Consider the following 72089-nt stretch of genomic DNA (forward strand, 5'->3'; position numbering starts at 1 on the left):
ATCGCTTATGTCTTGTACTGCAGCTAAGTATAAAAATTCGCATTCATCTCAGAAAGGCGGCAAACACACATTCTCGAAATATATTACGAGGGAAGCATTTCTTTGCATTCTTTCATGGATATTATTATAATGGTGTTGTAACCAGATACAGGCAAAAAAAGTGTATATTCAATCAAACCTTACCGGATTTGTTTTACCTCTGAACAGCGAGTAGGAAGTAAATGGCGAAAAGTACAAAAAAATGGCAGGAAAAATACTAGTCAAGTCACAAGAATCCACAGTTAGTTTTATAGAACAATGATGTATTTATGCACTAAACACATATAAAAACAACAGCCAACTTACACCGATTTCACATTAGAAATAACTATTTATCTTGAGAGTCCGCGACACTAAAAATTCCAAGCAACCGTTTCTGATCCGTCCTCCATTGGCACTCTCAAGTGTTGCCAGATCCTAATCCAAGTTCTTTTTACAAGTACGATATTACTAAGACAAAAAGTAGTAAACCTATCTGGTCCCCTTTTCGTAGCCCCCCTTTTTTTAAAAAAAAGAATTTGTTTTCTACATAAAAAAAATCTTCCATAATACACTTGATCGAGAATAAATTTTCACAAACATTTCCCATAAACAAACATTGATGTTGATAAAGTAAAGAAAAGTAAAGTGTTCCCCTGTGCATAGCACCACGCCATGAAGGCGTATAGGGGGTGTGGGGGTAATGCCCCACACTTTCTTGATCCGGTCGTTAGTGGGGATGATGTGATCAGCATCACGCCCCTGACCGCCTTTACCACCCAGGGTTTCCCCCAGGTACCCATGATATTCGACGCTGGGTGGGCGCCGGGGCCGCTTCCTTCGTTAGAAAAGTTCCTGGATTTGAACCGACAGGGGATTGAACCCGGGACCTTTAGCATGGTAGTCAGACGCGTTACCGACTGAGCCACCGTGGCCACATTGATGTTGATACATTGATAAAAAGAACTTTACGTTAAATTCACCTTAAAATACAATAGATTTGATACGCACATTACAGATCAAAGTTATACCTTCTTAATACATCACGAGGAATAGATGCTAAATATTCTCTATTTCTGGAATCATCACAATTCCAATGTTTAACATTTCATACATGCTGATTTCCATAGGTTTACATGTTTCTCAAATCAAGTGGGTCTATTACAAACATAGCTTTAAATCCAATAACTAAATAATGACCCTCACAACAATTGTTGCTTTTGTGAATTGTCCAGTTCAGAACAACCCTTTACCATTTCAAGAAAAAGATCTTATGTAACTTTTACTACAGAGTTAGAAGCCAAAGATAGGGTCCGTCTAAGGCCATGGCCATGTATACCCTTAGTCCGCCCACGTAACACATATGTTACCAAAAAAGTATGTCCCTTGTAGCTTCTGTAACACATATGTTACAAACAGCTTTCAGTACAATTATCGAGGGTTTGCCACACTTATATTTGTATATTTAGGTTGAAACACTGACAGTTCGTTCGGGAACATGTGTTTACGGAAATTCCAAAATTCCTTTCTCGGAATATGTCACGTGTTTGGGCTCACCCAAACACGTGTTGGCTCGACACTTGACAGACACAATGAATGCTTGGTATTTACGAGGCTGTTTTACTCCAAGCTTCCAACGCTGTGATTTAGTACTGATAAGGCATACATTCTTCTTTGGGTATAGACCTGGTGATCCAGCCGAAAGTAGTGGCAGGGGGGGGGTCAAGGAGAGGAGGGATTGGATGAGGTTTGGCGGTGTCACCTTTCTGTCGCCTCTATGTTAGAAATGCAATGAAGCTTGACGATAGCCAGAGACCAGAAGCCAGAAGCCAGAAGCGTGAATCTATCCAGAAGTATAGACAAAACAAAGTTGTTTTCCTCTGTTAGGAAAGACGTCACCATAAACAGTTCGTATCATATAACAGCTCATCGATTTCCCTAACGCACAATCGTTTCCTTCCGGACATATTTCCACAAAGAGCCGAGTCAACAGGGAAGAAATAGATTCACAGTAGCTACACAATTTGCAAGTGCGAACGAAGAAAAAGGAAAAGTTCGGGTTTTCTCCACAAAGTAGCTGGAGAAGACGGGGCAAACTCCACATTTTTATGTTTTTTTCATTGAAATTCGGGGGATGCAGCCCCCGTCCGTAAGCCCCCCCCCCCGCGGTTGGGGCATTGAACTTTTACATGGTTGCATGCACCGATGTATTGCCTGCAAAACAAAAGTTATCTGAAGTAGATTGGTTCCATTGTGTCAGTTATAAAAATTTTATAAATAATATGCAAATTGGCTAAAATTCGCTAGAGTTTTACGTTTTGCCTTATTATTCAAATTGTATTGCACCCACGAACATGAATAAAGTTTCATTCTGTTGCGGAAAGTACATTCTTTGAAAAAAAGCAAAAGTTCCGGTTTTCTCCCCAAAGCAGATGGACAAGAGGGGTCAAACTCCACATTTTTATGTTTTTTTCATTGAAATTCGGGGGATGCAGCCCCCGTCCGTAAGCCCCCCCCCCCCCCGCGGTTGGGGCATCCAAGTTTTACATGGTTGCATGCACTGATGTATTGCCTGCAAAACAAAAGTTATCCGAAGTACATTGGTAACATAGTGCCAGAGTTATTACGATTTTTCTCCATTATGTATACGAATTCAAATTTCCCGCTCAAAGCCTCCGCGACAATGGGTTTACTTTCGGCAGACCGCGCTGCGTAATAAGGGATACTACTGGTTCTAGTGTCGTGCTTCTGTTCCTCGTCAAAATCTAAAGGTAAAGGTAGGAACGTAGCTATGGCACGACCAGAAAGATTGTTTAGAAGCAAGTATCTATTCTTGAAATCCAAGGTATCTTCCAGCGCCAACAAAAAGTCTAGTCCTAAAATTACGGGAACATTGAGATCCTTCACAACTAGGAACTGAATTGAAGTAACTAAATTTTCAATCTCTACGCACGTGTGAATTACTCCCAATATTCTCTGTTTCCTTTTACCAGAGTAATCAATTAGTTTCATATTTACAGCGGGTAATAATCGAGGTTTAGAAGCGTCCTTTGAAATGATCTTTCAAACTTCGTAGCTCATAATACAAGTCCCTGAGCCACTACCCACTTTATAGGGTTTCGAGGCAATTCCCTTCTATGTAACCTAAATTTTGAAAGTGTTCCAAGAAAACAATCATGTCTTGATCGTTCCAATGAATTTTGTCCGTTCTTTCGAAAAGACAATAACCCATTTCTTCCTCATAAATAGAATCATCTATTTATCTAGGACTCACTAAGAAGAGCTTATCAATGTGAACAACTTGAATGGAATCACCATTATCTAACGAAAATATGAATACTTTAAATTGTTCCCATTTTTCCATTACGCATCATTTCCATTTTCCAACACTGTAGCCTTGGGATAGGTGGAAGTGTGCACAACAATATGCGTTCACCATGACTTTTAAAAAAGTCTACTACTGTTTTATAACAATCTATCATATGAGATAAAATTTTTCCTTGCTACATATTAATGACCTCAATGAATACTAAAATATGAGGTGATAACTTTGTATTTCCCTTTACTTTTTGGAGTAAGTGATTTATTTGCTAACCCCCTTGACATAAACCAATGGTTGTAAAACGCGAAAATGTGTTGTCGCGCGAATATGCCATTTTCGTCTGTGCTAACTTGACAAAAAATGAATCACCAAGCAATTTACATTTTCCAAGCATCGGCCGCCTCTTTTGAAAGCCATCGTTTTTCGATATGGGAAAACCACGGTCGTTCCCCACCCTCACTTGCTGAGGAGGACCATCTAGTTTTCCTGTTTCTTCAGAGCGAAACGAGACTTACACCTAGGAAACTTAACAGGTGACTTCGACTTATTCCTACTATTCTGGATGCTTGAACCTGAATCAGAACTATCGCTTTTGTCATTACGCACATGATCTTTACCAACAGTAACATTGGTGTTACGTTTAGGCCGTTCTTCCGGCTCGTGACATTGGAAACATTTATAATTCTGCCAGATAGCAACTTCATGCCCGAATTAATATTTGGTTAATTTTCTTTATAATTATGTGAATCATTTAGTATTCCAATATTACCTGCCTCGTATCTAGCTATCGACTCAGCCGTAGCAGGCAAACATACAAAAAAGGCTGAAGTTGCAAGTGATCACTTAATTTAGGAGGCAACTGATTTACTATTTGAATGTGTTTCTGGAAGTCACCCATATTAGGCTGCACAATACTGAGAAGCTTCTGTTGTGACCAAAATAACTTATCATCATCTTCATGAGTATCCTACTGTACTAGCTATTAATCACACGAGCCATGCAACTTCCCACCCATGATTCATTCTGGAAAAATGACAAAAAGTTTCAGCTGAAATCAGCATAAGATGTAAAATTTTGTTTATGTTGTCTGATTCAATCCTTTCTGACACCAGTAAGCATGTGGGGAATACACATCAAGTAACCTTCACGAGGAACCCCAATTAATGAGAGATAATCTACACAATCTGTTAACCACTCACTAGGAACCACATTATTGTCATTTGAATCAAACCTTTGAAATGCCTCACGATCACTTAATCTAATTTTACTTCTACGAAAACATTGCTTACTAAAGCTACATTTGAGGCTGCCATCTGAATCACAACTATCACAACTTACGTCACACCCATGAAAACTATGATCATTTCTACCAGCATTTACTATTTGACTATTGGCAGTATGAAGGAAGTTCGAACTTTCATGTCTATGTTACTTACAAGTTGTTGATAATAATTGCCAACCATGACATTGTTCACATGCCTTTTTCTGTTTCGTGTGTTTTTGTTCCATAGTGTGTAACAAATGAGAATTTGTTCTACGAACTGACAAGCATTTGCTGCAGAAAAACATCCACATTCAAAATTTTAGCATGTGATCTCAATACTGATTTATTACTACAACTATCAGCATGCACATGCCTGAGCTTGCTTTGTATGTTATCAGGCTCACGCTCTATCACTGGAGATTCACTGTTTGGATCCATTTTCACATGCTGGCTATGAAACGTTACAGCTTGGATACTAGCAGTAGCGTAGCGTCCTATTACGCCCATACGCCCTGCGTTCCCTGATTTAAAATTTAAAAAATGCGTAAATGCTGTAAATATAAAGTAAAACGTGACTAATTATATACATGTTTGAGCATAATGGCATTATAAAAGCTATTTTTCGCGATCCGTCTACAATGCTCCACTAACAGCTCTCCTTGTAGCATTTCTCTAATGTCTTTGCTTGCCGGACGCCGGCTAGATTTGGCGTACAGGACCATACCTGCCTGTAGGCAGAGAGAAGGAGGGAAAGCTTGTGGCTTGGATCTCTACAGCACGGGCGAAATGCTCTCGCCATACGCGGGCGTACGGAGACCTGATTGCTTCTAGGGGCCATGTGACTTTTCCTGCCATTCAAGGCGCCGTACTTCCGATGCAGACGACAGAAATAGAATCCCTACCCGGTTTTTAGCGCTCGTGCCTCTACTCATGCTGCGTGATGCTACAATAAGCAATATTGACTGACGTATCTTTCTTTAATGACCACTGCATCGTGTAATTTATCGCAAGAACAGTGAAGTGCATTAAAAACTAAAAGAACAAAAAAGTTTTTGTCAAACAAGTTGATAAAGTCCTCGTGGTAGAAGTTCAGCCTGTGGCTGCTCTACCACCTAACCCACAAAACTATTTATTTTAAAAAAAATATATTTTTCGTTAGTATCTAACTGCCTAATATTGTGCCAGTGGAAATGTTTAGTATTCGTTTCAAAACTCTTAACATTGTATGATCTCTTGACAAAATTATTTTAAAATGGTTATCAGCATTCTCAAGATACAATAAACAGTGGTCTGAAACTCTGAATTACTACTAGTAGGCACTGTTACGTCAGTAGAGTGTACGATTGTTGGATCATCCACCCCCCCCCCCTTCGTGTCAGTTTGTTTTGCACAGCGCGAGAGGTTTCCGGTTCGAATCCCGAGCCTAAGCATTTTTTGTTCTTTGTGAGTGTCTCTTCATCAACTTCATCAATATCATCACTCATATTCATATTTGCGATTAGCCAAAAGTGATAGAAAGCCAAGTAAAATAAACCAAATCATTCAATAGTTGTATCATCCACAACAATGAAATCTACTGTTGTTCTAAAGGCGCTTGTGATTCAGGTAGCTTTTTTAATTACTTGCGTCATGTCGAAAGGTTTCCTTGATTATAAAATACTGTTTTGCTACACATGTATTACGTGTGGAGCAAAATACTCCGAATGGTGTGCGGTGTTTCTGACTTGAGCAATCTAATTAAAAATGGTATAGAACAACAGTGCTCCAAGCATTTATTGTACACTGAGGCATCTTATTTTCTACATAAAACAAGCATGGATCATGTTTTATCGGAACCCGGCTGACTTAATGTAATAAACACAATGAGAATGTGATTTTAAATAGACAATACATATGTCGGCTAATTCATTAAGTAAACTCTTAAGCAAAAAAAAAAAAAAAAAAAAAAGGCCTACCCTTCCTTCTAACTTGGCGTTCCCATCCGAAATGCTCATGCTACGCCACTGGATACTAGCACCATTGCTTGAAACAAAATTTGGACTAGAATAACTATTTGGCAAAAAAAAGGTGTCAATTTATTAACTTACGAATCGCTACTGTGAGCATGACCGCTGAAAAACATGTTATTTGCATTGTTTATGTCGGAATAACATTGACAATCAACAATGGAGAGGTTAGGATTAACCCCACATGGTGTACTCATGCCGGTGTTGTTACTATTGTGCAATGCATGACAAGTACCATATACCTCAGCCATTCTTGCACCATTAAAACAACCATTCAAAGATTGAGGCAAAGGATTTCTATTAGAGTTACAATACATTGCACTCATTCTAAAACTATCGGCATGTGAGGCGGATAACAGAGTGATACATCGCAGGTTATTGCCTGATTTTGCCTGGGAAAAAAATAACTCACTTGTGTTGCCACGTTGCCACAAGCTCGTTGCATAAAAAAAACGAATGCTCTTTTCCTGACGCTGAAACTTGTGGTAGTAATAAAGTACCACATTCATCACCTGTTGCATTTACACTCACTTCACCAACACAGTTGTTGTCGGTTTGCGTACTACAATCGACCATCGTGGGAAAACTTCCTGCAAATCCATTGTTTACATTTCCTCTGGGGCGAGTGAAACTACGGGATGATCCTTCGCTGCGCGCTCCATTGTCGCTCGTTCCTTTGTTCATGCTGAGGGGCTGCAACTTCAAGGTCAACATACGGAACTGTTTCAACATGGATTCCTCGAGCTTGGTCACTTGACAAGCAACTTGATGTGATATTTGCGTCTTCACTTTGGACAATAACTGTGAACATTCATTTCGCAAAGTATCCATTTGTTGTTTCATGTCGCTGCTTAGAAGTGATATTTCCACTTTACATTCACTAATCCTATCTTTCTGAATGTTGACTTTGTATTCTATCACTTAAATCCGAGAGGCTAGATCAACAGTCACGGACGTCTTGTCATCCACTGCCATCTGTTGGCTTTTAAGCGCACTATCATTTGCTTGTGAAAATTTGCCTCCAATTTTGCCTTTTTTAACCACTCACTTAGCACTGTTAACGCCTCATCTACACAAACGAATGTTTAAATTAGTCCTCGTAATATTGTTACCGGATGCAGGCAGGAAGTAAATGGCGAAAAGTACAAAAAAGGCAAAATACTAGTCAAGTCACAAGAATCAACAGTTAGTTTTGTAGAGCAATGTTGTATAAATGTACTTAACACATATAAAAACAACAGCCAACTTTCACCGAAGGTTCCACATTAGAAATAACTATTTATCTTGAAAGTCCGCGACACTAAAAATTTCAAGCAACCGTTTCTGATCCGTTCTCCATTGGCACTCTCGAGTGTTGCCAGATCCTAATCCAAGTTCTTTTTACAACTACAATATTACTAAGACAAAAAGTAGTATAACCTATCTGGTTATAGTGTGTCAATACTTTCTTAGGATCCCCATATATTTAGTATTTTCCAGTTTCTCCTTTGGCACGTTCGGGGTTGGAAATGTGAGGATACCTTATTGATAAATACAATCTTCAAAAATTAATGTTCAAACTCTTTCTCTCCATTACATAAATTCATTGACAATCTAAGATTTAATATTTATTAAGAGCTCCAAATCTTACACCTTAAATCTAATACTCAATTCTACCAACAAATTTCTACGCAAATTTTATACTTACTGTTGATATTGTAGTGGCCGCAGAGGCTCAGTCAGTAACGCGTCTGACTACCATGCTGAAGGTACGGCCGCTTCAAATCCGATAATTTTTCTAATATTGGAAGCGGACGCGGTGCCCACCCAGTGTCGAATGACATGGGTACCTGGGGGAAACCCTGGGGGTAAAATAGGTTAGGGGAGTCATGCTGATCATATCGCCCGACTCACGACCGGATCAAGAAAGTTCCCCCCACACCCCTTATATGCCTTCATGGCGTGGTCCTTAGCACAGTATAGCACTTCACTTTCTTATATATATATATATTGAAGAATGGATATTGCCTCCTCCAAAAAAAATAATTCAGTGTCGACACCAGAATTTCTGCAACAGTCTAAGACAATAATATTACACAAGGATTGGATACCTTCCCAATTTAATGCTCAATCCCTCTCTAAGTAAAATATTCACCATTAAAGTCCTAGAGCTGGATACTGTCTCCCCCAACGTTTAATTCAGAATACCCCCCAGAAACCACAAGTCAATTAAGGCCTAATGTGTAACAGTTGGAAATTTAACAACCTCCTTTTCAATAATACCTTCAAACACTTTCTTTTCTTCATCTAATGGATAAATTAGATTATGGCGCATTTAAGGCGTATTTTCATACATATATTTTTGAAAAATATATAAATGTTGAATCTTATATTATTTGAAGATAAACAATTTCCCCCCAAATCTTGATGACGCAACCTGACCCATAATCCGCCCCTGTGGTCACCCTGCATCCAGTTACATATAGTACTATCAATTAAATACTCCTTATTTAGGCAAGAAGTACAAGATCTAAGCATGTTATTCTTTTCATTATAGTACATTAATAGAAAAGTATAAACAGGACCTCGTCCATTACATAAATCCTTGCTCTTTTAATAGATCGAAATGATTGCGGATTATCCGATTCATTTCCTACTGCAATACAAAATATTGTGTTCTGTGATATTAGGAATAAAATACGTACTTTTGAAAGCACGTAGAGTTATAGATTTAGGAGAGATAATATCATTGTGTAAGCTAAGTTTTAGTATTGAAGTTTCATTAGAGATTTTATATCTGATTAACGTACTTGGTATACAATACTTTTATGTTACAACATAATGGATATTTATATATATTTAGAATTATAGTCCCCATCCTAATTTTTGTTTTGTATTCATGACAATAGTTGTATATATTGCTGACATTTTTTAACCTAATGAAGCATCTTTGCTGATTTGTCTTCTAAATGCTTCTTGATCCAATTTCTGATTACTCTTATGATGAACACTTAGTATAACACCAATAAGCCTTGTTTCCATGATTATGAAAAACTAAATATGCTGACAAAGGCATTAATTTATTTTATTAAAAACATAAACTAAACGTAACGTTTCAAACTTCTAGCAAGGTCTTCTTCAGACTCTGTATCAAGTACAAAAGTAACAAGATACAAAAACAAGGCATTATATATACACAAACATCACTCCCTCCAGACTATTTAGAAAGTTGTTTGGAACTTTCTAGCAGGTGACTTTCACTTACCAACTTTACTTTCACCTAAAAGGCTAAACACAATTACTTCCATATAGAAAGTGGTTGGACTTTTAATCTCAAGCTCTTTTCCCTTCATTTTTCTTCCTTCTCCTCTCCTCTTTCTCTCTTGTCCTTTAAACTCTTTCCAACATCTGCTTCCATTCTTTGTTTAACTTCAGTCCCCCATTCCAGTTCATTGTGTCTTCTTCACCTTTCTTCTCTATTTCCTTGGCTTCCTTCCATTTTCTCACTAGCATTCTCTTCTCCCTTCCTATCTGCTTAGCCTCATCCCACTCTATGTCAAGTCCTGCATCTCTCGTGTGTTTAAATATTGCATTTCTCTCTCTCTCTCTTAAGCCGTACATCATCCCTATATTGTTTCAACCTGTCTTTCAGCCTTTTCTTCGTTTCTCCTATGTACACACTCTGAAATTCTTTACATATCACTTCGTGGATAATCCCTTCCTCTTCCTCTTCTCTGTATTCATTTTTCTTGTTAGCATTCCTCGCTATTCCTAAGATGCTTCTCCCTCCCTTCCTGTAAGTTTTAATTCCCGCTTTCCTAAGCACTTTGCATATCTTTTCTGTGGACTTCCCCATACTCCTTATTCCAAACCTTCTCTCTTTTTCTCTCTCTTCCTCTTTTTCTTTCTCTTCCAATTCTTCCCTGCCCGTTTTCTTCCTTCTTCTGTTTATGTCCAGTCTATCCTGCTTCTCATAGCCATTCTTTTTCACATTCTTTCATGCATATTTTCTTGATTCTGTTCTCCATATTCTTTATAAAATTTATTTTTGTCACCTCACTTACACCACTTCTTTTGTGGCAGAATACCCCTGCTGCACACTTCTTCTGATGCCAAGCGGTTTCAATTTCTTGTCCTCTCTTCCTTTTCATCAATATATCTAGATAGCTTAACTTGTCTTCTTCTTCTATTTCAAGTTCAAATAATATCACTCTTTCTTCATCTTGAATTTCTTTGGCAAAAATGTCAAGCTGCCTATTGGATCCCTTCCGTATGCGAAAACAGTCGTCCACATATCTGCAAAACAGAATTATTTTGTTACCTCCCTTTTCTATCAAAGAAATTCAAGATGTTTAAAGAGGGATATTAATGGAACTTGAAATAGAAGAAGAAGACAAGTTAAGCTTTCTAGATATATTGATGAAAAGGAAGAGAGGACAGAAAAGATATGCAAAGTGAATAGGAAAGCGAGAATTAAAACTTATAGGAAGGGAGGGAGAAGCATCTTAGGAATAGCGAGGAATGCTAACAAGAAAAATGAAAACAGAGAAGAGGAAGAAGAAGGGATTATCCACGAAGTGAAATGTAAAGAATGTCAGAGTGTGTACATAGGAGAAACGAAGAAAAGGCTGAAAGACAGGTTGAAACAATATAGGGATGATGTACGGCTTAAGAGAGAGAGAGAGAAATGCAATATTTAAACACACGAGAGATGCAGGACATGACATAGAGTGGGATGAGGCTAAGCAGATAGGAAGGGAGAAGAGAATGCTAGTGAGAAAATGGAAGGAAGCCAAGGAAATAGAGAAGAAAGGTGAAGAAGACACAATGAACTGGAATGGGGGACTGAAGTTAAACAAAGAATGGAAGCAGATGTTGGAAAGAGTTTAAAGGACAAGAGAGAAAGAGGAGAGGAGAAGGAAGAAAAATGAAGGGAAAAGAGCTTGAGATTAAAAGTCCAACCACTTTCTATATGGAAGTAATTGTGTTTAGCCTTTTAGGTGAAAGTAAAGTTGGTAAGTGAAAGTCACCTGCTAGAAAGTTCCAAACAACTTTCTAAATAGTCTGGAGGGAGTGATGTTTGTGTATATATAATGCCCTGTTTTTGTATCTTGTTACTTTTGTACTTGATACCGAGTCTGAAGAAGACCTTGCTAGAAGGTTGAAACGTTACGTTTAGTTTATGTTTTTAATAAAATAAATTAATGCCTTGGTCAGCATATTTAGTTTTTCACGAACACTTAGGTCATTTTGAGTATTGTAGGCAATGTCATGGTCTTTACAAGCTGTATCCAAAAGATTGATTCATTTGTCTCCTTTCTCCAGTCTCTGTTCTATTTTAGTCCCTAGACCACAGTATTGGTAACAAGGTAAAATCATTTCGAAAGGAAGTTTGTTAATAATGTCATTGACTAAGCCTTGACCATTCCAGAATTTGGAAGGCAGAGTATTAATTATTTTAATTAAGTATCCTATGCCTTTACTGTCATTTACAATAAAATTGGCAAATTTATTTTTAATCATATCTACAATGCCTATTTTTTCATTATAGAAATTATTATTGCCAGCATTTTCTTCTCCTGCTATGACCAACAATCTATCTATGAGTTTTTTCACATCATCCACCCACAACAAACTCTTTGGGTAGACTATTTGTTTAGTATGTAATATCACTGCCAGTTTGGAGTTGGTTCCATATAGGTATAATCAAATTTGTGTATTTTTCTCCAATGCTAGATTTAACTCAATTCTGACTAGCATCATTGCTTTGGTATAGAGCATCAGACATTATTAAAAATTCTGAAAAACTCTGGAAATCTTCATCTGTAAAATCTCTAGAATATTTCTTGGCGATGAAATCCCACAGTCCCACAGTGCCAGGTTATCTAGACCAGCTATTTGCTCCACCCAAATTGACTTATTCGTCATCTCCTTGAAATGTATCTCTAGATTTTCCAATTTTCAAAACTGCACTCATTAGGCTCCATGGGTGAATATAATACAAGCATTTCATATTTGTCAAATTTCTCAGTACTCAAGTAATCTCCTGCCAAGGGACTTAATTCAATTTGTTCTGAATCTCCTATGGCCTTAGTAGGTGGTTGTTGGGGTACTAGAGGAGTATGAATGTTACATAATTGTGTAGGAGGAAAATCTCCATACTTTCTAGCAGGAACAGGGACTAGCTCATTTATGAGATTGTTGTTTTGTTCTGTGACGCCCTTAATTTCTCTACCAAGACCACTGATACAATCAATAACTGGTTGATCATGACTTTTGTGTTGTTCATAGTATCCTCAATTGTCAGATTTTAAGCGTTTAAATATTTTTGCCAGATAGTCACGTAAATTCAAATTGTCCAAAATTTTATATTTTGTCATTTGTGTTCATATGTTATTTATAACATTACAAAGTATCTTATAATTACTTAACATTTAGAAAATTAATAATTTTTTTCTATATTTAGCATTGCTTGGTTTTTGAGAAATATCAATTGTGGCAAATCCAAAATCATCTTTGTTCCATCAGGAAGATCAGAATTTTGAAAATGGACTGTAGTTTCAATCTTCCTTCTACATAGTCATTATATCCATGTTTAAGATCAGTGTGGTCCTGACGAAACAGACAAACTAAATTTGTATTATCAAGAAGTAACTTTTTGGGAATATTCCACTGTGACGACAATGAGTATAAAAAATACGTAGTTTATTTTGATTTTCTAAAATTACATCATCAACTACCAGAACTGAGTATTCAAGACAATGGTCAAGTGGCTCTATTTCTGATTTAAGGTGGCTGTGCCCAGTCCCTCATACAGTTTCATAAGCTGCTAGTATTTTGGTTGTTCGAAACTTTATCAATTGGGCCGAGCAAAAAAAATATCAAAACATAGTATAGTTTTTCCACAAACAGTTTGACGTACAATGAGACACCTAATATTGTTAGGTAGCAACTCACCATTTTTCTTTCTAGTTTCTAGTATATCAGGCAAACGTCTTACCACAATCCATATTGTTATCATTGAAATATTTGATCTGTGTTGATCAAATTTTTCTGGAAGTCCCAGCCATTTCACTAATATTTTTTTTTTGTTTTTGCTACGTAATACTTTCTTGATGAGACATGTATCAGGATATTCAGTTTTGACAAGTTATTCATTCCTTCCAATATTTCATTGCAATTGCCTTTTATTATATATATATATATACACCTTTTCCCTGGTAATACTTCAAACACAGTGAACAACTCTGTACTCCAATTTTTAGTAAAACTCTTTTCAAATTGGTGTTTCAATTTACTAACTCTAATTTAATCTCCTACTTTGTACTTGGTTTTTTGGTTATATTTTGACATTTAGGAAAGTACACAGTACAAATCAATTGTAATTCCTCAGAGTATTTACTTCAGCAGACTTCATACATATGGTTCTATGTATAGAATTATTTTAATTATGAACAAGATCAGATCAAATTTTTAACCATTTATAGTTACCTTGAAAATTAAATTGTTTCCACATATATTTTTTTTTTAGTGTCATGTAGAATCTCTCAATTATGCTTGCTTAATTACATGTTGGACCATTAATTTCGTGAATGTGGAAATATAAAATTCATTTCCTCTGTCTGTCTGTAGGTGACGAGGTATTCTGCCTTGTTCAAAAATAGACTTAAATGCCTCTGTGACACAAGCTCCTGTATTAGATTTCAGAAGAATAGCCCAATCATATTTAGTAAAAGGGTCTCTTACAGTTAACAAATTCTTAAAACCATGATTTATCTTACGTAGATTTTTAAAATTTTCTGTGTCCATTTCAATCAAATCGACCTGCCACAAATCATAAATTTCTTTTGTTACCACAGATATTCATTCGTTTGTAGTTACGTCGAGCTGATCGGTGTAGTTCATTAACTATATTTTGTCTAGACATTGAGTTTAGTAAGAGAAGATTACATAAAAGTGAATATCCTCAGGGTACAATTCTTTAAATTCAAATAATAATTCGTCAACAGTCATCATCAAAAACAGACAATTGTTTATCTTCATGTATTTTATATTTATTGGTAGTATTATCGCAAGATGCTATTGTTATTTGAAGTGCTCTGAATACACAATAATTTCTTTTTATGATGAAAAGTGGCACCTCAAATTGTTTTCTCTATTTAAAATATCCAAACTTCAGAAATTGAATAGCACTTTTAAAGGAAAATTCATGAGTCTGTTAGTAAGGATTTAATTTGTAAATATTATCAGCCTTAACATATGTCCAGGGCCTGCTAGTATTTGGAATACTGTGAAGTCTGACAATCAAAACAGATAATAATTTACTTGATTATACTTCATCCAATCTGCTCAACAATGGTTCCAAGTGTACTCCTATAGTATGAACAATCTCATCATAGCTAGGTTTAATTGTCACATCAACATACAGTTGTTTAAATTGTCCATATATTCATGAAGCTGTGTGGTGAAACTTGATAAGGCTGATTCTTGATTTGGTTCTATAGTCCCAATTTGAATCTTAATATTTGAAATGATTTGCAGTAAGCTATACAGAAACCTCAATCTGGAACTCTGGCTAGAAAGATAATTTATTTGGTTTCAAATTTCCATAAATAATGAGTGAAGATCACTGACAATTTGGTTGGTGGTGAAAGTGGCAATAGTTTTTTGAATTTGTGCAATTTCAACCTGAATGTTTTTAATATCTTCAGATTTGAGTATTCTATTTACTGACCTTTTCACAGCTCTTATTTCCTGAGAAATAGGTAAGCTAACTACAGTATTCTCAAGTATTGTCAAAGCTTCTTTCACAGCATCTAATTCAGTGGCATTAAATATAGTATTAAGGCATCTTGGAGTGTGTTATGTCAATTTTTTGTAGGTGTTGATAGCTGTAGTGTTTCTAATTGGTTTTATATGTCATCTATCAAATCATGAAAATGAGACAATTCAGATTCAGTGTTCAGATTTTCCAGCTTAATAATTTTTTTGTTTTAGTATACTCAGACTTTCAGAAGTGACTGGTAATTTTGAGTCTAGTATTTCTTGTACTCATTAGTTCATTTTTCATTGTTGCCAAAGTATTCTCAAGGTGGGATATGGTACTTTCAATATTCGCAAAATCCTCAAGTCTCAAGCTTTAGTTTGATGTTAGTAACATTATAAGTAATAGCATTACGTTGAGTGGGGGAGGGTAGATTATTTAATATATCTCCCAATATATAAAGTTTGTCTTGGACATCGGTTATGCCAGTGTGCAGCTCATTTGTCGGTACTTCAATATTTATATTTTCCAATGTAAGAATCTCAAATGATTGAAACTGCTCACGCAAATCAGCAAATATACTATCATAATCTTCTTGACTTTTAATACTTTGGACAATGGTTTGTAGTTCTGTACTAATACTGTTTGTTTGATTATTTAATTGTTGTATCAGTTGTTCTACATTAGTAGTCTGTGTATGTCCGAATTTCTCAACCTCAGTTTTAAATTTGCCTACAATTTTGAAGATTGTCTATTGAGGCTAAATTAGTCTATTTTTGCAGTAAGAATTTGAGTTCAGCATCAATTATGAGAATAGGGTCCAGAAACTGAGACTGGAGGCTAGTTATCTGAGATTGGAGACAAGAGTTGCGAATTTCTTGTAATGTTCGTATGATATGATCCACATTTTTATGTGACGTCATCAGTAGAAGATATGTCACTAATGTATTTATTTTTGTAAAAGAAAGCGTAATTTCTTTGTTATTATATGTAATAATGCACCTTGTTTGTAATATATATCTTTTGTTTAATGTTTATTGTATTTTATGCTACATTATGAGTAATTTAATGTATCTTCATGTTTGCGAGAGTTCACTATACGAATTTGTATTTCTAAACATGTATAGATGTCAGTTTTGTTGTAGTATCCTTTTGTAGATAGTGAGTGATTCATCTGTACTTTAATCTGTGTTCTCAAAAATAGTATAAAAGCGAGGATATCGCGTAAGAATCATCACACTTTTTCGCCACGGATCGACGAAGCTTTTAAACTTAAAAAGAACTCCTCGGTGTTGTGCATACATCTTGGTATGGTAGTTCGGGGCGCAAGCTAGGCCTATGTGAACATAGGTACGCCGATAGCCATGCATTGATGATATGCATAATACTGCAACCATTCTACGTTAAATAATAAAGCTACCCTAAGGAGTAATTTGGAAATAAAAGGCTAAAGAGCAAATATTGGCTCAGTTATCATTGCATATCTCTTGGTGTGGTAGTTCGGGGCGCAAGCTAGGTCTATGTGATCATAGGCTTGCCGATAGCCACGCATTGAGTTTATGCGTTTTAGTTGAGTCAATTCATCGACAAAGCGAAATCCTCGTCTTCGTCTCAAGTATATTTGCACTATAATTACAATAAATAAAGAATAAAACCTTTCAGTTTATACATACTGCAGTAATGTGGTTTTATTTCTCTGTGCTGTGAATATTGTCTTTGCCTAACACTACCCCTGTACCTGAGAGGAGTCTGTGTACATCACCGAGTCTCATCGTTCACCGCTGATTAATATTAAGTTAATATTAATAGTAAAATAATACGACGCATCTAAATAATTGTGCTTAGAACGTGTCAATTGGCAGCTCAACGTGTTGGCTCGATTTTGTAGTGTACAAGGGCAAGACAATTGTTTAAAGTTGAGATTAATTGTGCAAGAGCACTGAACTTTCATATTTATTGAAAAGCACAGAGTTATTTTGTTTCGATATGGACAAGAAGCATTTGCGTAGCGCAAATAAAAATCTCACTTCGAGTTCAGGACTTAATGTTCCCGATTGTTGTCGGGACATTGATAAAGATAAAACCACATTTGTGTGCAAGAAATGTACAAAGCTTCTACATTTTGAATGTTGTGGCTTAGATATTCGAACTGAAAGCCACGATGCTACCGATTTGGTTTGTAAAGATTGTAAATCATTGTCTACGGATAGTTCATCTGATCCATTAAATATGTTTAAAGCATTAAAAGCCATGATTGAAGGAATTAGCAAGCAACAAGTCGAAAGTATGGAAAAATTACAGACTGATATTAAACAGCAAGCTGATTCCATTAATAACTTGAAGGCCGATATTAGCAATGATATTAGTAAACAGTCTGAAGCACTGAAAGCTGATATTAAACAGCAAGCTGATTCCATTACCAGCTTGAAGGCCGATATCTGCAAACAGTCTGAAACATTGCAGGCTGATATGTGTAAACAGTCTGAAGCACTGAAGGCTGATATCTGTAGACAATCTGACATATTAAAGGAAGATATCCTCAGACAATGTGCGTTGCTAAAGGATGATATCGGTAAGCAGCACGATGAATCTATAAAAGTATTAAGAGCTGAAATAGGCGAGATGGCCTGTGAGATTCAACAACTGAAGTCTGAGAACGAGGAAACTAGGGCTCGATTCTCTGAAGAAATCCGGCAGGCTGGAGAGATAGACTTTGATGACTTCCGGCACAGCTTGGCAGCCGATGTAAATAAAGCCACGGAAAATGTTCGCACAGCTGTGGAGGATATTAACTCGAGATTCACTGGAGAGTGCAATAGGATTATCGAAAAACAGCTGACAATAGAACAGATGTTGGCCGAGGCCAAGACTGACAAAATACAGTTCAGGGCTGAGGTCCAAGAAAATATTAGTCAGATTTCAGTAGTTGTGTCTCAAAGAAGCAAGGACGTTGAGGAAATAAAAACTCAAGTAGAACAACTTACGAATCAGTTAGAGACCATGCACGTTACCCGCCAAACGGAAACAGAAACTGGATCTCGAACAGCTGGTTATCCGTCTGCAGTTGCTGAGAGTGCAGCGTTGCCAACCATGAACATTGAACTAAATGAAGCGATGGACAGAGCCGGTGGAGAGAGAACTAGAGAAGACAAACAAGTCTGTCGCCCACGAGTTACTGCTGATTCAAGAGCTAATGAAGTAGCGTCTGCTGTTCCACCTACCTTTAGTCTTTCGGGCGATGACAGAGGTTACAGAGAGCGTGAATCTCGCAGGGCCCGGCACAGTCTTTATGAAGAAAGGACAAAGAGGAAACGTCTAGAAAGGAAGAAAGGTCGCAGTTCCTCCTCTTCCAGCACCAGCTCTGACTCTCAGTATCAAGCAAAAATCAGGAAGCGAACACGAAGGCATGGAAATTCAAGGAGCGGGCCAGATGAGTCGCCACCAAGAACTCAGCGATCAGCAATGACTGGAACTCCAAGGATGGCAGACCTTAATTCCTTGTCGAAGTTCAAGGGAGACCTGGAAGCCCAGAATGCTGAGCAATACTTAAAAGAACTTAATATCAATTTTGATTTAATGCAGATTCCATACGAATACCGATTGGAAATTATTCCTCGGCTTTTCAAGGGCCAGGCTGAGCATTGGTTTCGAGCAAACCAGTTAGAGTTCAAGTCCTATTCTGATTTCTGCCGTCGTTTTCGCAAACAATATGCTTCAGAAGAGGCCAAAGAGAGGCAGCTGACAGCAGTGAGATCTCACCGATACTTAAAGCAGTCCGGTATGAGCATGGAGGAATATGCCTGGTCTATTTACTCAGCCTACCGCAATCTGTCTGCCCGTTACATAGAACCTGAGATTGTGAATTTAATCATCTCCCAGCTTCCATATAGAGCTCGCAGTCTGAGTCTAGCTAATTCTCCTCAAACTGTACGGCAGCTAGCCGACTTTCTGAAAAGGTTCGAGGTGCTTGAGGAACAGGACAGTTGGAAGCCTGTGTGGAATAGGGAAGGTGCAGGCCAGGGAAATGCTCCCAGACAAAATAGAATTGGAAACCAACAACCCAGAGTCAGACAAGTTATGCAGAACCAGAGGAATGGATATTCCAATTACAACAGGCGGCGTAATCCTCCGAGAAGGGATGGCAGGAACAACTACGCACGTGGGCCGCGTCGTTCCAGATCTGATCCAGAAGAACATTCCCGTGACTCTTCACGTAACGCCTCTGAACCCAGTAACTTCAGAGCGACGGCGCCTCCGTTTGAACCTTCTGCTTTACGTTTGACGAACGAGCAACGTCAAAGCGTCGACATTACAAGAGACTTTTGTTGGGCACCATCGACTAGTGCTAATCCGAGTGGTATGCAGTCGGATTTAGCCAGTCGCCCAACGTGAATTCTTCGTTCCCGATCACGGTTGGGCTAAAATCTTGGACTTCTCTGGGAACCGATGATAGCGTTATAAATAATGAAGATAATCATCTTTTTGTTGTGCTGACTCTCAATGAAGGGGAACAAAGTTTAGATAGAGCACTACAACAGGCAGTTAGAAAGGAAAATTTACCCAGGGCTCCGTTAATTAAAGCAACTGTAACCGGCGTCGATTTTATTTGTGTTCTGGACACTGGCAGCGAATGTAATCTCATGAGCTACGCCATTTGGAAGAAGATTAAAGAGAAGCTGCCGTCATTGCAGTTACAAACATGTCCAGATGTTAGGCTGACTGATTTCACTGGGAGAAACAAAACTAGAGTTGTGGGATGTAGACAAGTATATCTGGAGATTGCTGGAATAAATTTATTGGAGGACATGTTTGTCTTGAAACGTCTCGAAGCTGACTTTATTTTGGGCTACCCATTCCTCAGGAAATATGAAGCAGGAATTGACCTACAGCGCGAGAAGTTATCCCTCACCGTAGGCGGAGTTCCGGTAGAGCAGGACCTCGTGAATAATGGATCTTCGAAAGGGACGTATGTAAGAAATGTCCGTGAAGATTCCCATGTCGATCAGTGGACGGCTAGTCCTGACGACATTCTTCAGAAGGTCAATGCGAATGAGATTTTATGCGAATGGGGTAGAATCCAATTGAAAGAAGTCTTATTGAAGCATAGAGATGTATTTTCCGAGAGACCAGGTACTATTAAAAACTTCCAGTGTGAGATTGAACTCACCACCACAGAACCTGTGTATCGATCTCCATATCCCATACCTATAGCAAAAAGGAAACTCCTGGAGGAAGAATTAGAAAAGTGGAGACAATGGGGTGTTATAATGCCTTGTAATTCCCCTTACTTGAACCCTTTAATTGTAGTCGACAAGCCTGACGGTACAGTACGCCCATGCATGACTTCAGAAATTTGAATAAAATTGTACGTGTTCCACGAAATTCAGTTGAGCCCATTTCGGATGCCTTACAAAAAATTTAAAGGTGCTCGTTATTTTACAAATCTGGATCTGGCTTCTGGATATTTACAGATCCCTGTAAAAACTGACTGCCAACCATGTACTGCCTTCTCCTATAAAGGACGTCAGTGGATGTTTGCTCGAATGCCTTTTGGTATCTCTAGTGCTGTGTCAATTTTCATAGCTGCCATGCATGCTGTATTTGGTCCTGAAACCGAAGAGTATCTAACTCAATATATGGATGACTTGCTGATTTTCGACAAAGAACTCTCCAAGCATCTCGAACATCTGAACGAAGTGTTGCAGCGACTCCAAGAAGTGGGGATGACTGTAAAGCTGCGAAAATGTGAATTTGTCAAAAAGGAAATTACCTACTTGGGTCACATTGTTTCTGGAGATGCTATCAAAATCCAACCAGACAAAAATTCCGCCATTAAGTTATTTCCTAAACCTAAAACTAGAAAGGATGTTCGGAAATTTCTTGGCCTCGCCAACTGGAGGGGAAGTTCATTGAAAATTTTGCAGCTAAATCTGAACCGCTCACCAAGCTGTTAGGTAAAAATCAACGTTGGATTTGGCGAGACGAGGAAGAACAAAGTTTCCAGCTACTGAAGAATGAACTTGTAAGAGATGCTGAATTAGCATAGCCTGATTTTGAACAGGAATTCTGTATCCAATGCGATGCTTCGGGGATAGGATTGAGTAGTATTCTTTCCCAAATGGATGGTGAAGAGAGGAAGGTCATTCAGTATGCAAGCCGAAAACTGAAGGAGAACGAACGCCATTACTCCATCCATGAGTTAGAATGTTTGGCCATAATCTTTGGAGTTGAGAAGTATGCTGTTTATTTGAAAGGTAGGCTTTTCACTATCTACAGTGATCATAAAGGATTGGTATGGTTACAAGACGCCCGTAACTGGAACAGTCGTTTGACTCGTTGGTCTCTAAAACTCCAACAGTACCAGTATAAAATAGTATACGTCTCTGGTCGCCAAAACGATCTGGCAGATATTTTATCTCGGTATCCTGCTGATGATATACCCCAGATTCAACCTGAAAATAGCCAGCAGACATTCAGAATAAACTACCTGTGGGCCGAAAAAGGAGAAACAGATGACGTCGACAAGTGGAGAGAGGCACAATCTGAAGATGAATTCTGCAAAAATTTACTCCAATCTCTAAATTCTCAGGAACCTAACCTCAGATTGCATCGTTCCTATCGCATTCAAGAAGGAATTTTATTTAAGAGAGGATCAGACAATCAGTCCCTTTGGAAACTGTGTGTTCCGGTGGTAATGAAGCAACCTCTCTTGAAAGTAATTCATGATGAAGCTGGACATTTTGGAGTATCCAAGACATTGAAGCGACTTACAGTACGATACTTCTGGAAAGGCATGAAGGATGACGTGATACAGTACATCCGAGATTGTGAAATTTGTGCCCAGAGTAAACCAGACAAATTAGGGATACTCAAGGAGACCCTTCATATCAGTCCCAAGCAACCTCATGAGATGCTTTCTCTGGACTTGATTGGGAAGCTTCCTCGGTCTAATGGATACCAGTACATCTTGAGCCTTATTGATGTGGGTACACGTTTTGTCTCCGCATATGCTTTACGGACTGCCAGCACCACAGAAATTATAAACACGCTTCAGAGAGGATATTTTGCTCACTATCCAAAATTTACGTTTACCCTAAGCGACAGAGGAGCTCAGTTTACCTCGAAGCAGTGGAAGGAATTTACCAAAAGCCGTGGTATCCATCATGTTTGCACAACAGCTTACAATCCAAAGGGGAACATGGTAGAACGAGCAAATCAAGAGATAGTCAGATTACTTCGTTTATTTTGTTATCGAGAACATCAGACTTGGTCTCGATACATATCAAAAGTTGTTTGGTTAATTAATTATTCCATTTCTGAGACTACTGGATATTCACCTGCTGAACTATTCTTCAACCATCCCATACCCAGAGAGATCCTAACCCATTTCAATTGGCCCGAACGGGAAGAAGCCCAACCGGATTGGAAGTCCAAATTATTCTTAGCCCAAGTCAGGGAGAAGAAGAAGCTGTCGAAGGATTTAAAACAGTAGGGAAACGCCAAGACAGTGACAGTTGGAGACTTCGTGATGGTTAAAAACCATTCCTTAAGCTTTTCATTAGATAGGACCATTCAAAAGTTATTTATGTTGTGGATAGGACCTTATCTAGTGGACAACGTGGAAAATAATGTTGTGACATTGCTAATTCCAAGGACTAAAGAATTATATGGTAAGGTTAACTTGGATAACCTAAAACTGGTGCGCTTTTCGGAGGATAAAAAGAAAGAATTTGTACTTTAAAACTAAGTTTCCTCCAGGTAGATAACTTCCTTCCTGAAACTTAGTTTCCGAAAGGAAGGGGCAGATGATATGATCCACATTTTTATGTGACGTCACCAGTAGAAGATATGTCACTAATGTATTTATTTTTGTAAAAGAAAGCGTAATTTCTTTGTTATTATATGTAATAATGCACCTTGTTTGTAATATATATCTTTTGTTTAATGTTTATTGTATTTTATGCTACATTATGGGTAATTTAATGTATCTTCATGTTTGCGAGAGTTCACTATACGAATTTGTATTTCTAAACATGTATAGATGTCAGTTTTGTTGTAGTATCCTTTTGTAGATAGTGAGTGATTCATCTGTACTCTAATCTGTGTTCTCAAAAATAGTATAAAAGCGAGGATATCGCGTAAGAATCATCACACTTTTTCGCCACGGATCGACGAAGCTTTTAAACTTAAAAAGAACTCCTCGGTGTTGTGCATACATCTTGGTATGGTAGTTCGGGGCGCAAGCTAGGCCTATGTGAACATAAGTACGCCGATAGCCATGCATTGATGATATGCATAATACTGCAACCATTCTACGTTAAATAATAAAGCTACCCTAAGGAGTAATTTGGAAATAAAAGGCTAAAGAGCAAATATTGGCTCAGTTATCATTGCATATCTCTTGGTGTGGTAGTTCGGGGCGTAAGCTAGGTCTATGTGATCATAGGCTTGCCGATAGCCACGCATTGAGTTTATGCGTTTTAGTTGAGTCAATTCATCGACAAAGCGAAATCCTCGTCTTCGTCTCAAGTATATTTGCACTATAATTACAATAAATAAAGAATAAAACCTTTCAGTTTATACATACTGCAGTAATGTGGTTTTATTTCTCTGTGCTGTGAATATTGTCTTTGCCTAACACTACCCCTGTACCTGAGAGGAGTCTGTGTACATCACCGAGTCTCATCGTTCACCGCTGATTAATATTAAGTTAATATTAATAGTAAAATAATACGACGCATCTAAATAATTGTGCTTAGAACGTGTCACGTAGATCAGTACGTATTTTTTACTCTAATATCAAGTAGAAAAATTTCATCACTGTGATCATTCTGTTTTGTATAACCAAAAATATCATTAGGCATTTTGGTAATGGTTATTTATTATAAAATAGATAATTTTAAACTCCAAAAACATATTAGATTCTCAAAAATTTCAAAATTTAAAAAAAAATTGAAAAATTAATAAAATGTGAAAAATTTTGAAAAATTAGAGAAATTTTGAAAAATTAGAGAAATTTTGAAAATTTTAAAACTTTTAAAAATTTTCAAATTTTTAAAAGGTATTTTTTTAAATTTTAAAAAAATTAAATAATTTTAAAGTTTATGGGTAGGATCATATACTATCATATTACTCTAAAATCTCTTATTTTCTAGTTCCTCAAGTACTGTTATATGTAAAAATAATTTCTACTTATCACAACTTATTGCTTATAGGAATACATAGGCAATAGCTGTCTGATTGAAAAAATGTATATTACTTTTAATGCCTTGTACTCCTGTCCTGTCCAGCACATGGGGATCATAAGCAGACCAAGTATTGACGTTTCTACTCTTAAGGCAACATTCAACATTCCAAACAGAAAAAAATTCTATCAGTGCAAAATAACATGTATCTTGTTTTCTCATTGCTTATATAAACATAGTAGTTTTGTTATAGTGACAAAAAATCATTAGCCATGTTGGTAGTAATTATTTATTAAAGGGTAAGTGATTTTCAACTCTAGGAATACAGGTATTAGTTTATAATATTCTCCCAGCATTTTTATATACAAAGAATCATTTGCAGATATATAATATGTGGTTGCAGTGTCCATCTTATCGTATTTAATACGATAGATATTACTCCCAGTAAATATTTTTATCTCTCGCTTGTTCTCAAGAGTTATGGTGAATTGCAGTTTCCCACCAATGAGGAATCTGTAATAATTTAGATTGTTACTAAAAATATAAAATATTTTACCAGGTTCATCATTGTATTCTGTTAGGATACTCTTCAGCTGAATAATTAATAGTTCATTTAGTTTAGACAACAAATTAGTGAAATTTGGTGAGACTATCTGAACAGGCATTTCTATAGCATGTTTTCAAAACCCAAATAAATTCATGGTTAATTTATTGGCAAATATTACATTGGTTGTCATCACTTAGGCAATAGTGACCCCATGGTAATGTATGTATTTCACATGAGAGGATCTGTCTCTTGTCATCCTCTGAATCCAGGCCAATTTTTCTATTTTTTTTGTAGTTAACATATTATCAAAACTTTGAATTCTTTTTTCTTCCCTTAGTTTGGGAAACTTAGTTTTGAGTCAGTTGTAATAATCATCAAAGGTGAGTTTATTTTCTACTATAGTTCTATCCACTCTCTTCGCTTGTTTGATAATGTACTTTTCTGATCTAATTTCAGGCATCTTTGCTCGTAATAAAATAAATTCCTTATCAATATCATTACTTTTTTCATCTTATAGTTTAGCTGGAAACTTTTTGTTGTTGGAAGGAATATCAAAAATTGTCAAATAATCAACCAACTTAGTATGTTCTATAGCTTCATACAGTTTAGGTGTCTTGATATGGTATATAAAACTATCTGTGTCCATATACAGAAGATGAAGGTTTTTATTATAAAAAGGCCCTATTGCGTCATAGTCAAGCTGGAAAATATGTAGCTTAGATATATCCTGAACTGCATCTCCCATATAGATGGGTTTGTTAAATTTGAACATTGGGTTTTCCTTTTGAAAGACTGACAAATCTTCATTATATATTGTACGAAATTTAAATTTCGGATTTGCCTCTAATTTATTACACTTTTTTGAATCAGAGACTAGTCTTACATCTACAGGGTGGCTCAATAAGTCACTTAACACCCCCAGTACAAGGCCACTGCAGCGCGCAACATGAAAAAGGTGATGACCCATCGTTATCAGGCCAAGGGGGGACCACATTGACGCCACCCACACGGTCGGCGGCCATCTTGATGTCCGCCATCTTGAATTCAACTTCAGAATTTTAAATGAGAAGGGGGTCTGCGACATATCAAAATGGGCTAGAATTTCACGAGAAATGCAATGGTGAAGGTTTTTGCGACGTATCTTTAACCAGTAAAAAGTTATGACTGAATTCTTGTAACAATTTGCTCCTTTTCGGGGTGTTAGAAAAATGCCTTAAAATTTGTTTAGCGCTTCGGTAATGCATCGAGATCAAAGTGACGTCTATGGAGAGACGTTCGCATGAAATTGCACATTACTTTAATCGGATACATCCATGAAGAGCTGTGCATTATGAATGGTTGTCGCGAACAATTTACAGTGTGACGCTTCCATTGAATTAAAAGTCCTTCACAGTGACAAGGCTAATGGTTATGTTCATAAGGAAGTTTATAAACAGAATATGTGACCCTTGTCATCTGATAACTAACTTTGGACAAAAACTGGTTCATAACGTTCCCATAAGTGTTCTGGTGTTCTTCCCTATTGAAAAAACTCTGTAAAAAGTACCTCCTCCATAAGCAAGGATGAAAAAAACTGTTTATTTAACAAATCCAAGTAGCCCTAAGCATTTAAGGTTCCGTTGATGGAAAATTGACTAACCAATCGTGTTCCACAGAGCACGCCACACCATTAACTTACCAACACTAACCATTCAGCTTTGATCTGTCGAAAATGGTTTATCAGATAAAAATCATCGAATATTACTATTACTATCTCAACTTTCGAAGTTCTATGAACTGTTGACACTTTATTTGTGGAAAGTAATCAAGATTGCTTTGACTCATTGTTATATTTCAAGTCGATTTTCTGCTAGTATTGACTAATGGTAACGGTGAGGTTGAACGTCATCAAGGACCGAATACAAACACGCAAGGAGAGACGAAACACCAAGAGGATTATCTTGACTGCGGTTACAGACGAAATAAATTCATTTGCCTACAATAATACAATTTTCAGGGTGTACTATTTAGGAGGGAGGTTGACATTATTAAAAGTCACACTTACAGCTCAAATGATCTGTAAATAAGGTACGATTAGGTTTGATGAATTCCATGTGCCCAAATCGCTTTCTACACATGGTAAGAGAAAAATCTCGAGTGAGAGAGAGACGGGGGCATTCGTGTTAGTCAAACTCACCTAATGAATTACGTTTGTACAACCCACCCGATCGAAAATTCTGGCGCCGCCCCTGCCAAACTTACAGTAATTTGGTATTTGACCAAAACAAAACTTACGATAATGTGGTATGTGACCTCCCCGGACCTTCACACAAACTTTGCAACGTTTTTCCATTCTTTAAATGAGGCGATCAAGCATCGCAGATGCGAGCAATGACCATTCCTCCATTAGGGCAGTTTCGAACTCTGTGGGTCTGGCTGGAGGAGGTAATCGTATAGGTTATTCATGGGATTAAGGTCGGAGGAATACGCCCGCCCCTCCATACGATAAATGTCCTCATTTTCCAGGTACTCGTCAACGATGTGGTTCGATGAGGACTGGCATTATCGTACATCAGGAGGAAATCAGGATCAACTGGTGCAGCGTAGAGTCTCACAATGTGGTCTTAGACTTCATCCCGATACCACGCAGCCGTCACTGAATCGCCTTTAAAGATATGTAGCTCGGTGAGATATCCCATTGAAATTCCAGCCCACTCCATGACGCTGCCATTTCTGAATGCGTGATGTTCGATGATGTTCTTGGGCCTCGTTCTCACAAGACCCTTACACGCTTATCATCTGATTCCAGGGCAATTTTGGACTCGTCCGTGAACAGGATGTTGCACCAATCTGAGAGAGTCCAATTGACTTGTTCACAACACAACTTTAATCTTGACCCTCTGGCTTGGACGGTTAGTGCAACACAAACACGAATTACTTGCACGTACAGTGAGAGAAGGAATTACATGGGCCACGGGACCTAGAATTTCATAACGTCTTAAAGCCTGAAGTTTATGCAACCCAAGTAGAAATATTCGCTTAAGTTTGCCTGCTGGATCTGGGTTCTCAGGAAGGATTGAGTAGTGATAGCAGGAGTCACATGACTCATGCTGCAGTCACAACAAACAACAGCTAGGTACTACGAGGCCTCCAGGAGAATATTTCAGGAAGTGGTCTCTTAACAAGAGCTACTCGTAAGAAATATTATTTCGACCGATTAGAGTCATTGTCAAGAAGGTTCACTGAAATTATGATTTACATCGAGAACTCATGACAGACGCGCATGCGCATTCAATTGTTTAAGTCCAGTTTATGCACCAGACCTACAGATTAAAGTGGGATCCGAACCATGTGTTCCTCTATCTGGTATTGAATTCGGAAGCCTTTGATTACATGGCGAAGACGTTACAACTACGCCATCGGAGAAGCAATGAAACGCCTTGAGAAAGATTCGCGGGAAAATTGCTGCTTGACAAACCATATTTGGCCGTAAATTTTAAGACAAGATAATATTTTGTGGTCACAGGTTCGAACCGTGGCTAAGGCATAGATTTTTTGTCCTATCACGAGTTTATAATTCTCCCTCACCGACACGAGTGGTAGAAGAAAAGCGAGGTAACGGAAACAGAAATAAAAGGAAAAAGCAAATCAAATTTTATCCTTAATATTCTGCAGTCACTTTCAGTAGTATTTACGGATTCTACATTTAAAGAAAGCCGCGGTGTCTCTCTTGTCTTTTCCCTTCCTTTGTGCTCTCGCATCCCTGTGCCACAATTGGTCTAATACTAATTAATGCGACGTTAAGAAAAACTTCCAAACATTGAAACAACACACACTGACCCCCAAACAACATTTCAATTGTTTTCGAATCGGAAAATAATTGAGATGCTGTAAAATGAAGTAAGATGCAGTCGTAACTGTCGTTAAGCAGTAATAAAGTGGCGATTTGGTAGTGTATAGAATTAAATCGGCGGAGATGTTCGATTTGATTAGATGTTTGTTATGTAGTGTCGGTATTCTTTCATTTTTCGCAAATAGCGAAGAAGAAGATGAGTGATGAGTGATAATATGATGAAATTGATGAAGGGACAGTCACCAAGAACACCCATGCAAAAACCAAGATTCGAACCAGAGGCCCATGTCGCCTAGCCCAATTGTGCTAACCAGTCCACCATGGAGGTTGTCTAGGAGTGGACATTATATCACATATTGTGTGCTCAATTGGGATTAATCAATGGAATGACCAGGCATATTATATTATTAATATCACGTCATACAATTTGGCACGAATTGACATCAAAGACATTGAATCGTGCATTTTTGCCTTTCAACTAAATCTTTAACTTTAGGTTAAGCAGAACTATAGGATAAATGATGAAGCAAATTATCATTAATATGGGATATTAACAGTTATTACGAATTAACTGACACAAACATCATTAAGCAGGCTCGGTGGGCAAGCTCTAAGTGGTCGACATTCGTTCTCGTCACCAAAGTTCCCGGGTTTGAGAACTGTTCTTGTCACAGGTATTTGAGTATTTCGTCATCAATTTGATATAATGGTCACTCATCCTTATCGTCGCGATCAGCAATCGGCAAAGAAAAGTGATGTCACGTAACAAAAATGATAGAAGTAAACATGATCGAAGAGTACTTATTTCATTTCTAACGAAATCTCCTACAAAACCCGAATATACGAAATATATGTATCTTCACATACGTTTTCGATTTCTATATTTAACTAGTCGTGGAGGCTGAGAACGGGAGAGCAATTTTCATTTCGAGAAACCGAGAAACTGTCACGTCTCGTTTATTTTTGACACCTCCCTAATCGAATTGCTCTGTTTGTTATTGGCTTTGTATTGGAATGATTGCCATTATTTTGGTAAATATGCGATATCGCCCGAACACCTCTCACTCGTTTATTTCATTAATTTTAGCATTGATACTTACCTATTTTTCATTGCGGAAGATTCTTTAAGGTGAATTTATGCCTTTTTTCATAAAATAGTGTCAACTTTTTATATTACGAGTCATTATTTTTATTGCTTGTCCCGCTTGTGTAGCAGAAAATATGGCGTGCACTCGTCATGGATCATCACGCGTCGTGCTTGTGTTTTCTCGATTTGGAGTGTGATACGTTCTAATGCACAATTACTTCACGCGTCGTATTATTTTACTATTAATATTAACTTAATAATACTCAGCGGTGAACGATGAGACTCGGTGAAGTACACAGACTACTCTCAGGTACAGGGATAGTGTTAGGCAAAGACAATATTCACAGCACAGAGAAATAAAACCACCTTACTGCCGTATGTATCAACTGAAAAGTTGTATTCTTTATTTATTGCAATTATAATGCAACTATACTTGAGACGAAGGTGAGGATTTCGCTTTGTCGATGAATTGACTCAATTAAAACGCATAAACTCAATGCTTGGCTATCGGCAAGCCTATGATAACATAGACCTAGCTTGCGCCCCGAACTACCACACCAAGAGATATGCAATGATAACTGAGTCAATATTTGCCATCAGTTATATTGATATTCGCCATCAGTTACATATATAAAAGTTAGTACATTAACATCGATCTAATTTTTAATTAGCGTTCATTCAATTACGTCACAATTCGTAATACATCGGACACAATCAACTCTTTTCGTTTGGCCAAGACAAATCATTAAATTCTAAATTTTAGAACTTGCGTCTGATACATTTTTCTGTAAAGTAAAAGTAAAAAGAAAGTAAAATGCTCCCCTGTGCATAGCACCACGGCATGAAGGCGTATAGGAGGTGTGGGGGTAACGCCCCACACTTTCTGGATCCGGTCGTGAGTAAGGGTGATGTGATCAGCATCACGCCCCTGACCGCCTTTACCCCCAGGGTTTCCCCCAGGTACCCAGGGATCGAACCCGGGACCTCTAGCATTGTAGTCAGACGCGTTACCGACTGAGCCACCTAGTCCATATTTTTCTATATATCTTTAAAATTGATTTATAAAATTTACCAAATAAAGCAAGGGTGTAACAAAGTACACTGATTAACCAGACGTTTGTAATTGTGTATTTACGACATAACTGGTTCTGAGAAAATGGTATTTTCAAACTCCAAAAAGGTCAAGATGTTACGTGTCGGTGACGGGTGAAAAATTAAATGTTTCGTGCTTTGTCCTGAGAGAGTGCAAAGTAACTCTGCTCGAGTGTCAATTCCTTACTAATGTCACAACAAATGCGATCTTAATCCACTTCATGGCGCAATTAGTACACGGTCAGGTATATGACTATGTATCGTCTTTGCATGTCCTGGGTTTTCGAAAAGGAGGGAGTGTTACTTATATATTTTTACTCGTAAGTCTTCATTTTGCCACTTTTCCTGTTTTTGAGGTTATTTTCTTGAGGAATGGTGGTCCAAAGGAGGGTATGACCCTAAAAAACCAACCCCCATTGGGCACACCACTTAATTCCAACAATACTAAACATATCACTCCACGGGTGAACACTTGTACTTGGATACAATGCGGTATTGCCAAATCTACCGAATGCGCAATATAATCAGTACTGAGTTACGTCTTTACTGCAAAAGCCTCTACGTCTCGGCGCTTGAGGGGTATATGCAGTAAGCGGACATTTTAAAACCACTTTGTTGAGTTAGGGATGCGGTTATATGAACCGTTTTTTACAAAACATGATGCGTCTTGGTAAGGGTTATATTAAATTGCAAAAATGTGATATTCGCCAAACGACGTCGATATCGGGTTTCCGATGTAAATGATTCAGTTATCTGCTCTCTGCCGTCCTCTTCCATCTCACGTAAATTGCGTTCAAGATAGTCTAACAAAGGGAAACGGAAACTAACATCCTCTCTATTCACCGGCGTTTACATTCCAATACAGCATGCACTTGGGTTTTCTCCGGTATCGGCCTTTGCATGCATATTGTGCTTAAGAGCCGCATACAATGAGAAACAGATGGGACAAGAGGACTCGGACAGGTTGATCGGGGAGGCGGTCGGCTGGTACCAAAGCCAATGAGCAAATCCTTCAAAGTAGAGTACTCGTTTTGCAAGGGAAACATTCGCCCGACCCTGTGGCCGAGTGGTTAGCACATCGCGCTGCGACGCCAAGGGTCCCGGGTTCGAATCCCGGTCGGGCTTGGTTGTTTGTGAATGTCCATTCATCAATTTCATCATTTCATCACTCATCCCCATCTTCGCAAATTAGCCAAGAGGCACAAAACGCGAAGTAAAATAAACTAAATCAATCAATCAATCAATCAAGCAAGGGAAACATTCGGAACACTGCAAACGTGTCTTCGAGGGTGCGACACCACTCTTCACCTTAGCCTGGGAAATGCTGCATGTGAGCGTGGAGAAGTAAACCTGAACCAGTAACACATCGCTGTCGAATCACACACGCAGCGTAAAGAAACTTTCTAGCGAAATTTTGAGTAATGAGGAAAATGATATTCAAAGCTAAAATCTCCCTGTCACAAATAGATGCGTCATGCTTGCACCTTGGTGGGTACGATGTTTCTTGCCAGCAGGATGCGCTTGTTATTGTTATTGTTATTGTTGCGCAAATGTGTACTGATTGGTACATGTTTTCAGTCACATCCGAGTTTAGGGAACGATGCGATATCGAAACAGTGTATTGAAGGATAAACACAGGGTTAGCCAAAAAAGAATAGACAGTTTCAAAGGTATGCTGAAAGAAGAGGTTAAATAATAGGGCTGAAATATTTACATAGTTTGAAGAGAACGTCCTGAAGTTTAGATTGGTACATTTCATTTTTTTTTTAAAGATCCTTGGCAAGCTCGACGTAAGACTGATGCATGTGAGAAGGATTCATTTTTTTAAAAAGTAAAGCAATAGACACACCCATTTAATATAACAATAAAGATACTTATTAAACATAAACAATAGTGACAAAATGAAATAAAACTGAAATATAGTGGAATGAATTCCAGTGTGAATAAAGCACCAAGGATTTTTTTCTGCATGTGGCGTACACTAGATGGCAGTGCTACTCAAATGTAAAATAAACATAAGTTTTAGTAACATAAATAAGGATAACTTTGATTGTAATTAGTAAAAAAATGTGTTTTCTTATCCTTCGAAAGATGTGTGAATATTTAAGTTGCAACGAAGATCAGAAAATAAAAGTGGTGAATAAAAGTGAAACTCCCATGAAAAATATATTTATCCCAGACTATATAATCAGGAGCTAAGTACTCTAGCCTTGACGTCAGTGCGTCGAGAGAAAATCACCATGGAAAATTCTCTGTGACTGCAATTTCAGTACGTTTGGAACGGACGACTGGAGGTAATTGCAGTCTACACAGTGGTTTGGTGTTTCCGAGGTACTTTGTTCAACGCCTTGCAGCGAAGGGATATCTGACTCGAACGACACATTTCAGGTGACCGCAACTAGGTTGTAGCCCCAAACATTCACCGGTGGAGCTCTGGTCACCAGTAAATAATCCTCCAGGGCACAGTAGTTAGAGATATCAATACTGCTTATCCTGAAGCAAACCGTGTTTTGCAACCCACGCTTGCAACACGTGCTTGTACAGGAGCAACCTGTGTCTGCAACCCAGTTATATCTGGAGCAAACTGTGCACGCAATTCCCGTTTGCAGCACTTGTGTGAATTCTGTCTTGTTTAGAAGAAATTCAAAGATTCCTGGGATCTAGTTGCTAATAATTCCGCTTTGAGCCCGACGGCTCAACATGCATGGAACCTTACGGGTACCATAAAGGACTACCTGCCATCATGCCAGAACCACCTCCCGACCACCTTCTGGAAGTGGCGCCCAAGAGAAGCGTTCCCATGGAAAATATCGTAGGAGAAGAGACTCTCAAAGATCACTTGTGACAGATAGATCTCGATCCAGGTCCCCAACTAAGATAGTGGCAACAGAAACCAAACAACCCAGCCATCAGAAGGCTTTCACTCAATACCATGAAAACCAAGTCAGTCCCATTCACAACCTTTTACTCACCAATTACGATCCTAAATTTTCCAATCCAAAACAAGTCCTAAACTAGCTCTTAAAGTATCTGCCATGATTGAACAAATAGTGTTCAGCAGGAATGGGATTATCATAAAATCCCCTGTTGCAACCCTCATAACCACCATAAGGAAGAAGGTCAGTTACAAAATATTCGGCCCTAAGGCCACCTTTTCTCAACTCAAGCAGGCTACTCAAAAACAAGCTCCCCCACCAAAACGGACACAAATGCTGTCTGTAGTCATTCGAGGAGTCGATCCATCCATTACCCATGAAGAAGTAACTGAAGAACTAAAACTTGAAGGACACACCATAGCTCGCTGCCTGCGAATCCACAGTAACCACGGTCCTACATATATGATCCGGGTTTTAACACCGGATCAACACACCATAGATAATCTTCTTCAAAGTGGAGCTTATATATATAAAGAAAAATATCGAGTGCAACCATCCAAATCACAAGCACCACTTCCAATCCGCTGGGAAAATTGTCAAGAAGATAATTCTCACCACACCAACCAATGTCACAAAAAACCCAAGTGCGGCTACTGTGCAGATGACCATAACACCAAAGAATGTCGCAACTTGCAACAACCACCAAAATGCGCTACGTGTAACGATCAGCACCCAACGTACAGCTACCGCTGCAAATCCAGGCCGAAACCTGAAGAAGATCACCCAGAGCTGACGGTTCCAATTCGAATTCCAGAATCAAACACGGAAGACCTTCTCAGCACACCAGTTACACTAGGCAAAATGCTCAACTTTGTGACTGTGACTCTTCAAAATATACACCCATTTATAAGACCCCATATATTACAACAAATCACCTATGCCGCTAAGAGCATATTTAATGTTCATTTTCATGCTACCTATTCTGGTCCGTATGTACACTTTTACTCGAACCAACATGAAACTACAGTTTGAAGCTGTTTATAATACATTGATAATGGATTTGAATGTTTTATTTTTGAATATCCGTTCACTTCCATTCCAAAAAATTCTATTTGAACAACTATTAGTAGAGGAAGGGATAACAGCGTTTCTTTTGAATTAAACCTTCCCCACACCATGGACACCTTGTCGTATACCATATTATACGATACATCGATGTGATAATCCACAACCAGGACTGAGGGCAAGTGGAGGTACTGCAATAGGTTTCTCCCCAAAAATCCCCTTTCGACATCATCAAATTCCAAGAATGAATATACCAGAACATAATATAAATACATTGTATCTAAAAAGTATGAGTATTACCTTGGTCACAATTCACGTGCGACCAAAACATCCAATTCCTTACGACTTTATGCAGCACGTATCACTAAAATTTCGGAATTATATCATAATGGCCGACATCAATATACATAGTCGACCTCTCCTAGAACGAACGCAATTCTCTCAGTTCATTACCACTCAAACCACTGGAATAAAACATCATAATCCACAGCATACAAGATCCATCCCTCAGTCAACTCCAGATATTGTTATCACTTCTGCAAATCTCGCACAGAAATGCACTATTAATGTTCTTGGTACACTAGGAAGTGACCACATGCCAATAAAACTTACACTTCTCTGCAGAAACAATGTAACCACTGGTCCATCACGCTCTCGATATGTTCTCCATTACGATAAGGCGAATTGGACAGCCTACAGAGATCATATCCAAGAACCGACATTGGATTTAATAATTCCTACCACAGAAGAAGACCTTACAAATGTGGTCGATCGGATTACTCAAGAAATTCAAACCGCAACTTCTCTGCATGTGCCACGAACTAAAGTTCTTCCCAACAAACCAAATCTTCGTCCTCGATATTTAACCATGATAACTCGCTCCTGTCAGCTGTACAGGGACTATATACGAACCGGTAACCTTGATTCCCTGCGACATCATCGTCAATTACAGCGCACTGTGCACAATTATATCCTTGCTCACAAAAGGTTAAACTGGACTCATGCTTGAAACCAGCTGAATAGATCCTCAAATACAACCCAATTCTGGTGTAGACTCAAAGGTCTAACTGGGCAAAAATCATCCACCTCATACCCTGTATTTCTTCAAGAAACACCTCTGCAAACTGATGAAGAAAAAGCTGACGCATTCGCTGGCAATCTGCAAGACATATTCACTCCGATTTCTCTAGAAACACCAATACGCCGCCACCCGGTGGACTCCTTTAATTTCAATGTTGATGATTTAAAACCTGCAAATACTCACACACTACCAGACGATGATATATTAACCAACCCCATCAGCGTCGGAGATATACAACTGACGCAACAACACAGACGAAATACTGCCCCTGGATTCGATTATCTTCCTTACCGACTTATTAAAGAATGCCCCATTGCTCTCCCAACAAATCTCCACAATCGATAAACTCCTATCGACCAATACAACTTACATCTGTGTTCAGTAAAATTATCGAAAAGATTCTGGTAAAGAGACTCCATGCACACTTGACTACAAAAAACTTACTTCCTCTCCAACAAGCAGGATTTAGACCTTCCTTTTGTATTAACGATCAACTCCTTCGGCTAACTACTATGATTACCAATCAATACAATGCCTTAAAACCATCCTGTTTATTGTTATTCGACCTAGAAAAGGCATTTGATAAGTTGTGGCATCCTGGCCTCATGTATAAACTAACCAAAATTTCAGTTTCCTTCCTGTTATATTCGTTTCATTTATAACTTCATATCAAATCGAATATCCTATGTATCTATCTACAATAGCCTATCACACCCAATATTTCTCCACTCGGGAGTCCCACAAGGTTCAGTACTCTCACCGTTGTTATATTTACTGTATGTGGCAGATTTACCTTGTCCCCCACCTTTATGTTCATACATTACAATATGCTGACGATACAGGCTTTCTGGCGTTAGGGCGAACAATCCATCAATTGAATCAGCACCTACAAAAAACAGTCGATGTCTTCGTTTCCTGGTGCCGCCGTTGGAGACTCCTAAGAAATTGTACAAAGACAAAAGCAATAGTATTCCTGCCAAAGGGTTGTCGTTCACGGGTCCATAGAAATCCAGATTTGGTAGATATCAAGGTTCAAAACTCCCTAATAAAATCTTCCAAAACATTGACGTACCTCGGTGTCGTTTTCGATCAACACCTCACTTGGAAAGCTCACCTTGATATTTTAACCAGTAAAGCAAAAACAAGACTAAACCTAATGAAACGAGTGTGTGGAACAACCTGGGGCTTGAAGGCTGAACTGGTTATCATGACATATAGAGCTATGCTCTGTCCAATTCTTACGTATGGTTTCACAGCCTGGATATCTGCAGCACCATCCTTCTACGAGAAACTTCAAATACTAGAAAGACATGCTCTTCGCACTGCCTATAGGATTTCCTTACCCAGCCCCACCTGATTATTGTATGCCAGGATGACTTTTCCACACATCCTTTTCCATCTAGAAACACTTCGCATCCGCTACATAACCTCACGAGTCGCACAGGAACACCCACTACTGCAGAATACAGCATATTATGATGCTCTTCATGACACTCCACCCCGTTATTACCATACTCCGTTATCACTGCTCCTCACGCTTTATCTTAATACCTTACCTACAAATCATCCTGATAGAGACCGCTTCGAGATATATAATGTTCATGAACCTCTTCCGCATATATATCCCACACTCGCCTAATATTCCATACGACCCTGACATCAATCATGACAGGCTTAATATTTTACCTGCCTTAAATATATAAAATTACACAGTAACTTACGATGCACAGTTTTATTTAATTTTTTCACTCAACCACTTTTATTCAAAATACACATAGACCAACAATCGTATTTTCAAACACAAAGTCGCTAATTATCACTTCCCTTACAGAGGGCGTAACCCTCTAACAGGTAGCTAGCTTGGCTAGCAAGGGGAAATAAACCTCGAGCCTACTCTTACCTTGCTTTACCTATTCGACCTGCAACGCGACGAACTGTGTAGCATACGCACAGGGAGCACCGCACGTTCATAGGCATTCAGGGTCGGACAGTTGTAATCACGGCACTGGAGGAGATTCAGCTCTTTCTCATTTTTGGTGATTGCTGCTAAATAGCAGTCAATCCTTTTTTCGTTGGATGTGCTTTCTGTTCTTGTTTCTCACTGGCAGTTTGGTTCAAAAATCTTTGTTTGGTAAGTGTCTTTTCCGGGACTTTGACTCTGATTCTCCTTCACGTGAAAAGTGCAGTTTCCACACTCGCCGATTGCAAAGTACTGTAACCGAAGCTATGCATAAAGGGCTCCCCCAACAATTATTGTCCCTAGAGAGGTCAGAGCCAGAGGCCGGAACAAGCATGAAAACCCAAATTCCCTAAGCTCTTCCATGGATTCCCGAGATCGACCTAGGTCACCACTTGCCAACAAAAAGCAGAAACTTCCAGAGCGAGCAGACTCCAGAGAGAACAAGATCGAAGTAAACACACAGACAACAGTGTACAATTTCCTTCTTTCGAACTACGACCCCAAATACAAGACGCCAAAACATATCCTAAAGCAAATCCTAAAATATGTGCCAAGAGCTTGAGTTAATGAAATGGTCTTCACCAGAAACGGAATACTTATAAAATATACTGACCCACACTTCAACACCATAATCAGAGGCAAGGCCTCCTACCGAATTTTTGGCAAAAATGCCAATATGAAGCCACTCGCCTCTACACGTCAAAAGCAACCTCCTCCGCCTAAACGAGCACCAATGCTATCAGTGGTGATTCGGGGTGTGCCCCCAGAATACACCGACACAGAAACCGCCCAAGAAATTCAGGCTGAAGGACACACCATCCACAAGGGCATGAGAATTCGAAATGACAACGGACCAACGTATATGGTTGGAATACTGACAGTAGATAAAGATACCGTGGGCGAACTATTGCGCAATGGAGCGTATATGTATTGTCGAAAGCACAGAGTCGAACCGTTAAGGACGTCAACACCACTGCCACCATGAGCTTGTTTTCCCCATCCTAACTATAGATAGCTCAACCAAACCGGCAAATTCACTAATGGACCAAATCACTGTGGAGGATCTGCTACGATTCTTTACTATTACAACTCAAAACATCCCGCCGTTTCTACGCACACATATTCTGGACCAAGTCATACTATCTGGAAAAACACTTTTCAAACTGTAGTTACACGCTACGTATACGAGACCACATGTCCATTTCAATATCAACCCTCTTGAAAACACAAGTACATTCTAAAACAGCTTTCAGACTCTTCATAACAATCATGGGTTATTCCTTTCTCTTTTTAAATATTCGCTCATTAAAAAAAACACAAAAGCTTATTTGAAACTGTCTTGCAGAAAAAGGATATATCAGCTTTCGCCCTCAACGAAACGTTCTTGGCGCCAAAACTCAAATCCAAGATCGATTGATTGATTGATTGATTGATCTGGTGTTTTAAGTCCACTTTATGCACAGGAAGGCTAATCGGGACTGGACCTACAGTTTAAAGTGGAATCCGAACCACTTGTGCCTCCACCAGGTATTGATTACAAGGCGACGACACTATCCACTGCACCATCGGGGAGGCCCTCAAATTCAAGATCAGCGGATATACTATGATTCGACATGATGGGCCAACGGAAGTTCAACGTGCAAATGGAGGGACTGCACTTGGCTTTCGAAAACCATATCCTCATAGAGAACACACATTACCAAAGCATTTTAACCTGCCGGAATACAGCATAGCAACAATATATCTGAGGCACAGAAGCATTACCCTAGCAACCATCTATGTTCGACCTGGACATCCTATACCATACAACATTATCAATTACATTGAAAACAGCTACAAGCATTACATAATCATGACCGACATAAATCTCCATAGTCGACCACAAGCCGAAAAGCGACAATTTCACCAAATTATAGTCAGCTTCCAAAATTGCCATTTCCACCAACTTCCGAAACTATCTAGACCAATCAGCAGTACTTCTCGAGATGTTGTACTTACATCGACTTCCCTCCTTGCAAATAGCAATGTGGATGTACTTGAACCCATTGGTGCGATCACGCACCTATAATCTTTACAGTTGACGCACCTGCACCAACTCCACACAAATCCTTTTTCATAACAAGGTACTCCTACGATCAAGCATACTGGGAAAAATATCGTAATGAAATCGAGAACGCTGTACAAAACGCACATACTCCAACAAACGATAGGTATCTGGATGATGTAGTTCCATTACTCACTTCTGCCTTAAGTGAAGCTGCGAAAAGTACCATACCACTTCGACCCTTCAATCTATGTAAACCAAAATTACAGCCGAATTATCTGAAACTGATTTCAGCCTCCAGGCGTGCCTTCCGAGAGTATGTTGTAACAAGAAATCCTGAAGCGTTACGGCATCATAGACAACTCCTCCGCACGGTACAAAATTATATCATTGCATATAAAAGAAGGAATTGGATAAAAACGTGCAATACGTGTACATTGGCTGAAACATTCCATCCATCCAAATACTGGCAGCAATTTAACAAACTTACAGGGAAAAGGTCAAGAACTACATATCCCATTATATTCGATTTAAAATCCTTAGACGACGACCAAGAGAAAGTCAAAACCTTTGCACACCACTTCCAAGAAATGTTCTCACCACAAACTGAACCATTGCACAAAACAACCCAATCATGTACAGTAAAACGTGTCTCAAATCCACATAACAGAGCTCTCAAACCTAACAATGACCATATTATGGATGAAATCAAACTTCCCCTATAACACCAGAAGATATCGCATGGACCATATCTCGGAATTGAAACACTGCTCCAAGCTTCGACTCGGTAACCTACTGACTCGTCAAAGAGGCTCCAAGAACTCATCCTAGCCAGCATATATACCTATATACTACGAACAGGCTACTTCCCGACAGAATGGAAAGTTTCCAAAATGCTGCTCTTCGCCAAACCAGGGAAACCTGTTCACGAAGTATCCTCTTACAGACCAATACAGCTCACATCGACCCTCAGCAAAATCTTTGAAAAAGTACTTGTACGCAGATTGCACCAACACCTTTCATCCAAGAAGCTCCTTCCTGCACATCAAGCAGGCTTCCGACCATCCATCAGCCTCACCGACCAACTTCTGAGATTGAAAGCAACAATAACCAATCACTATAACAAGTCCTTGCCATCGTGTCTTTTATTCGATCTCGAAAAGGCGTTTGACAAAGTATAGCATTTGGGATTAATATATAAACTACACAAATTCCAACTTCCAAAATGCTACATTCGCCTTATCCATTCGTTTCTGGCAGGCCGCATGGAATACATCTCTCTGAACTGGACAACATCCTTACCAACCTTCTTGCACACAGGAGTACCGCAGGAGTCTGTTTTGTTGTCGCTGTTATATTTAATGTATGTAACAGATATGCTGACCATGGATAACAACACACACGTATTCCAATTTGCAGATGACACTGCTTTCCTAACTCTTAATCCATTAATAAAACGCTCCAAAAGTCCATAGACTCCTTTATTCGCTCGTGCAATCAATGGAAACTATCAAAAAACTCTGCAAAATCTCAGACAGTAGTTTTCCTACCTCCCCACTGTTGCTCCAACGTACACCGAAACCCCAAACTCTTGGACACTTAAATAGAGGGGAGACGCATTTTACCTTCAAATCATGTAACATACAATGGTGTTACCATAGATGAAAAACTGACCTGGCGTCCACACTTAGAAAGGATAAAGAAGAAGGTTAAGAACCACCTAAACCTATTATGGAAACTTGTGGGTACATCTTGGGGATTACACCCGACAACAGTCCTCACCACCTACAAAATGTTCTTGAAAAATGTCCTACTATTTTCTATCACATCGAGAGCCTTCACCAACAATACATAAACAAAGCCATGATATCCGAAAACCCGGTATTCTGGAATACCATTCATCTTGATATCCGACATGATGCAGCACCTACACATATGTATACGCCATTACAACACCTGCTCATCATGTATTCATGTTATCTAGATGATTTAGACCCACAGAAACACAAGTACGATATATATCATCCATCGCAGTTATCACTTCATATTTATCCAACCACTAAAGCCTAAGCAGTACCAACAATACTCAGACTCCAAATTTCGAAATCCATATTTACGTTCTTCTCAACCACGCATAAAAGTAAGTTAACACATACGAATCACCAAACTTTATAAGAAAAGAACCATCCAACATAAAAAGCACTTAGACCCTCCAAAATGACGAAAGACACATCACTTACAATGAAATCACTTACCGAAGTGAGGGCATAACCATCTCAACGGGTTAGCACTCGCAAAAAAAACTGCAAAGAAAATCTGTTACCAGTGTATAGTTACATATTGATTAGTTAATTGAACTCCTCAGCCTAACTATTCCTATTTTGGGGGAACAAGAAAAGTTTTTATAAGCTGCAAAGATAAACTGTCATGCTACAAACATGGATGGTTGTTGTTAATTAGCCCCAATTATTTCTAATTTTGCTGTTATGCATATATGTGTATACAATGAATATTACAGCCATGTTTATATATATATATATATATACATTTTTTGCTTAAACATACACATTATGGCTTACTTAGAACATTTCATTCTGTAAGCTTACAGCTAGTTATGAAAAGCTTGATCCAAGGATGCCTTGGCAAGCTTGCTGCAACTTCCACTTCTGGTAATTAGATTGCTTAATGCAAGCTTGCATCCAGCTAATAGCTTGCCATGGCAAGCTTCCTGCTAGCTACTTAGCCTGCCATGATAAGCTTGCTTCATGCTTCCGGCAAGCTGTCTGTGCTATCTGGGTGAGCTTTATAGGGATTTTGTTTTCAATGATCGATGCTGGTAATGACGTATCAATCCCTAAGATTATATGTTTATTTTATAAAGTCTCTCTTAATGCTTCACGTTGACCAGGGCATTTACTTGTTTTTCTCAGTTGTCTCAGCCTCTGAGGCATGTAAACAATGCACAGTGTTGTGCTTTGCAAACCTCCTGAGCTATTCAGGGAACAGGTAGTTTCTTCTGCCTATGGAGTCAGCGGTTTGCATAGTGGCAATTAAAAACACGATTCGGCATGGAGGAAGGGATCGATGGCCTAGTGATATAGAGGTGAGACAAGCTGAGAGGGGACTGACTTTGGATTGGAGTTGAGAAGGGAGAAGAGGTTAGGAGAGCAGTAGGGCAGAAGTGAGACGACACTCTGGTCAACAAATTGAGAAGCCAACAGAGGACTTCGTATATTCTATTCATTTTAATTCATCAGATAGACAGGTAACTATCCTAACACCCAGCCATGATTCAGGTTCAAAGGTTCACAAAATCCAACGAGTGACCATTGTCTTTTGTGCAGTTTAGTTCCTTAGTTTGATTTTGTACCTTTCGCATTGCCAAGCGTTAACTCGTCATGCCAATGACGAGTGCTCTCAGCAGAGGATGAATGATGAGTAACTTACATCACCCAGCAATTAATTGCTCAATGACTGGTTCAGATCCCATCATTCTTTAGAATGATACGATGACAAGCACGAAGCGCAAAGTTAAAAAAGAGTAAATTACAATGTCATATCTCGTAAAAGAGCGTGGGATAATCGTCATGACCTGTCGGCGAGGGAGAGGGTACTGAAAATCTTGCCCATTCGACAATCGATTTTGCTGTAAAATGAAGCAGCGCGAGAAGAAATATTTTGGCTTTCAACTTTCTCGACTGGGATCTGTTTCAGTGTGAACATAATACATTAACTGATTGGTAGTAGTACGTAGAATAAAAGTCATCATCATTGATTGGAATTATTATTCATGTCTTAATATACCATTGAAGAGCGATAACGAATCGCTTACTGTGTGTAGGCATCATGACAAAAGCACTCATCATAACTTACTTATATTTTGCATCAATCCAGCTCTCATTATAGGATTTCTTCTTTACAGGTGTTTTTTGTTTCACCATATGAATATCCATCACATTTGGACATGATAATATCTGCGCATGTCTACGCCTGTAGAACGTATTATTATACGTTGGATGTTACAGTCAGTAATCCAGATGTAAACGCACTATCCATAAAACAAAGGAACTGTGTGTTGAAGGACGAGATACATTTGGACGTGGCTCCTACCTACAGCTACAGTTCTTGTAGGTTGCAGTGTAAGGTGGATTTTTATATGAAGATGTGTAATTGTGTTCCACATATCTACAATACCCCAGGTAAAATGCACATTTAATGTGTCAGTCGTACTGATCGACAGCTTAGAAAATAGCTAAACATTTGTTACTGTTAATTAATACACAAGTATTCCACAAGTGCATTATTTTAGATTTCAAATCTTTTAATGTAATAAAATTTGCACACAATATACATTTAAAAATATCTACACGATAATAATATTACGAATTGACTTAATGTATTTTACATCTTTGAATATTTTCTTTTACTTTAAATGTACTGTAACAATGAAATTACAAGATAATTAAACAAGATAGCGTTACGTTTCGTTTTAATACTTTATAGAAAACTCACTTAAAATTCCAACTGATCACAGCAAATATGAGTGTTGTTGGAGTGTATTCTGTGACTCGCACTATCTTATCTCCAATCTTTGTCAAAGAGTCTTTTTAAAAATTCTGTGGACATGTTGCTAATATCTTGTGAACTAGTATTACATATTGTGTTATTTTTTCACTACCTGGTCTAAATTAAATATAAAAGAAATCGTAAAAAGATGCATTAAACGTAAGTAAATTAATTAACTATCTGGTCGTTGTAAATCGAAGGTACATGGCGGGAGCGATACAAGCATTCCATGTGTCCCTATCCTGAGCAAACTCTTTCCACTCTTTTTATTCCCTAACGATTTCAATTAGGTCTACCTCTACGTTATCCCTCCATCTTCTTTTTGTATTTTCTACAGGTCTCTTAACATCAGGTTTCCCAACATGAATCCTGTAAATAATTGTAGACTAAAATTGGTAAACGCTGTAAGTGCCGCAATAATTCAAACACAGTTTTCCACGTTAAACTGTGAAATGTGCCATGCTTTATAATGTGGTAAACGTGAAATGTGGCTTGTGGCCCTCTAAGTAGCTCAAATGGCGTGTAAAGAGGTCACAAGTGTGCACGTTCTTACGGGCTGATGTGTGGAACAATGACATTTCCCAACAATTTCGCTTTTGGCACTTACAACGTTTAACACTTTTAGTCCTCAATAATTTTATATTCCATTCATACCAAATGGACTGCCCACCAAAGTCTCCTTCACTTCATAATTTCAATAATATCTGGAGATGAATACAAATAATGTAACCATCTCCACTCACCCGTCGTTCCCTCCCATTTTTGTCCAAATATTTTCCTGAGGGCACTTTTTCAGAATACATTTGTGGCCCCTGTGGCAGAGTTGTAAGCACATCGCTTTACGATTTCAGGAGTACCATGTTCGAATCCTAGCCTCTACATGGATGTTTGTGAGTGTCCAATCATCAATTTTATCATTTCTACGCTCATCCCCATTCCTCGCTTCACAGTTTCAGAACCACCTGACAATGAACCAGCCTTTGTAATATCTTTTATTTATTTTGACGTTACTAAGTAACGAATACCACCAGAGTGTTGCTAAAAACTTTGAACATATCTTCTCTATGGGGAGAGTGACAAAAGTTAAGAATTTGTTGAAATTGTAAACTTCACATTTTAATTTAGGCTACAGTTACATGGGTATGTATTTATGGCAAAATGAAATGATTGCCATTTTGAAGTGGAAGTTAATTGAATGTGCGTCCAATGAAACATGTTGAATGCTGATTTTGATTAAGCGACCATATCTCTAGATCCAATGACCCGATATTAAGATTACTTTCTTACAATGACATCTTAAGATCTGGTCCATGTTTAAAGTTATCTTAGGTTTCTTCTATATGAGCAACTGTTAGTTAATCATACATTGGTAAAGAACGTTCGTATATTTTTTCATTAATTTACTATTAAGTTACACATCTGAAAATAATATGTTACAACAAATATTGTAGCGAAATTATCTTTAACTTGACGTGTAAATCTTGTCGGTTAAAGAACAATTCCTGCCGCATGTGTCTTTCTCACGCTAGTTATTTATGCCTATTGTAGCTTGTTCTGTTGAAAAAAATATTAGTATTACTTAAATTTATTCGCTTTTGTTAAAAAAATATTATGTTTTATTATGACTTTTGTTATTAGTAGTACTAGTAAAAGAAATAGTACTAGTAGTAGTAATGGCTGTTGTAGTACTAGAAGTACTAGTGACAGTAACAATGTTTTATTTTTTTATTTTTACCCGTTTCCATTGAAGAATGTTCTTCATTGAAATTAAAATTTTGCTTGCGTGAGAACTAAGACGATTTGTGCCAGTCATATTATTGGTGCCAAGCTTCTTACCATAGTAACAAATCAATATTTCCTCCTGCGTACAGAATAAAACCATACAGATCATTATACTCGCCGTATCGCCAGACGCCAAATACTCGTTTGTCTGCAAGACTGCAGCTGCCTGTGTGTAGTACGTGGAAGTTTAGATGAATTGATTATGAGGTATTTCCTACTTTATTCACAGACAGGGGAATTGGATTTAAACGCAAAATTTAAAATTGGATACGAACCATATGCGTCTGCACTAGGAATTGAACTCGGAACACTTGGATTACGAGGCACGACGCTATCACTTAAGTATCTGGAAAGACCCCTTCATGGAAGTGAGACAAATGTTTTGATGTATTCAGAAATGCTACCCCGCCAACCCTTGAATAATATTAGAAGCTAATCGTGCAATATATTAATTATTACAGCCAGTATCTCTGGTTTCAAGAAGCTAACTTGTGTAAAACTACAAGACGGATGTATATTTTATGAGCATAGGTTGCATCAAAAAATGAATTACATCTACCTAACGACATCCTTAAACAGTTTTGTACAACGTTGCCGTGTTCACTAAAATATTAGCGAGTGTAAAATGTAATTTCATATTTTGAGCCAGTTTTAGTAAGCTTAAAGCCTTAAGAAAACTAGAAGCAAATTCCTCACAGTCTCATATGCTCATCAAAAAATGCTGAGATAAGTTCGAAATTGACACTCACAGATGACAATATTCTGCATGTACTCAATTATTGCGTCTGCCTAACATCCAAGACACCCAGGTTTAATCCCGGCGGGAGAGAACCGGAATTATGTACACCTGTTCAAGCGGGTCCCACCCATATACACTCATGTGCAAAAGTTAAGAATAATGTGAAATTACATACTCAACATGTTGAGAAACATTGGTATATGCATGTAGTGTTTCCGAGTACGAGTCCTTGACTGTGCATCACACGTGATTCCCTAAGTTACTGCTTCGTGGCACTGATTACACCCGTTGCAGACGGGTGTGTGCCGACCGCTGTTTCAACACGGCAGTAGTTTTGTTCGATACATCACAGACAGCGTACGCACAGCAGTGCTGTTGGCCAGATTGTCAGTGCACATGTAGGAGAATGGCGCAGACACACCATATGGATGATTTCATGCGTGGAAGAATCATCAAACGACTGTAGAGGGGTCAGACGCGATTGCGAGGCACTGGAGGGGAGGGGTCCAGTTGGGAAGTGTCGGGGGCGACGGGCAGTCGGTGAAACCGTTACCTATTTTCCTGGGGGTCCGAGGGAAGGGGCGAGTTCCAGATGCGCCCTGCACGGGCAGGTTTACCAACTGCTTAGTTTGAGACATTGTTTACTAGTGAGTGGAGGAACAGAGCAGATACGTATATTAATGACATGACACAGCGTACTTACGTTGAGAGAAATCCTTGAGGGTGTCCAACTGAGCAGCTCGAGCATAATTAAATATAATGAAATATGAGCACTACACACAACACACACACGCACGCACATACACAAAACGTTAATTTTCATTGGCTGTTTCTTTAACATTGTAAAAAAGGTATGAAAAAGTTTCACATAGAACATTAAAAACACACTCATAGTTTCGTCTTCGGCGACGCTCACAATACGACCGCTTGCACGTGAGGAATTTCAATTCACGTTCAGTTTCTATAAAATGTTTCCCTTCCGGCGTAACTAGCACAACCTTTCCATCGATCGTGTAGCACGTGTTGTTGCCGAACGTTGCCTTGGCGTCTTGGAGAAGCCTTTGCCTCTCTGGCGTTAGCGACTCCGTCAGTAGGTATTGACTCCCCTTGAAGTTCTTCTTCGCTCGCCACAAAGCATCGCGATGTTTATAAGAGATGAATTTTACCATCAAAGGTCGATTACCTTGTCTGACGACGTCGGCCGCCGACCTTCTCTTCCTCGGTGCTCCCAGGCGATGGCATCTGCTCACGAAGTCAGAAGAAACTTCAACGCCAAGTTTCTTGGAGAATATCTGTAGAGCAACTTCCGTGGACACCTCCTCGGGCATTTCCGGTACTTCAAGCAGCAGCAAGCACTCCCTTCTTCATGTTCCCACCACGAGCCTCCGTTGACCAACAATATTACAAATGAAGAAGTAGATGACTACATTAAAAACAAAAAATAGCAAAAATTCAAGACTTCCCCAGCCACACGCAAGGAGTGGAGCGACTTGTGAAAATCATCACAGAGGCTGCTTCTTCCGTTTTCGGCGCCAGCGCATGTGATGGCTACATCAAAGAGAAATTGGAATCTAGAGAACATTTGTCAAGATTTCGAACAAAAAGTGACTATAATGTTCAAGGAGAAAACTAGATGAAAATCTTGGCCTGCCCCCTATTAAAATTATGTTTGGAGCTCGCAGTCCAGCCACCTCCTTGATATGATCCACATTTTTATGTGACGTCACCGGTAGAAGATATGTCACTAATGTATTTATTTTTTTAAAAGAAAGCGTAATTTCTTTGTTATTATATGTAATGTTGCACCCTGTTTGTAATATATATCTTTTGTTTAATGTTAATTGTATTTTATGCTCTGTTTAATGTATCTTCATGTTTGCAAGAGTGCACTATACGAATTTGTATTTCTAAAGATGTATAGATGTCAGTTTTGTTGATAGTATCCTTTTGTAGATAGTAAATGATTCATCTGTACTCTAATCTGTGTTCTCGAAAATAGTATAAAAGCGAGGATATCGCGTAAGAATCATCACACTTTTTCGCCACGGATCGACGTAGCTTTTAAACTTAAAAAGAACTCCTCGGTGTTGTGCATACATCCTGGTATGGTAGTTCGGGGCGCAAGCTAGGCCTATGTGATCATAGGTACGCCGATAGCCATGCATTGATGCTATGCACAATACTGCAACCATTCTACGTCAAATAATAAAGTTAGCCTAAAGATTAATTTGGAAATAAAAGGCTAAAGAGCAAATATTGGCTCAGTTATCATTGCATATCTCTTGGTGTGGTAGTTCGGGGCGCAAGCTAGGTCTATGTGATCATAGGCTTGCCGATAGCCACGCATTGAGTTTATGCGTTTTAATTGAGTCAATTCATCGGCAAAGCGAAATCCTCGCCTTAGTCTCAAGTATAGTTGCATTATAATTGCAATAAATAAAGAATACAACTTTTCAGTTGATACATACGGCAGTAAGGTGGTTTTATTTCTCTGTGCTGTGAATATTGTCTTTGCCTAACACTATCCCTGTACCTGAGAGTAGTCTGTGTACTTCACCGAGTCTCATCGTTCACCGCTGAGTATTATTAAGTTAATATTAATAGTAAAATAATACGACGCGTGAAGTAATTGTGCATTAGAACGTATCATCATCATGGTGAACTCTGGGTTATTTTCAAAGTATAATAAGCTTTGAAAATAAGCGAAGCGCTAGACAGTAATTAAGGAACTGTTAGCAATTAGAAATCCAAAATATGCTATTTAGCCTTTCATGTCGGAAAACTTTCGAATAAAACACAAAGTCAAAACCAATTGGAAACCATCAATAGAAAAAATGGCATTTTTAGCCTCAAATTGACAATTTATGACCAAAAGCGTACGTAAACAGCATAGGAAACCACCCCTGAGGCACGAATGTAACAAATTTGCCATAAACAAAACAATAAACAACCATAATGCAGAAAAAAGACATGAAATTGCCAAATAATGACATTTTTGTGAAATTGTTGTGCGTGTTGCATAACCAAATCACTACCAAAACTTCAACGTCGATGCGCGCCACCTAAACGACCTCATGGTCCCATCTCGGGGAAAATATACGAGTTCAGACACATTGTTCTTGAAAGCGAATATGATGTAGTAATCGTCACAGAAAGTTGGCTGAAAGACAACGATGACGCTTCCAGTTTTCACGTTGAAGGCTACACGGTACTTCGAAAGGATCGAGTCCACAAACGCGCCGGTTAGTGTTGCCCACGGGACAAGACGGGACAGGCTTTTAAAAATTCGAGACGAGACGAGATTGATCCTGATCCTTTGACAAACGAATATTTTCGAGACGAGACAGCATTTCACAGCATTTTTACGAGACGAGACAGGACAAAGTCTCGTCTCGTGGGCAACACTAGCGCCGGTGGCATCGTTATTTACTGTCGTGCTGACATTTCTGCCCAGATGCTTGCCTGCGAAAATGTTGCTCCCAGCAACGACATAGAAATATTATGTGTGTCATTGAAGGTAAATAACAAATCACTTGGCATAATTGCCGCATATATACTAAGGTGGAGTGAAAATATAGGGCAATTTTTTTTTTGTTTCAAAAAATGAAGATGCCTGTAGTGGGAAAAGCTGTGTTATTATACAGTTAATTAACCCTAACTATTTCAGAAAAAAGAATTGATTTTTAGTGGTGCCCAGGGTCACTGAAGATTTCATATTGAAAATCAGCATTTACTCACCGTAAATTATAACTTTTTATTTATTTTGCTGAACTGAAACACAGAATATCCTGTTTCCTAAGTAAACAAGTGCAAAAAATAGATGTTTGAATACAACCATAAAGTTGTGCTACCGAAATACATAAAATAAACTACCCAAGTACACATTAGTACCCAAAATATGTAACAATGTTAAACTTTTACACTTACATATAGCCCAATATCGTAATACTAATTACTTTTACAACTTATATTCTTTCTTAGTGTGAAATGTTTTCATCAATGCTCTTGACTTGATAGTTGAAAAGATAAATCCATCTCTTTGCATTGGAGTATATACCATCACCACAAAGTTCACAAGAGTTGTCAAATTATTTGAGGCTTTATCAGTCGATACATACAACCTTAGCAGTGTTGCAGCTGTTGTTAGCCACCTAGAATGGTTTAATGGGCCTGGTTTGCGATTCGCTAATTCATCACTGCAGTGTCCATTTGTTACACTAATACACCAATTATAGAGATACCTCTGATCAGTACTTAAGTCTTCAAAGTCAACATTCCCAACAAGCTGACAAGAAGAAGGAACATTTATTGGATCGAATTGTGAAAGAGGTTGTTTTTCGCAAGTTTTTAGAGCTTTTCCTATTTCCCCAGAAAAAGCTTTTGAACCAGTTGCGAATCCATCAATTTTCTGAAAGAGATGGCGCAGTGGGAGTTTATTTATATGCAGCAAACAAAAAAACCACTGGAGAGGTCTACCAAGTTATTTTTTTTAGTAAAACAATAACTCCTCCTTTGTTTCCTGTATTCACATTTGTACCACCACATCCAAAAGCTGAAAGATCGTCCATACTTATTTCCTTCATTTTTTATAGTGATACAGTGACGTGTCCTATATACTTGGAATTTGGCTCCTGGACTAAAGTCACATGCTCTTCTGTTACGACGCGAGCATAATTCTTTACTCGTGTCGCTGTCAGTATCTCAACCTTATTCCTCCTTGATGGACTTGATTGAGGACTACTAGTAGCATCATTGACACTGCAGCTTGACAAATGTTTCTGAAGTCTTGCTTCTTCCATAGCTTTTCTTGCTGGCTTCTTCTGCAATTCTTTGGATTTTTTTAAATCAGTTTCTCCAATGAACATTTTTCTCGTTCTTTGATCCAAAAGAAATTCTCTTTCTTGAATAGGTACTTTCTTCTCTCTAGAATAAACACAGGTTGAAAAGTCTTTACACTTGCAACACGATATATCAAATAATGTAGAGTTAGCATGTGAGCAATACAATGCAATTTTTTCTTCATTTTGTCTACGCTTAAAGGGCTTTAAGAGCTTTTGATAGTGTTCGTGAAGTTTTGTAACTTTTGCAACGACTTGCTGATGTGACACTGATGGCAATGAAGCTTTCATCACAATTCCTACCACTTGGTGAGAAACACTTTCACTAATTTCTGAAACATCAGGTTCCTGAGTTTTTCTCATTTTGCTTTTAAAGGCGGATGTGAAGATATAATTTCATCACATTCAGAATTCTCCATGTATCTTTCAATACGCTAAAATAAGTGGAAATATGAAAACTTCGGAGGCCTTGGGGCACCAGAAGAAATTGACCTAGAGAGCTGATATTTTTTATTTGACTATCTGACACCAAAATGCAACTTTTCTGACTACAGGCATTTCGAAATTCAAGAAAAAGAATTTCACTCCATCCTAATATATACCCCCAAATATCCCCTATAGTAGGCTGTCAGTTCTTGAAGATTACATTGCGCACGTGTTTCCTACTGTGCATAATCTAATTGTAGCCGGTGACATGAATAGCGATTTTTTATCACCTAATAAACCAGAAACAGTTTTCCTCAAGTCAATAGTAGATACTTTCGGCATTACGCAAGTCGTTCGTAAACCCACCAGAATCACGAGAACCTCCAAAACATTAGAGGACGTCATCATTGTAGATGATCCATCCATTGTACACTCCGCTGACGTAACGGTGCCGATCGGCAATTCAGACCATTGTTTGACCTACAACACGGTCCTTCTTGAGAAACCCGACAAACGTTTCAAAATAATTTCGTACAGAAACTACTCATCGTTCGATATGGAGAGTTTCGAAACGGACGCTAAACATTTTGAACTGGACAATATTAAGCATTTCGAGAGTATTGACAAAAAAGTAAACTTTTTTAATAATGGTATTAAGACTATTTTCGATAAGCATGTACTGTACGTACTGCACGAATAGCCAAGAAAAAAGTACCGTGGGTAACCGACAATACCAAACTGTTAATTAAACTTAGAGATAATGCTCTCAGAAAATATAAACTGACGAACGATCCGTCACGTTGGGATTATTATAAAGAACTGCGGAATTTCACCACGTCGGTTACAAGACAGGAGAAGAAAGCCTACCTCTCGTTCCACATCAATAGAAACGTCCATGATTCAAAATTAATGTGGAAAGAGATAAAGAAATGTGGAGCCGAGTGTCCCACACTTTTTAAATGATCCGCATCTGTTAAACACCCACTTTATTGACAGCGCCAGTCCCTCTAATCAATAAACCGATCTCATCCTAGAAATACACGTGAAGATCCGCTTCCGTGCAGCCGGTTGGGGATTCGTGTTGCCGCGATAAACGTCCACTTCCGTGCCTGGTGGAACGGACGTTCCGGTATGGAATTCGCGCCATTCCAAGTTCACGTTGAAGGGTAGAGTCCCGCTGCGACCATGACGCTCGGGTAGAGTGACGTGTGAACCCCGAGAAAATTCTATATAAAATAACATACCTGGAAATTATATTCACAGTATAGATTGAATTTTGATTTTTGTATTCCCCCGCGAAATTCTATATAAAATAACATACCTGAAATTGTATTCATAGTATAGATTGAATTTTTTTGAGTTTTGTAATCACCCCCAAGAAATTCTATATAAAATAACATACCTGAAAATTGTATTCACAGTAGATTGAATTCTTGAGCTTTTTGTATTCGCACCCCAAGAAATTCTATATAAATAGCATACCTGATATTCTATTCACAATATAGATTGAATTCTTGAGTGTTTTGTAATCACTCCCAAGAAATTCTATATAAAATAACATACATGAAAATTGTTTCGCTATATATACCAGACTTTTTGATTTGTGTGATTTTGGAGAAAGCAATGGCATCCACCACCAGTTTCAATCGAAAAAATGATAAAACTGAATGTGTTACTTGTGGGAAGCTAATCTCAAGGAACAATTTATCGGTACACAGGGCAAGATGTAGCGAAACAGGTTCGAGAATTAATCGTTCGTTACCTTCTAAGTCTTGTGCTCGATGCGGAAAGATGATCAGCATTACACATTTAAGTAAACACCTTAAAATTTGCAAACCATCGACCGAACAAGGAACATTGAAGAGGAAAATCAATGATCCAGGAACGGAAGCTTCTACTTCCAAGCAAATTAAATTATCTAATGAACGAATACCAATTAGATCTGCATTTAACCGTCATATTCAGGATTTCTCTTTTACTTCGGAACCAGGCTGCTCCATTCTTAGTTTCTTGCGTGAAACGAAAACATCCGTGATAAATATTCTAAAAAATAAATTGGAAAATAATTCCATAAAAGCATATGTTGATCTATTTTCCGAATACGAAAAAGTCGATGGTACAACAAGAGTCTTTTATCATCGAACAAATAACCAGGCTCTTCATTTGGCGGACGTCGACAATTTGGACAAATTTTATTCTGATCTTTCAAATGAGCTGGTTAAGAAACACGACGATCTCGAGGCTAAAGGGTCGGGATGGTCTCTGCGTGGTAGTCATCACACGTTAACTGTTTACGTGAACCAATTCTCGCCTCTTCGCGCTTCCAGCTACGTTCCTCTTCCACCGAACATTCAACACAAGAGGGCTGTGTTAAATATACAGAACAGCGATAACAAGTGTTTCCTTTGGTGTGTGTTGGCGGAACTTCACCCGATTCATTGGTCAAATAATCCAGAACAGGTTTATCATTACAAGCAGCATGAACCTGAACTGGAAAATGCAATGGCTGGCATCGAATACCCGGTGACCATTTCTGATATATCAAAATTCGAAACACGAGCACGAGATGCAGAAGGAAAACGCTTAATCATCAACGTGTATTCCTACACGTTGGATAAACATGTCGTGCATCCCGTCAGGATAAGCGATGTCGACGATGACGATGCTCGTGTGATTAACCTTCTTCTTATTTCAAACGACAGTGTTCAAAATTACTGTGTTATTCGTTCACTATCACGCTTGGTCAGAAGTCAAACTACCAAGTATGCAAACAACATCGAAGTTTGCCCGAGATGCCTAACCACATTCAACGATATAAAAAAAGTCGATTATCGAAAATACACTGGACGTCAGATTGCTATCGAGAAACTTGCCGAACATAAAATATATTGCGGCAACAACAGAATGGTTCGAATGTTGATGCCCGAAAAGAACGAAGTGGAAGAATTCAAAATGCACAAGGCATTGTCGGAATATCCGGCCATCATCGTTGCTGATTTCGAGGCGTTCCTCAAACCACTCTCGTACTGCGATCCGGATCCCGAAGTTTCTTCCACCACACCTTACCAGCTTCACGAACCAAACAGTTTCGGTTACGTTGTCGTGCGACAGGATAAAATAGATGAACCGTACGTATACCGAGGACCCGATGCAACCGAACGCTTCTTCGAAACGATGGTCGAGGAGGTTGGGAAAATTGGATGCATGCTGCAAACATCGAAACCGATGTTTCCGTTATCTGCTATCGAACTTCAAAATTACTATGACACTGTCAAGTGTCTTATGTGTGATAACCACTTCACGGACGACAATCGTAAAGTGTTTCACCATTCGCATACGGACGGTCGCTTCATAAGCGGAATCTGTAATGCATGCAACCTCAAAATCCAAAAACCAAAATTCGTCCCCATATTCTTTCACAATGGTTCTAATTACGACTTTCATCCCTTAATTAGGAAACTCGGATACGACACTCAAAAAATAGATATTCTTGCTCAAAACGAAGAACGATACATCTCTATAAGTAAGAAAGTTATGATTCCTGAAACTAAAAATACCATCGAGATGAGGTTTCTGGATTCGTGCCAGCCTGGACGCTCTTGCCAGCAAACCTTTAGACGAACAATTCAAAATTACAAAAGCTAGTTTTCCCAACGTAGACATAGAACTCGTTAGACGTAAAGGGATTTATCCTTACGAATATGTTAGTGATAATTCTAAATTTAACAACGACGCTCTCCCACCTCCAAGAGAATTTTACAGCAGACTCAGAGAGAAAGGAATTTCGGACGAAGAATACCAACACGCGCAACTCATGTGGGAGAAATTAGAATGTAGGACACTCGGAGACTACCACGATGCCTACTTAAAATTAGACGTAACGATACTCGCGGATGTTTTTCAAGCGTTCAGGAAAACGGCAACAAATATATATAAATTAGATCCAGCGTATTTCTACAGCCTACCGGGATTAGCGTGGTCGGCAATGTTATTCCAGACAAAGGTCAAGCTGGAACTGATATCGGACGTGGGCATGTTACTTTTCATCGAGAGGGGGATTCGGGGTGGGATGGTACAATGTGTACAGAGATATGCAAAAGCCAACGACGTGCACATGAAAGAAGATTATGATTCCAATCGAGCATCGAATTACATCTTCTACGCCGACGTTAATAATCTCTACGGACATGCCATGGTACAGAAACTTCCTTACAGGGGATTCGAATGGGCATCAATAGATATAGAAAATTTCGACGATAGTGAGTATGGATTCTTCGCAGAGGTGGATATCGAATTCCCCGACCATTTACACGATCTGTTCAGCGATTTACCACCGGCATCCGAGTTCAAATCTTCGCCTCATTCTAATCAATGCAAGCTTTTATTGACTCTAGAGGGGAAAAAGAGATACGTTGTTCATTACTCGAATCTCTGATTCTTGATCGGGAAGGGTGTTAAGGTAGCGAATATTAGAGGAGTCCTCAGGTTTAAACATTCCGAGTGGCTCAAACCGTATATTGAAACAAACACGCAACATAGGACAGTTGCCACTTCCGATTTAGACAAAGATTTTTTTAAATTGATGAATAACGCGGTGTATGGCAAGACGATGGAAAACGTGCGGAATCATGTAGACGTGAAATTGTTTTCAGATAAAAATAAATGCATGAAGTGGGTGGCCGATCCTAGATTCAAGTCGAGAAAAATTTACAATGAGAATTTGGCACTTTTCAATCTAGATATAAAATTGATGAAATTCAGAAAACCAATTTACGTTGGCGCAGCGGTTCTCGACTTGTCGAAACTTTACATGTTTTAATTTCATTATGACGTGATGAAACCCTTCTTCAATGATAAGATATCACTTTTGTACATGGACACCGACAGCTTCATTTACAGCATACAAACACCTAACCTCTATGAAGACATAAAAAATCCTTCCATGCTTGAGTATTTCGATACTTCTGCATATCCTCAACCCAACAGATTTGGGATTCCTTCCCTCAACAAAAAAGTCCTAGGTAAACTGAAAGATGAATGTAACGGTGATATTATTGTCGAGTTCGCGGGTTTGCGTTCGAAAATGTATGCCAAGAGAACAGAAAGTTGCGTCACGAAGAAAGCAAAAGGTGTGTGCAAGAATACGGTGGAGAACAAACTCACCTTCCACGATTACATCGATTGCCTTTACTCACAATCGACGATACTAACTATAGAACAAAGAATCCAAAGTGTAGACCATGTGATTACAACAAACAAAGTTAGGAAATTAGCATTAGATCCGCATGACGATAAAAGATGTATTTTGTCTTGTGGAATCCACACGTTGCCTTGGGGGCACTATCGTTTAGAAATTAGTAAAAGTTGTAGGCAATGCAATTGAAAAAAAATAAACTTAAACTGTCTCAAATTATCACATACACAATAAATAACTAGCAAGGACAATGAATCACTTTGGTTTCCGAAAGCAAACAATGGAGACTGTACACCGCACGACAGATCATGAATTTCTACCTTCCATGTTATCTAAACTCAACGGTCTACTGATCATTCACCTCAACGGCATTTGGACGAAATTGGACGAGGACGTGGGTAACACTTTTTACGTCTTCAACAACAATTTACATTTTTACGAAATTCCGATCGACGGGAAACTTCGGATCACCGTGAATCCTGAGAACGAAGGGCGAAAAATCAAAATTTCTAGCGGCAAGAACATTTTTCGAATGAAGCACGACAAGGTACTTTCTAGCATGGCGTACGATGTTTCAGCAGGAAATTGTTTATACGTGGAATTCCTCGGAGATTACGACAAATTTATTCCTCTCTTCGTAGAATTACGAATCGTCTATCCTATTATAAATAACCGTTAACAAAAATGCCTAACGACATTTTCGGCCACACCAAGCGTGTAGTCCACGCAGAAGAGATTCTCATGCTGGATGTTCGAAAAAGTTGAGGAGCAATTTGATCGCTTTGCAGGAGACCTTAAACAAAAGTTTACAGTCGGAGATCGCTACGCTCCAAACGCAATGTCTCGACCCCATTCTGAAAATCGATTCCGAACTGAAAACGCTCATAAAAATTATGTTGACAACGTTCAAAATATATAGTTGAGCGTGGATTCGCTTCAAAATGATTTGGCCAAATTACAGCAATTTCAATCGAAAGAAGAAGATTTGGAAAAATTGAAACTCGAAATCGAAGAAATCAGGCGTCTTTGGAGTTGATCAACGAAGAAATTAAAAATATTCACGTTCAAGCGAATGCGTTGACGAGTATTCAAGACACGTTAAGCACGGTTCGGCAGAAGATCGAATATTTGGAAAATGTGAAAGTGGAAACGAACCTTGCTCATTTTCATCACGTACTCGACAACATACAGGGTGACTTGGAATCGTTACGGACAAGCGTGCCTTCGAAGGAAGATATGGAAAAAATTGAAAACGGCGGTGACGGCACTATCCGATTCGAGCGACATCAAAAGTTCATTGAGCGATCTCAAAAGTACGGTGGCCAATCTCCCCACCTCCAAAGAATTACACGCTTTGAAAAGGAACATATCTCGAATGCTGAAACGACTAGAAACGGAAACGGCAAACGTGGAACAGATTCGAGATGAAATTAATTCGCTGGTGTTGACGCTGACCACTTCGCAGAGCGTCGCGGATCTTCACACGCAGTTTACAGAGATGCGAAGCATCGTGAACGATCTTACCGAGAAAAAGTTCGAAATTGAATCAAGTTGAGAACCTTCAGAACATTGTCGTCAACATCAGAGATCAAGTTGGAGTGCTGGAATCCACGCAGGAATCGACGCTGGCCTCTTTCGGTGCCAAGTTGCAAGAACTGAACGACAACTACAAGCAGTTGAACGTGGAAGTGAAAATCAAACCGTCGTTTTCTGCCGTAACGGATACCATAGTCGAGCATTTGTTGCCCATCCAAAATAAACTCGGACACGTTCACAGTATTCTGCTCGGCGTTGATACTAAATTCGCCAAGTTGTTCACCTTGCAAGCCATCGAAATCAACAGCATACCCAATCAACAGAGAATCTCCACGTTCGTCGAAGGTAACAAACTGTACATGTTACATCCTTATCATCCGTACTACAAGTTTCTCCTCGATGGCACGATTCAGATGAACGAATTTTCGTACTGGTCCCACGGCAAAAAAGCTAGCGTCCCCACCATGACGTTGATATCGAATCGTGGTGTCCAGAAAGCAGGAAACATTCCTCTGGCACGTTGGAACGAAACGCGCAACATATATGAAATACACGAAGACGAAGATCTTACCGTTTTCGACGTGAGTGCCGGCGATAAGCTGATCATTCAAAACACGAGCGAAGTGCCACCCTCTTTGAATCCTATCACGCTCGTGCTTCTCTTCAAACGTAATCTCTAAAAAAAAAATGTCTAGGCAAGCCATCGTCGAAGAATTGCATAAACCTGCACGCCGCAACTACGAACGTTTAGGGGTGGTAACCAAGGGCATCGATGACCTCTGGGAAAGTGACCTCGTCGAGATGAGTAGCGGCAATTTAAAAAACGTACATAAATTGAACAAGGGCAACAAGTACCTCCTCACCGTCATAGACACATTTTCGAAATTCGCATGGGCTCTGCCTTTGAAAGCCAAAACGGGAACATGCGTCACGGAAGCATTCAAGACAATTTTTCGCGAAAGCGGCGGCTGACGACCTCGGTTTCTACACACGGACAAGGGGAAGGAATTCTACAACGCCGTATTCCAAAAGTTTATTCGGAAACACGACGTTCAACATTACTCGATCTTCAGTGACGTCAAAGCCAGCATCGTGGAAAGATTCAATCGGACTCTGAAATCGCGCATGTGGTCACGCTAAAAGCTTCACAGAAACTACAAGTGGGTCACCATTCTTCCGGAACTCGTTAACGACTATAATCACACGGTGCACAGAACGATAGGCATGAAGCCAGCTGACGTAACCAAGTCCGACGAGCAGCGTTTAATTTCTACCGTTTATTGTCCAAAGTACACACCCACGACAAAAATACCTAAATACAAAATTGGAGACCAGGTGAGGATCAGTAAATTGAAGCGAACGTTCGACAGGGGTTTCACACGAAACTGGAGCACGGAACTTTTTACCGTAGTTCGAGTTTTACCCGGGAACCGTCACACGTCTATAATAAAGGACAGTGGCGGTGAAATTTTATTGGGGCGCTTCTACGAGGAGGAACTCTCTAAAACTAAATACCCCGACACGTACCTTATCGAAAAAGTTTTGCGTAAGAGAGGTGACAAACTTTTGGTGAAATGGCTGGGACTTCCGGCGACAAGTTGGATCGATTCGAACGAGGTGATTCTATGAGTACGTGGAATGTTGTGAAACGTCTACCTGATTCGGAAAGTCAAACGAAGAAAAGGAACGGCGAATTGCTCCCCGATAGCATACGGTGTCTGATCGTAGGACCTTCGGGGTGCGGAAAGACGACACTACTCATTGATAATTTTATCCTCGCACCCAATTGGTTAGACTGGGAAAACAGACACCTCTACGTATTTTCGAAAAGTCTCGAACAACCGAAATACCAGCAACTTATGAAACTGTACGAGGGACTGGGCATTGCAACTTTCGCATCTGAAATTATTATACTGGACGATTGTCTCGAGAATTCCGTTGTGGTGTTCGACTACATGATCTTGGAAAATCAAAACGAGATTCGTAATTTTTTCACTCGAGGTCGTCACAAAGCATTAGATTGTTTCTACCTGGCACAAACTTTTTCCAAGGTTCCGAAACAACTGCTACGCGATAATGCTAATTTCATATGTTTGTTTCGACAAGACCACACCAATTTAAAATTTAAATTTCACGACTTGTATCGAAGATTTTTTTTGTGTGTGTGTGTTAGAGAAAGAAAGTTCGTGCTTCGGAAAACGCGATGATGTGCGTTATGATATCTTCAGTCTCCTGTTTAGACTTGCGCCAATCATCCGTGTATCGTCTTCTCCCCTGCCTCTCCTCGTGAAGTTCATCTAACCTATCGTTTAATTTTTCCCCTGCGGCCGAAAGAAGAGTGTCCAGATCACCGCACCTCATGCCGCTGATCTCCCGAAGATGGTCCTTGAAAACCATTTCACAAGGGATACGAAATTCCGGCGTCGTTTTTGCTATGATTAAAAGTTTCCCTACATCTCCGTTTACTGCGTGTTTGAATATTTTACATAACAGTTCGGGTGGTAAATAGGTTATACGAGACATGTTGTTATTACTTTTTTTTACTGTATGTTATTTATTTATACACCCCCACCCAAATTTTTGTTTCGTGTTAATGGCAATGGTGGTGCCCAGTGCTGCAACTCTTTCACCCAGCGATGTGTCTCTGCTGACGAATCTTTCGAAAGCGGCATGTTCCAATTTCTTGTCTGCTTCGTGACGTGCATCCAGATCGGTGCGAGTGGTGTTGTAGGCGATGTCGTGATCTTTGCATGTCGCGTCCAACGGATTCACACCCTTGTCTCCTCTCTCCAATCTTTTCCCGAGTTTGGTACCCGGTCCGCAGTACTGGTAGCCAGGTAAATGCATCTCGAAAGGTAACTTGTTGATGTTCACGAGTCCCTTTCCTTCGGCCACGTTCCAGAATCTCGGAGGTAGCGTGTTGATAATTTTGATCAGGTAACCTATGCCCTTGTCGTCGTTCACGATGAAGTTGGAAAGTTTCGTGCTGATCATGTCCACGATGCCAACCTTCTCGTTGTAGAAATTACGATTGCCAGCATTCTCTTCGCCGGCTATCACCAACAATCTGTCCACGAGCTTCCTCACGTCGTCCACACAAACGAATTCTTTGGGTAACGTGTTGTAGCGTTTGACGCCGCTTCCACTCTTCACCTCGTTCCATATCGGTTTGATGAGATTCCTGTACTTCTCGCCGCCACTGGATTTCACCCTATTCTGCGAGGCATCGTTGTTTTGGTACATGGCATCCGTCATGATCAGAATTTTCTTGTAACTCTGGTAATCTTCGTCCATGTAATCTCTCGGCTGCTTTTTGGCAACGAGTTCCCACAGTCCCACCGTACCCGGATACCTGTTCCAATTGTTCTTATCCCTAAATTAACTTTAATGTCGTTGCCTTCGAAGGTGACTTTCGATTTCCCAATCTTCCACACGACACCCTCGTTGGTTTCCATGCTCGGATACAATCCGAAGACTTCATCCTTGTCGAACTTCCCCGTGCTCAGGTAGTCTCGTGAAAAAGGTCCCAACTCGATTTTATCCGAAGACGTGCTGCTTATGGCTTGACGTCGTTCCGGTACTTCCTTCAGTTCGAACTGAATAATTAATAATAAATAAATAATATTTATACCTATTTGCTCTGTCTCTAATAATAATTATTACAAGATTACTTATAATCACAGAACATGTGGCAAATATTATTATAGTGATAGCCCAGTATGTATACAGGGAAGTGTTTGTAACAGCAGAGCTTGAAAGTTATCATATCTTATAGGGGGGTTTGTTCTGAATACAATTATATCCTATCAATTATGATCCCTGACACAGCTCCGCTGTGATTAGGGCTTTTGCTGAGATTCAGATCCCACCTCAAAACAATATGCATAGTCCCTTTCTTCTCAAGCCGGGAGGCACAGATCCTATTTCAAATCTACCTATACCGGGAACAGGCCTCAAATCTCACACAGACACAGGGCCATGCTGAGATTTTTTTTTGGCAAAAAACACAATTTCATGCCACACATTGGGAGATGTGAAGAATTGGACAAGCTTTAAATCCCACACAAATACAGAGTTGAAACTGTCATGGCATAGGGATGAAATAACATCTAGACACTCAATAGATAGGAGGAATTGTTATAGTTGTTAGATGTGAAGAATTAATTATACCCTAACTGTTAGTCCCTATCTCAGAGCTGTGCTCTGTACAAATCCCACACAGGAACTGTTATGAAACTACACAGACACAGAGCCTTGCTGAGCATGAAACTGTTATGGGAATTGTTAGATGTGAAGATCTATTATAAACACAGAGCTGTTATGGATATGGAGGTGAAGAATTGAATAAAATAATATTTATACCCATCTACTCTGTCTCTAATGTTGCTGTACAAATCCCACACAGATACAAGCTGAGCATGGAACTGCTATGGAATTGTTAGAAGAGATTTGTTTGTGAAGAATAAAATAATTTTTAAATTTATACTTAATATCCCTATCTGCTCTACATAGACACAGAGCTGAGCATGGAACTGTTATGGAATTACACAGAGATGTTATGGATATGGATGTGAAGAATTGAACTAACAGAGCTGTGTTGTTTTTGATGTTATTAGGCACAAATCCCCACACAGACAGAGCTGAGCATGGAACTGTTAGATGAGATTTATTTGTGAAGAATGAAATAATTTTTAATCCCTATCTCTAACAGAGCTGTGCTTGCCTCACACAGACACAGAGCTGAGCATGGAACTGTTATGGAACTGTTAGATGAGATTTGTTTGTGAGCTGATCATGGAACTGTTATGGAATTACACAGAGATGTTATAGATATGGAGGTGAAGAATTGAATAAAATAATATTTATACCTAATAACAAAAATATTGAGTATCTTCATGGTAATCACCTATCCATAATAGTTCCAAAATTTGAATCCTGTTCTCAATAATTATATCACTGGTATCTTCACTCTAAGCTCAGCATTGTGCAGGGATTTGAAGCTTGTTCCCAATAATTATATCACCGCACAGTTTTGTTCATGGCATAGTTCTAAGTTTAGCAAGGATCTGTATATTTGAATCCTGTTCCAATAACAGCATCACTACACAGCTCTGTCAGGTATAGGGATATTGAGTATAGATTTATGGAAACAACAGCTCTGTTAAAATTGTTCCCAATAACAGCATCACTGCACAGCTCTGTCAGGTATAGGAATATTATTTCATAGCAATCACCTATCCATAATAGTTCTAAGCCCAGCAAAAATCTGTTTCTGTGTGGGATTTGAATCTTGTTCCCAATAACAGCATCACCGCACAGCTGTCAGGTATAGGGATATTGAGTATAGATTTATAGAAACCACAGTTCTGTATGCATTATTATTTATCTAGATATTATATCTGTGTCTGTGTAATTGAATTTTGTACCTAATAACAGCAGAAATATTGAGTATCTTCCATGACAATCACCTATTAAGCTCAGCAAGAATCTGTATCTGTGTAGGATTTGAATCCTGTTCCCAATAACAGCATTATTGCACAGGGATCTAGATATAATTTCATAGCAAAAATTAATTCTTCACTCCTATCCATAAATCTGTGTAGGATTTGAATCCTGTTCCCAATAACAACATCACTGCACAGCTCTGTTAGGTTTAGGGACTAGATATTCATCATCACAACGTGTAGCAGAGCTGTTCATAATTGTACTCAGAACAAACCTCTATACCAACAAATATTATAAACACATCACCTCTTGCTCAAATATATCATGCAGAAGCTGAGATAGACCCCCTTGTAGAATGGCTTCACTTTTATGAACTTCCAGACAGTTTGGATTCTGTTTCAAATTTAAGAAACCTGAAATACATAGGCTTTGGGAGTTTTGTTTGCAACCCGTACAATATTATTTTTCCTACATTTGTAGACAATATATTGCACAGTCCCGAACTGCTGAAGCTCCAATTGCAGTATGTCTGATATGGAATCGTGGAAAAATGATTACTCCATGCCATCGCTTGGAATTATGATTTTATGCGATGCGTGCCTTGTAATAGTATTTGTGATATTAATTGTATTAGAATAGGTGTGACAGAATCCATGGACTTAACTTATAATCTGGTGGAGGTTCCATCTACAAAAAAAAATATTTTGTGTAAAAACTCTAATTATTTAAGTCCATCTTGTATTGAATGAGCCAGAATTGATATTGTTTTTAAGCAGGTACATAATCAACTCATTAAAATATAAACCAGAATTTACATCCAATTTTCCTGCCTCATCAAGTATGGAAATTGTTGTGTCCCATGTTATGTCATCAACAGGCCACCTGCTGTTTGTATAAATTCTATGATCATGGAAAAATTTGTAAAACCTAAATTTTTCTAAACTTGAAGTACTTTTTGTAAAAAAAGCAACATATTTTCCCCAATAACAATGCAACAGGTATGCATCAATTCTATGCCAGTATGTATTGGATTCAAAATCATCATATTCAGAACCCAATTCTATGCTCACATACCCAAACCCAACATCACTGTCAAGTACCCATCTTGCCTCTGTTTCATTTTGCACTTTAAAAAAATCATACTCTGATAGATTTTCAAATTTTTCCCTAAAACAATCCAACAGGTGGTCTGATTTTATATATCTTGCAATGTTTCTTCTTTCAAAATATGTTTGCATGTTCAGGTATCTATATTTCCTGGAAGATATTATTCTGATTGTTTTTTAACATTGAAACATTTGGTAAATATTTACTGCTGTTGAAATAGCCCAGCCTAACATGTAATATTGTTTGCAGGTTGATTCAAGATTCAATATTTCCAGATATATCAAATCCAAATCTCTTGTTCCTGAATTTAAATTGAGATTCTCAATTGTAAAATATATTGTGTGCTCCATGATGTTCACATAATTTGTGGAGAGCCTGTTTCTGGTGCACAGGGTCAAGTTCCTGGTCTAGAAAATTGCAAAACTTAGCCTTGCAATCCAAGCTATACAGGGCAATCACACAAATATTTCCAATCAATTTTGTTTGGAAATATTGATGACTGTGCAGAAGAAGTATCTGTATGTTTATATGTGAAGTATTTCATGCTATATTCTCTATAGCATTTTGGGCAAATTTTTGTGATAATTCTGCTTTTATCTGAATTACAATTCATTTGGTGCTTAACCCAATTGGGGATGGATATATTCTTATTGCATTGATTGCAATATTTTTGATTCGGCATTTTTGTTGTTCGTTTATTATATATATTTCCTGGGCTTCAATTCAAAACTCTATGCTGGATAAAAATATCAGTTGGGTTCAGCTGTGTGCTTTGTATATTTTGTATGTGTGTATGTGTGTATGTGTGTTAATATTTTTGGCTTTGGTATTTATATAAAATTTCTTGGGTTTTTAAATCAAAACTCTATACTTAATAAAAAATATCAGTTGGGTTCAGCAGTGTGATTTGTGTGTGTGTGTGTGTGTGTGTGTGTGTATGTATGTGTGTATATGTGTGTGTGTGTGTGTGTGTGTGTGTGTCTTGGCCTAGTTTTAAGTGTGGCCAAAAAAAATATCAAGAGGGGCATATTTTTGACAAGTTTATGGACAACAATCTCACAGAAGTGCCTTTTATAAGTGTAGGCAAATCAATCTGAGGGGGCTCATACTTTCTGAGGAACTTCTCGAGGGCATTTTTACAAAAATCTTGGATTAGACAGGGTTCCACACTTGAGCAAAAAGCTCATATGGGCATGTTGAGCTTGTTTTAAGTGTAGCCAAATCTGCTTCAGGGGGGTTCATACTTTCTACACTTGTAAGTGGTGCTGGTTATAGGTCAAATCCCACTACTCATATATAAATAACCATTACAAACAAAAAGTGAGTGTTAGAAAAGTGGATAGTCTCAAGAGGGTGACGGCAAAAAAACTACGAGAACCGAACGTATAGGCTGAGAATTCGACGTTTCAGAAAAGTTTCGACGTATATAGCAAAATGTCAAAACGTCAATTTCAAGAAGACGAAAATCTCAAGTTGCGGGAATACCTCGTGAAACGCTTCAAAGCTTGGAAATCCGAGAATCGCGGATTCTACGAAGAGAAGAAACGTTAAGATCAACCTAAGATCGACGCCGTCAACGTTCTAGGTAAAGAAATTAAAAGTGTCACGGAACAAAATAAAAATTTGATCAACGAACTCGTACCACTCGCAGCTAAAAGTTACGCTGTACCCACGCCTATTTCGAGCATTCCTTCGACGCCGTTCGAACTGAAGGAAGTACCGGAACGACGTCAAGCCATAAGCAGCACGTCTTCGGATAAAATCGAGTTGGGACCTTTTTCACGAGACTACCTGAGCACGGGGAAGTTCGACAAGGATGAAGTCTTCGGATTGTATCCGAGCATGGAAACCAACGAGGGTGTCGTGTGGAAGATTGGGAAATCGAAAGTCACCTTCGAAGGCAACGACATTAAAGTTAATTTAGGGATAAGAACAATTGGAACAGGTATCCGGGTACGGTGGGACTGTGGGAACTCGTTGCCAAAAAGCAGCCGAGAGATTACATGGACGAAGATTACCAGAGTTACAAGAAAATTCTGATCATGACGGATGCCATGTACCAAAACAACGATGCCTCGCAGAATAGGGTGAAATCCAGTGGCGGCGAGAAGTACAGGAATCTCATCAAACCGATATGGAACGAGGTGAAGAGTGGAAGCGGCGTCAAACGCTACAACACGTTACCCAAAGAATTCGTTTGTGTGGACGACGTGAGGAAGCTCGTGGACAGATTGTTGGTGATAGCCGGCGAAGAGAATGCTGGCAATCGTAATTTCTACAACGAGAAGGTTGGCATCGTGGACATGATCAGCACGAAACTTTCCAACTTCATCGTGAACGACGACAAGGGCATAGGTTACCTGATCAAAATTATCAACACGCTACCTCCGAGATTCTGGAACGTGGCCGAAGGAAAGGGACTCGTGAACATCAACAAGTTACCTTTCGAGATGCATTTACCTGGCTACCAGTACTGCGGACCGGGTACCAAACTCGGGAAAAGATTGGAGAGAGGAGACAAGGGTGTGAATCCGTTGGACGCGACATGCAAAGATCACGACATCGCCTACAACACCACTCGCACCGATCTGGATGCACGTCACGAAGCAGACAAGAAATTGGAACATGCCGCTTTCGAAAGATTCGTCAGCAGAGACACATCGCTGGGTGAAAGAGTTGCAGCACTGGGCACCACCATTGCCATTAACACGAAACAAAAATTTGGGTGGGGGTGTATAAATAAATAACATACAGTAAAAAAAAGTAATAACAACATGTCTCGTATAACCTATTTACCACCCGAACTGTTATGTAAAATATTCAAACACGCAGTAAACGGAGATGTAGGGAAACTTTTAATCATAGCAAAAACGACGCCGGAATTTCGTATCCCTTGTGAAATGGTTTTCAAGGACCATCTTCGGGAGATCAGCGGCATGAGGTGCGGTGATCTGGACACTCTTCTTTCGGCCGCAGGGGAAAAATTAAACGATAGGTTAGATGAACTTCACGAGGAGAGGCAGGGGAGAAGACGATACACGGATGATTGGCGCAAGTCTAAACAGGAGACTGAAGATATCATAACGCACATCATCGCGTTTTCCGAAGCACGAACTTTCTTTCTCTAACACACACACACACAAAAAATCTTCGATACAAGTCGTGAAAATAAAAATTCTTCGGTATATATATAAATAACACACATTGTGAAAAAATTATAATTCTCTAACACACCCTGAATTTCTCTTCGATATGACGACTGAAAAAAAAGTGATCTTCAAGCATTAAAACAAATGCTAAATTTGTCAGTCGAGTATATAAAAATTCAGGAATTGGAAGTCGACAAACCTTGCACGATAACTTCCGGTTCAATTGTTTCTACCCAATATGGTCCCAAGGTGCGTCTGTTGCTCAACGGACAATACAGTCTATTTTTACCAGATCGATACGCTAACATGTTATCCGACGAGAAGCTATCTATTTTAATCGAGAACAAAACTCCAATCGTGTACAAGGGGACAAAGGAACTTCTTGGTAAGAAAACGAAGCACGTAATAGAATTTGTGTAACGGCTGCGCGGAGTATATAAAATAACATACCTTGAAAAAAAATTACACGAGACAAAAAAAAATATCTCAGAACACATTTATTTATAAATAACATACCGTGAAAAAAAAACAAAGATGAAGCCCAAGGGTGTCGTGTACCAGATACCATACTCCAAACTTAAAATCTAGGTGCCCTCGATGGCTTACTCACCAAGAAACAACGCGAGAAGAAACGTTCTTGCTTGACGAAAGGACACGGAATGAAATTACTTCTCAGCACACCTCAATTGAAAAGATTGCAGCGTTCGCGGAAACAGCAAAAGATCGGAGGTTTCATATTCAGCATCCCGGCCATCCTGGCAGCATTGGGCGGGGGTAGCGCCGCCATCGCGAAAACCGTCACGGATTCGAAGAAGAACAAGGTGGAATTGGAAGAACAGAAACGCCACAATCTGGCCATGGAGAAGAAAGGGGGGAAGGGCGTGATGAAAAAGTTTAAAAAAAGGAACAGCACTCGCCAACCGAGACATTGAATCTCTGATCGAACCATTACAAATAAAACACTTCAGAGGAGTTTTCATGTCCGACTCGTTACCTTCAACCGTTACAAGAAGAGAATGCGGAGTAGTCAACTTGGACAGTCAAGAAAATCCAGGCACGCATTGGATATGTTACCACAAAAATGATAAAGCATTCGTTTTCGATTCTTTCGGAGGTGTTCCACCTACAAATTTAGTCCATTATCTGAAAACGAACAACCCTATATACTACAACGACGAACGCATTCAAAATTTCGGAGACGTGAACTGCGGTCATCTCTGCCTCTCCATGCTCGCGTTTCTCTCTAAAATAAATAAGCCGCTGCAGGTGGAAGATTTCCAGAAAGCATTGTGGAACCTGAAACATCACGATGGGCGTGTTCCATCACGAGCGAATCTTCGATCTTGAAACTCACGCTGCACGACGACATCGTCCATCCTAAATCCATAGCTCTGCTTGCATTCTACAGCATGTACCTCATACCTAACGTCACGCATCACAACAACAAAATTAGCGTCGGAAGCGAACATATCGTCGTCACGCCAGGCCAATACAATCTTTCTACTTTGCAAGCTCAATTACCCAAAGGCACGTACCTTTCTCAAAATTCGGTCACGCACAGAGTTAAAATCGTGTCCGCGACGGAGACGGTGGACCTGGGCACCATAGGAGAACTTTTAGGTTTCGAGAACGACACCAAACTCGAAGCTGGCATCAAGCACACGGGAGCAAACATTCCTAAATTCTTGGCCATAGAGACTCTGAACGTACACTGCAACGTGTCGGAAGGAATGATCACGAAATCCTCGGAATAATTGTTAGGAAGTCACAAGCAGACGGGAATCATAGCCACGTTCAAACCCAGTTCCGAATTCATGGAACCGATCATCTACACACCCTCTTCGCCGATCTATTTTCCAGTATGTCGCAACCGCATAGACAACATAGAGTTTGTGGTGACGAACGAGAAAGGAGAGGTGGTGGATTTCGCAGGTGCAACGACGACGGCCATCGTGGAGATCAACGTATAATAAATAACTCACATAGTGAAAAAATGGAGCAAATCGAAAGTTACGAATTGCAATCTTTCCCTCCGAAACGTCGCACGTTCGCAAATTTGAACGAAGCGAACCGGGAGATCGAATATGACGTGGACGTAGGCGACGGGCTCGTTCATCCTCACAGAGCGGACCTTTAACTTCAATTCGACGTGGTGAAGAAAGAAAGCGGAGACGCGTTCCCGCAGCAGCAAATTTGAAACTCGTGGGCAACTTCGTGCCTCACCTGTTCTCGCAGGTGGAGGTTAGGAAACACAACACCGTCATCGACAGAATCGATTATCCAGGCATCACGTCGACGGCAGTGGGAACATTGAAATTATCCAAAACGGACGCAGCATACTATCAGGCGGGAGGATTCGTAGCGGGGACGAATATATCGACGATAAGTCACACGGTGCTCTTTCCCATGCGTCTGCTTCCGGGATTCTTCTCGGACTACAAGGAGATCATGTGGAAGGGAGGACTGAGACTCACATTTCGAAGAGCGGCCAACGACAACGACGCACTGATGCCATACACCAACTTGAATGCAGACGGTACGCCGATAGCCAACACTTTATCCGAAGCAGCCAAGTGCGTCATCCGGAGCATGGAATTGAGAATGCCGATCGTGGAATACGAAACGAATTACGCCCTCAAGTACAAAGCGGAGATATTGAAGAGTCCGCAGGTGCCGATTCACTTTCACGGTTACCAGTGCGTGCAGAAGTTAGCGTCGGGAAGTCACACGGAATTCGACGTGACGACGCAGTTCAACAACATACAGTTCGACATGCCAGATTTCGTCGTAGTGCTCTTTCAGACCGGGAGGGATAACAACCAGGAAAAAGATTCCAGCAAATTCGACGACTGAAAGATCAAGAACGTTTATCTCAAGAATGGCAGGAACGAAGTGTTCCCGCGCGAGAATTACAACCTCGACATGACCAAAAATGATTACCTCAAACTTTACGAAGCTTACACCTCTTACAAGCGCGTGACCGAGGGAAACGTGGACATGTACTACACGCCCAGCGAATTCATAACCCACAGACCCATGTTCGTCATCAATACCACAAAAAGGAAGCAGGTCGTTGTCAACGATCGCACCAACATCAAGGTCGTCTGCGAGTTCCACGACGCGCTGCCTGCCGATACTCTATGCAGCGTCATCCTGATCGCCGAGAAATCCTTCATCCATGACGT

This window comes from Lepisma saccharinum, chromosome 16, assembly GCF_977018435.1.
Source record: "Lepisma saccharinum chromosome 16, izLepSacc3.1, whole genome shotgun sequence".
Lineage (NCBI taxonomy): Eukaryota > Metazoa > Arthropoda > Insecta > Zygentoma > Lepismatidae > Lepisma > Lepisma saccharinum.